This window comes from Gossypium hirsutum, chromosome A07 (assembly GCF_007990345.1).
Source record: "Gossypium hirsutum isolate 1008001.06 chromosome A07, Gossypium_hirsutum_v2.1, whole genome shotgun sequence".
Lineage (NCBI taxonomy): Eukaryota > Viridiplantae > Streptophyta > Magnoliopsida > Malvales > Malvaceae > Gossypium > Gossypium hirsutum.
In genome coordinates this window covers 96,858,547-96,930,635 of record NC_053430.1, presented here as the reverse complement: position 1 = coordinate 96,930,635, position 72,089 = coordinate 96,858,547, and the positions used below count along the sequence as shown (strand labels likewise).

Genomic DNA, 72,089 nt, shown 5'->3' with positions numbered 1-72,089 from the left:
GGATTATTGGAGGCCTTTCAGAGCAATCTAAGTGGATTATTGGAGGCTTTCTTCTTTTATTGGTTTGCCTTTCATCTGCAACATGGAATGTTCTTCAGGTAAGTTTTTCTATGTATTTTGAGGAAAATACTCGCATAGTCATGTTGGAATATGAGTTAGATACTCGCGACGTATGCTTCGACTTGAAACTGAGTGTTTGATACAAGTATGTGTCCGAAAGTTGTAGATAAAACGTTCATTTTTTCTTGTATTTGGAGATAGTTATGTCTGTAAATGAAGAATCTGGATAACATATATTAACAAGGTTGTTTGTAACATGCTTGTGATCATGTATGTACATATATTATCAAGGTTGAGAAATTGACATGATTTTTATTTTTTTGCAGGCAGCCACTGTTAAGGAATATACAGATAAAATGACGATTGTCTTCTTCTTTACGTTCTTTATAGCTATCCAATCTTTGGTTTTCTCTGTAATTTTGGAAAGAAATCCAACTGCATGGAGATTGAAGTCTAATGAAGAAGTAGCTGCCATTTTATGCTCGGTAAAGCACAGACCATTAAAACCATCAATCATGTTTTTGCTGTTATTGACCCTTAAATGATGTTTATAAGTTTCTTAAGTGATAAAACAGTTTAGGAATATGACACGGACCCTCAGGAGAAATATTTAGAGAGATTGAATACTGTTTAGCGGGCCGAATCCTTTGAGAGAAGTTTTAAAATGTTGTCCGCCAGAAAGTTGATCAGGCCCCCAACAATGGTGGATATGGTTCACAGGTTGTGCCGGGGTTGTCTACTGCCACCGCCTGGATTCACGTAAGGGGAGTGTCTTGAGGAATCAGACTGTTTGTGGGCGCACGGCCACCCACTAAGGGGACGTAATTGTCTCGCCCTTGGTGGGGTTTGAATCCCTAACCTATGGTATATAGTTCATCACTTAAAAGAGATATGGTACTACTTGAGTGTGCCCACGTGTGGCCTGATTCCTCGAGGCACTTCCCTTTGTGAAACCGGTTGCTCATGGCAAGCTGGCTCTCAGAAAAAGTGGGAGACAAAACCCGCACACGACCCGGTAATAATACTGACCGTTGTTGGAGATTTAATCATATTCAGTGGATGACATTTCAAAGGCTTCTCCAGAAGTCAGCCCCTCTCAACTAATATAATCGTATCAAATATTATATCTTCTCCAAAACTAACGTTCAAATTCAAGTAACATAGTTTCACAAATGTTATTTAGAACCAACATTTTGTTTTGCAGGCAGTATTTGGAAGTTTGTACAGAATTTCAATTCATACATGGTGCTTAGAAAAGAAGGGACCTGTGTATGTTTCCCTGTTCAAGCCCTTAGGGATTGCTGTTGCAGTCGCCCTCACTGTCATATTTCTTGGCGAGTCTCTTTTTCTTGGCAGGTATCTCATACTCTGATTCAACTCCATCTATCTTATTTGAATTCGGGTGTGATATGTTGAAAAATGAGTTGTTTGAATGCAGTGTGATTGGATCAACAATCATTTTAGTGGGATTCTACACAGTGATATGGGGACAAGCCAATGAAAAGAACATGTTGGAAAATGAAGTTTGTGGCTTGGAATCATCCCACCAAAAGACCCCTCTTATTCGCAATAGCTGAATTATATCAACAAAACAAATAATGCTTACATTTCACTCCTCTTCTCCCTTTATGTTATGTAGGCAATAGTGTTGTTTCCAAGTCCGGGTTGGTGTCGGTGTCGCACATAACTTTTTTTATTTTTTAATTTTTTGGAAGTTAGTATTTGTATATTCGTACCTAAATTTATATGATATTGTAAATAAATGTCAATTTTATATATATATATTGAATTTGGATTAAAATAGAAATTATATTGTGATTAATAAAGTTGACAGAGATTAATTTTTCTATTTATTTTGAGATGATTTGACAAATAATGTAAATAAATTTATTTTTTCGTGAATTTTATTAAATTTAAAAATGTAAAAATTATATATATTAGAGAAAGTTTGGGTGAGTAGTATAATTTTTCATATAGATTAACATATAAAGTAACTTAGAACTCTTAAGCCTTCACGAAGTTTAATTACACTGTTCTAATATATTATCTATAAGCTTGAACAGGGTCCAAGTGAAAGCTTAGGGTAAAACCAGTATTAGATTACATATTTGTACTTAGATTTTTTACATTGAGTTTGTTGAATCAAACAAACAGGATATGGGTGAATGGGTTGATTTAAAAACCGATGATTCATTCAGCAAAGCTACTATTGAACAACACTTGAACCAATTCAAGTCAATTATAAGGCAACATGGTGCTGAGTTTGAAGCCAAATTACAAGAATTCGAGTTGATTCCGAATCCAGATATTCAAAAGTTATTAAGAGTACGCTTCTGTTGAAGGTGATCGAAAACAAGCTTAAACAGGTCGAGATCGGAGATGATAGCGAACAAGTTTCGATCACCAAGTTGGAAGATGGTGATGTTGTTGAGCCAATGGAACCTGAATCAATCGACAAGTATATCAAAGTGAATAACAACGAAAGAACTGGAATTGATGAAAACGGAACTTAAGCACCAAGGAAAACCGCGATCAGATTGCAAAACGGCCTCGTCTATCGATCGTCCTGGACAGACTTGTGCTGAACAAGGTCAGGATGAGGAACAAGAACTACTAATTATTTTCCTAGATCAATCAAGTCTTTCAGATATAAGCGAGATGTGGCCTTAGGATGAACAAGCAATGGTGCAGTCTCATTCCGAACAACTTCCACTGTTTCTTTTCCTAGATCCGACAGGTCCTTCAATGTGATCGTACGCAGCCTCATTCCTAACCAGGTTCCTGGACTTTATCATCGATGCAGCATCGTTCTGAGCAGCCTTGCAGTGCCACCCAAATCCTAATAGCAACCCTCTCGGAGGATTTTTAATATGTGATCATATCATCTTAAGTTAACTTTTAGTTGCTCTGTTTATCCAATTTAGAAAATTTTAGGACTCTTTTAGTAATTGTTTATTATGGTATGGATTTTATTTTTAGTTTTTCATTTTCTGAAACTTCGTAAGTATTTGTTAGTTAGTAGAAAAATAATTGAATATTTGAAGCAATAATTAAAATTAAAATTAAAAATTTGAAAAAATTCTTTTTGAATATGATAGCAAGGATTTGAACTCATAAGGTTATATAATCACATATATATAATTATAAGGTAATTGGTATATATATGTGGTCAAAGTGGGAGATTGTTGGAAAATATTGACATCACATTTATAATAAGAGTAATTAAAAGTAATATAATTTAGTTAAAATTTATTAGATTTTAGTTATTAAATAAAGTATGGGTCAAATATGTATATAATAGTAGCCAATTTCTATTTGATGATGGGCTGATTAGAAGTTAGAGTTAACGTGTAAAAGTTATATTAATGTTATGATCTCCAAATTATACTAATGTAACTTTTTTAATATTTCATCTTTAGAAAAGAGAGAGCAGCTACTTTCTAATGGTTTTTACGCTTCCTCATTTAATTTTGTTCTTAATTTATTCTTGATAATTTTACATGACAAATCCGGATTTATTAAACTTTATTTTAAATTAATTTTTACGGTTCTTACATTTAAATCCTAAAACGAGGAGTAGAGAGTAAAAAAACATTGTTAGTTACAAGAGCTCCAGTCCTGTTAGTTGTTATTATTGCAAGTCTTGTAGCAAGAACTGATAATGCTACCAACTTTTCCAGCATCTGCAGCATCAAAACAAATGAAACCCCACTAAAAATGTTATATGGAGCAAACAATGGAATATTTCTTAGATAAAGATTTTATTGTATTTATATGAACTAAAAAATATACCAGTGGGATTGTAAGCTTTGATTATGGAGTTTGCACATCCAGTGGTATAATCGAAGGCAAGAAGTGGGGAATGTTCGCATCCTATCATGCAAAGAGCCATGCAAGCTGCAAAGCGTGAAGTACTGGTTTCAGGACGACAATTAAGTTCACACTCTACAATACATGAGTATAACCTTCCTTTTACATCACCATCAATATTTGATTCTTCAACCGCTCGCACTTGAGTTGCTAGCAGAGCCATAACCATCAACACCATGAAGCTTATCGCCATTATTTTCTCTGCAGCCATGACTACAAAGCACATTACTGTTTCTTGTTTATTTTTGCGTATGATGTTTCCTTATGTTTTCTTGTGTGAAGTGAAGGGTTGAATAAAATCTGTAATTATAGGGTTGAGCTGATAAAGCACTTTGTTTTTTCATAGGAAAAGAGTGTTTTGAAAGGCAGGATAATCTAAATAAAGCAATATTAAAAAATACTATATACTAGTATAACCTAAAAAAAGCAACGTTCAACATAATTTTCTTTCACATATTTTGTCTTAATAAAGCACTAAAATATCATTTATTTCTTAAAATGTTTATAAAATATAGAAAAAAAAACCTTCTTTCCATTCTAAGTAGTGCATTAATGTTGGTATCTATTATTTTGATTCAAATTTAAAAATAAAAGATAATTTAATTCTTTATTAAGAAAATACAATAATGAGCAAAAATGAAGAAGAATATAATAGTGTCCAACATATCGATGGTGATCATTCAATGACAAAGTTTAAAATGTGCAAGGACTTAAATTTTGCTTTGGTACCTAATTCAGGGCAATATCATAACTAACTAGGGAAATTTTGGAAAAACATCGAGTTATCCCTTGAGATCTTGTTATCTACTTACTTATAAGAGAGATATTAAATTTGATTTTTGTTTGTTTATATTCTCGAGAGAGGATTCATGGTCTATTTGAATGATTTAATTCTCTGTACCATGAATCTTTTCAAAAAACATAAAATTTAATCGTTATTGAGGAATTTTTTGACATTTACAAAATTGTCAATAAACCCCAAGCTAAGTATATGCCAATGAGAAGATATTACACACCTAAATCTATTCGACCCCACAATGTCAAGGAGTTTTTAATAGCTTCCATAATTTAGATTCACCATTCCTATGTTTGTGGTGCCTCGATCATAGAATGATTTTATTCATCGGTTAACTCAATAGAAATCTTTATTTAAGCCCAATCTACCCTCACACCACTTGCACCTAATTGTTATAATCATTCTCCCAAAACCCCACAATACAATAAAAAAACTCCACAAAGAAGTACAATTTTATTCGAAGTCGAACTATGATAGGTATGCAACATTCAACAAATTCAATCTCACTTGAAGTAAATCTTGATCAGTTCCTTGGAAAATAAGTCTCCTATTTGAAATAAATTTAATCAACAATTTATCCGTTAAGATATCAATAAGTCAGTCAAAATAAGTCTCCTAATTCAATTCAAGCAGTCGTAGTTTAATTATTTCCTCATGTCATATTAATTCTAAGACAAATATAAATTATAGATAGTTGTATAACCCAAATAAAGTAGTATTCAACATAGTTTCTTTTTACATATTTTTTCTTCATAAAGCATTAAAATATCATTTATTTCTTAAATTGAATATAAAATATAAATACCAATATAATCAAAAAAAATTCAAATCAAACAATACTATCAACAAAATAAAATTACAACTTTCGTACCAACATTACGATTGCACTAATATAGTTTGAATCCTCGTGTTTCTTTAGGTTCACTCTTTAATTGAGGAGTGTTGAATATTGGCAATATCCCACATTAGGAAAAGATAGAAAGGGAGGGGGTTTGGTTTGTTATATATAGAACCCCTCCCCCTTTGGTTGTATCATCCCAAAATCTTCTCCTTTGTAATATTTCTAGAGGAAATATTAATTTGGTAGTGTCCGAGGACGTAAACTAAATTGGCCGAACCTCGTTAAAACTCTGGTATTTTATTTCTTATTTGTTTGCTTTTATTTAATAGCTTTATGTTGGTTATATTTATTTAGTTATTATTGCTATAAATATCTAAGTGAGTTCTGTCTAGTTGTTGGGTTTTAAGCGGGACCATTGTGACCCCTCCAATTTAACTGGGAATTTTCTTAGTATAATTGTTGGCATAATAATTATCTAAATATTTCTGATAATATTGTTATTAATATTATCGTCGCTTCCGCAACAAGGAGAAATTTAGAAAAATATTGTATAGACGTAAAATGGAAATGTAACATTAATCAATGAATCCAATCTAGAAAAAAAATGTATTAAGAAAAACTAAAATAATCAATTTATTTAGAATATAATAATTTCTATTGATAAGGGATTGTTTGTAATACATAATGTGTTATTAGGAAGAGGATCCACATTCTTTTCATCCTAAGTAAAGCATTAATATTGGTATCTATCCTATTGATTCGAATATAAATTTAAAAGATAATTTAATGTCATATTAAGAAACAATATAATAATGAACAAAACGAGAAGAATATTATGTTTGTGTAAAGTATAAATCCATGTCAAATGTTTTGACATTGAATGACAAAGTTAAAAATGAGTATCGGTTGGAGTGACTCCTCCTAGGACTAAAACTTTTGTTGATACCTAATCTGAAGAAATATCATAACTATGGAAATTCTGGCAAAATATGGATTTATCTATTGGAATCTTTTTATCCAGTTGCTTATAGGAGAGTTATCAAATCTAATTTCCGTTAATATAAGTATTTTCAAAGAATATAAAGTTTACTCTTTTTTAGCGATTTTTTTTTTAAAAAAAATTTAGAAAACTACCTATAAACCCCAATCCTAAATTAACTATATACTCAGAAAGGAGATATTACATACCTTACTCCACTCGAACTCCAAACGTTGAAGAGTCTGTAATAACTTCTAATCTGTATATCAATATTATAAAATTTGCTTTATAAGGATATAAATTTTAATTCATTTGGTCCTTTCGATATGTCTATTATATGAGTAGTTGAGGGTTTATGGTATCATACTATTAACTCTATATAAAAGAAAAATTCTTTCTTATTTTGGATAAAAAAATTTAATAAATAAGAATAGTATTATATTATTTTTCCGTAAATATAAAAAGTATTTTTTGTTTAGTGACTAAAATAATTAAGAAATAAATTGATAAAAAAATTTAATGAGTAAACATGTAAGCACAATGGAACAACCACGCAATCTAAAACAAAGTGGCCAAAAAAATATAAATGCACACAAATAACAAGAAACAAAATTAAGCTAAAACTTTTATTTTGATATTGTTAACTATAAAAATAGGCAAAAGCATTTTTATGTTTTTAGATGAATAACTTATGTAAAATTCTATTTACAATTTTTTAGTTGGCATGTTAACATGTTCTACCATTTTCTTAATATAAAATATAGTAAATTTTCATTTTCCCTGTCACAGCCTAAAATTGGGCTTAATAGCTTTGAGGGCAATTTAAGGATTTTAGCTCAAAAAGTTTGAAGCATGGTAAACCAAAAATGTCTTCATCTATGGCTTTTTGATAGTTAAACCAATTTTTGAATTAATGTAGAAAAGATCTTCAATTTTGAAAAGAGGACTGTTTTGTAAAATGGGGTTAACTTAAGAGTAGTTTTAAATCAGCCTAATTCTTCCCCCTTTTCACCCTATTTTGACGATTAAAATAAGAAGAGCGCTCCTCACCTATTTGTGTCACCCATTGAAATCATCATATACTCTTCACCTATTTTGATCTTCCAAACTCTAATTCTTTTGATTTCGATCAAATCCCAAACACGAAATCCCTCCCAAATTCAAAGAGAAACACCAAAGACACTATTAATTTTGCTATCGTTCAAACTTGTGGGTTTTCCGAATTTTCAACCAAACTTTCTTATACCCCTATCTTAGGAGTAGCCTAAACCCCTACTCTAAGTTCCGAATGTAAGCTTTCTTATACGCCTCGTTTAATTTGCAAAATATGTAGTTGTGTGTTGTGGATTGAGAATTAATATGGAATAATGTGACATGTGATATATGTTTATGATTGTAACGCCCCAAAATTTGAATAACTTATTAAATTCTGTCATATTTACATATCTACTTCAGTGGTTAAGGGCTTTGGTGGTGTGTAAGAGGACATGGGTTTAAAATTTTCTTTTGGGAAAATTCAATTATTTTTGTTTCTATCCCTATCTTGGTCTTTGTAACTTAAATTTTATTTTCGTTAAATTTGTGTTAGAATGAGCTTGCTGGTTCAATGATAAGGCATTAGCTTCCTCTCAGGTCTTGTGTTTGAATCCTTATGTGAGCGAAAATCTGATATGTTATCAGAATATGGAGTTACTTTAAAATTGGTTTTTATATATATATATATTTTATTTTTATCTTATTTTATTTCCTTTTCCCAAATCCCCCCTAATCTCTTGTTTCCCACTTTTTCCTATTTTTCCCCCATTCATTATTTTATGTTTCTTCCGGTAAAAGAATTGCAAAATCTAATCCTCTATTTTTCTCCCTTTCTTTAATCTTCATCCTCTAATCATTCGGTTTTAGATTGCTACTTATTTGATTCTATCTTATTTCTTCTTTTGGCTTGGTTGGATTCAATCTTGGTAGGTAAGGGTTCTTTGTTCTTTCTCTATTTTCTTGTTGAGAGTGTTCTTTTGGTTTAAGGGTTTTGGAGTTGCAAAGTTGTGTTGTTAAATCTGTGTTATATGTTAGCTAATTAATCTGATATGTTTTAAGGGAAGATCGAGAGCAGTTAGGTGTGCCTCCAGCAACCTGAGTTTTGTGTAGTTGTTGTTCCTCTAACGGTAAGCATACGAATGTGTTTTTGGTAGTGATAAATGAGTTGGTTATGTTCGATTCTTGATTAATTTTGTGTTTCATTACTAATATTGATCGTCTTAAATTCGTATTTAGGTTTCGGAAGTTTCATGTTTGCATCCACATCAAAATCGAACCAGGTGTGTAACAAAAAACCCAAAAATCAGCGAACAGCGAAAGCCAAAAATTAGTATTATCAACGTCACATGGTCGTGTGCTAGGCCGTGTGGGCCACATAGGCGTGTGTGAGACCGTGTGTTAGGCTGTGTGGGCCCAAAATTTTGAATTTTTTCCTAGGGTCGTAAACATCATTTGGATCGATCGTAGGCCTTTTGTAAGGTCGGTATGTTATAGAATAAGTTGTAAAACACAAATTTTAACCATCTGTTAATGTAAACTTAAATAAAAATACCATATTTGAAATGATATAAGATAAGTAAAATCTGTAATATGTTGTGTACAAATTGAAAATTGTTATGTATGACTTGTTATCTAATAAGCATGACTTAAGTTGGATATTGAGCATGTATGATATATACATATCTAGCATTTTATATTTTTGTATGTGCATTTGGGATGGGATTTGTGTATATAGAGGAAGTGTGGGCAGTATAATAACTAGTCGTATTTGGTAGCTCAGCCACACATATATCTATAAACGGCGATAAACCGTTTAATGATCCAGCAGCTAAACTACAAATATTCTGAAAAGTGTCATACCGGCACTAAGTGGTGTGTAGGGGTGGATGGGTATTTAATACTCCATATGGTGTGTAGCGGATGAGGGTAAGATTGTAAATTTGCATTTGATTATGTTTCTGTATGTGATATATGTTTTGTATCTGCTCTGTTAAGAGTTTTGTCTGAATGTAATATGTGGTATTGATTTAATAAGTTACACACAAAGTTTCAAAAACTCACTCTCTGTTGTTATGTCACTTTCAGGTAACCCTCAGACTTAGGCGGATCGGTGTGACAGGAGCTCGATTACAATATTTTAGTATATTTGATTTATTTAAATTTGGAATTAAAGTATTTTGCAAATTTTGGACTGTTTGGACACTTGAGACTATTTTGGTTTTGGACTTAATATCTTTTTTTGCTCAAAATTGATTAACTGTTTTTATTGATGACACTCGGATTTCCTGCAAAGCAATGGATTTTTAAGCAACAAAAAGTGTTTCCAAAATTCATCGTGCTAAATATTTCCACTACGAACTTATACATTTTGGAAAATGTAAACAAGCAATAGTTTCACAAATCAAATAAGAAAGAGATGCTTTCAAACAACCATATTTTAATGTATCAAAAGCTAACAATGATGTCTTTACAAAAACATTAAATTCTGGGTTTTCAATTGATTTATGGTGACATCTCCAAATTTGTCCATAAGAAAGAGATGCTTTCAAACAACCATATTATGATTTCTCTTGCTTTTGTATATCCTATCTTTTAGAATCAATTTGATGGTGAAATTTTTTATCCAATTTCTTTTGCGAACAAGAATATTGATTCACCAATAATCAACAAATTAAATTACTTATTACATACATTAATCTTTCATGTCCTTTTCAAGCGGTCGTAGCTTAGTTATTTCCTCATGTCATATTAATTTTAAGAAAAATATAAATTATAGATAGTTGTATAACCCAAATGAAGTAGTATTCAACATAGTTTCTTTTTACATGTTTTTTTCTTAATAAAGCATTAAAATATAATTTATTTCTTAAATTGAATATAAAATATAAATACCAATATATCCTAAAAAAATTCAAATTAAACAATCTATCAACAAAATAAAATTACAGCTTTCGTACCAACATGAATTCATATTAAATTGTTAGATTTATTTCAATTTTTCCTATAATTTATTAGGAAGAATACGATTACACTAATATAGTATTTGAATCCTCGTATTTTTTAAGTTCACTCTTTATTCGAAAAGAAATTCAAAAAAATATTGTATAGACTTTGAATGGAAATGTAACATTAATGAATGGATCCAATTTAGAAAAAAATTTGTATTAAGAAAAACTAAAATAATCAATTTATTTAGAATATAATAATTTCTATTAATATTAAGAAATAAATATTGGTAAGGCATTATTTGTTATACATAATGTGTTATTAGGAAGAAATCCACATTCTTTTCATTCTAAGGAAAGCATTAATATTGGTATCTATCATATTAATTCGAATATAAATTTAAAAGATAATTTGTTGTATTAAGAAACAATATAATAATGACCAAAACAAGAAGAATATTATATTTGTCGTAAAATATAACCCCATGTCAAAAGTTTCGAGGGTGATAAATGCAATTACATTAAATGACGAAGTTAAAATTGTGTATAGTTTGGAATGGTCAAATGTAAGACCCCAAATACAACGTAGACGTTGTAAGCAGGCCAATTTGCTCGGGTTCACATCAAGACCAAATAAAGAAACAAAAAACCAAAATAGTCCATTAAATGTCCAATTACATAACAAAACCAAAAAAATAACTAGCCTAATTACAAATCCCTAACCCAAAACCCTGATGGCCCAATAGGCCCAATGCCTAAACCAAATCTCAGCCAGGGCAAACCCTAGCCTAATGCTTGCGCCGCAACCAGACAACGCCTCCGTACGCTCCAGCGCTTCAGCAGCTACGCCCGCGCCGCCGTACGCCAGCACAGCCCCGTACTCACGCCACGCACACCTATACCTGCAAAAAGGACGAACGCACAGCAAAATAAAGAACAAATATTGTATTTTTTATCTATTTTTTTTCTTTCTTTCTTTTCGGCTATAAAGCCAAGATTTTTAATCTTTGTAAGGGGTTACGAAATATAGACACACTACGCATACGAAACGATAAAATAGAAAAAAACAAAGAAAGGTGATTTCCGTTTTGAGTTTCTGGATCTATTGCGTTTTTTCTTTATCTGCTTCCTTCGTTTTTTACTTTCTCAGTTTTTGCATTTAAAAACAAAAGAAAAGGGAAAACGAGACCTTACCTTGCGAATCCGCTATTGATCCTCTCTTGCTTCGTCGAAATCGAAGCTAAAGGGGGGATTTTGAGGCCAAAGAGAGACAAGTCGAAGCCAGAAGCACGAGGCGCCGTTCTTGATGGCGGTTTGATGCTTGAGAAAGGGACTTAGGGTTCGGCTAAAGGGGAAAAAGAAAAGGCTAGGGTTGCATAAGAGATTCGGCTGAATGAAGGCATGATTTGGCCTTTTTAAGGAAACAAAAACGGCACCGTTTCAACCAATCTAAATGGTTCAAAAACGACATCGTTTGGTAGGAGCCCTGACCCGATCCGTTCCCGAATACCCTTAGGACCCGCGTGTTTTTGCGGTGAAGGGTTATTTGCAAGATTGGCCTTCCCCCTTTTGCACTGCTTCTCAATCAGCTTACATTTGTATTTCTTTGTTTTTTTTAGATTATCCCTGTAACTTGCGCGTATTTGCACTTTGGTCCGTGCTTCAGCGCTGCGTTTTGGGGTCTGGATTATTTCCAGATTCGGTCCCTGCGCATTTGCACATGTTGTACGCTGGTCCTTTTTTATTTTTTAACAGTTTATTACATTTATAATTTGTCCCTTCCATTTTAATTCTATTTTAATTGAGTTTCCCTTATTTATTTATTTATTTTGTGGTTCATTATCATTTTTTTTGAGATACATTCAACATCTTTTTGATCCTTGTTTACTTACTATTTACATTTTAAATTATTTTAATGATTGCAAAACCACTATTGTAATGCTTCTTTTTTTACACTATTATATATATATATACTTTATAATAAAGTTAATCTTATTTTATGCATATTATTAATCTTATATTATTTTATACATATAATTTCTTTTAAATTTTCTTATATTGTATTACATAATCCTACATAATATATCTTTTAAATTATTATTATATACGTATATATATTTATTGATGCCTATGTTTAATCTATATACATTACTAAACCCATGCATTTTGTACATATAGTTTTCTTTATATATAAGTATTTTCTTAAATCTATCATATATAATTTATAATAAAAATTAATTTAATCTTAAATACATTATTAAGTACAAGTTTTTGTTACAAATAATTATTTCTTAATCTATTTAAGTATATGTTTTGTAAATCTATTGTGTGTATTTTCTAAAATTCTATTTTATCATGCATCTTGGCCACCCATTCATGTTTATATATTATTAAGTTCTCCTTTATTGTATGTACTTTTTAAATTATTTTGACACATTGTACATTATTTGATTTTAAAATATTTATTTTATAACACGTATTTTAACAATTATGTATGTATATCTCTAGTTTGTTTTTACAAATTATTTTAAATTCATCAATTCATATATTATAAGTTATGTGTTCATTAATTCATCATTATGTTGGAAAATGTCTTATACCACATTAACTTCTAAATTCTATTTTGTTTTGTACATGTTTTGTGGATTGATTTATATGGTGCCATACATTGTTATTTTGTTTTGTACATGTTTTGTGGATTGATTTATATGGTGCCATACATTATTGTATATCATTTATTTATTGTTTTATTTGTTATACTAATTGTTTGTCATTCATGCTTGCGAGTTTGATTATATTTTTTAGATCAGTTATGCTTAGTTATTAGTTTGTCAATTGGCATTGTATTTTATGTGTGCATATTACCCCAAGTTCTATTTTTCCTTTAGTCTACAAATGTCGCATTATGATTTTCAACTTCTTCTTTTAAAAAACAAAATTAACTAATTATTCTATTCTATTTCAAGTCAAATTAATGCGTTTTAAGCTAGTTTTATAATTATTCATTTAAAAATTCTTTAAAACGAAGGCAATGTTCGATATTAGGCAATTCGGGGAATCGTGCCCTATCGTGCTAGGTTGCAATTTCCCGTTTGTTCAAAATAATCAAGTATTCCTTTGGAATTTCACTCATGTCTTTAAAAATTCTTTAAAACGAAGGCAATGTTTGATGTTCGGCAATTCGGGGAATCGTGCCCTATCGTGCTGGGTTGCAATTCCTCATTTGTTCAAAACAATCGAATATTCCTTTAGAATTTCACTCATGTTTTCTAAATTCTAAAATAAGGCAATGTTCAAAGTTTGAAAATTCAGGGAATCGTGCTCTATCGTGCTGGGTTTCGATTTTTCGTTGGACTGAATAATTGGGCATCCTTTTGTAATTTTCAACGTATAAACTTTCGGAAGTCAAAATTTATCGTTATTTTCGGGGGTATAAAGGATCGTGTCTTATCGTGCTGGATGTGATGATGTATTCCTCCGAAACAAGAGAATTTTGACGACCAACTTGGGCTATTCAAATGTTTATAAAAGGAACCACATTTCAAAAAAAAATTTAAATCTTAGACACAAGGACGGTATTTAATCGATTTGGTACGAATTTTGGGCGTAATGAGGGTGCTAATCCTTCCTCGTATGTAACCGACTCCCGAACCCGTTTTCTCATATTTACGTAGGCCAAAATCGTTGTTTTAGTAAAAAGAAATATTTTATTAAAATAACCAAATTTTTAGGTGATCTAATCACACCTAAACAAAAAAGATTGCTGGCGGCTCCACATTTTCGTTTTTTAAAGTCGATCCCCGTTTGTTTTTAAAATTTAAAGATGGTTTCAACAGACGTTATGATCAGATCTGGAAGTGTTATCACATTTTATTTGAAAATCCCAAAACCATTTTGAGACTTGTAAAATAAATTGTATTGGCTTTTGATGATTAAAATTCCAATTTACTTGGGAAAATACTTATAAAACCCATTGGACTTGCAGCGAAAGCCCTTAATTAAATATAATTTTGGAAAACGTGATTTGGTTTTGAAAATTCAACATTATGAAGATAGAATTAATATAATCTAAAATTGTTAAAACATAAAATAAAATCCATAATTTAAAAAAATAGTCTCAAAAGTCCGAAAATAGTGCACCAAATAAAACGGATTCATATGAACAAAGTTAAAAGAAATGCAACAACAATATATATAATCGAGCTTCCGTAGCATCGATCCGTCCTATGTTTATGGATTACCTGAGAGCAGACAAACAGAAAGTGAGCTTACGAGCTTAGTGTGTAACTTATTTCAAACAATAAATCAACCATACATGGTTCATCAGATAATGTAGCAATTACGCGCTCAAATATCATTTACATATATTTCATAAACAGATACAGAGACAGATTCATAACAGACACAGATTTAGATCCTACCCTCATCCACTACACACCATCTCTAACCATCCCTACACACCAATTAGGGTATTAAATACCCATCTAGCCCCACACACCACTAAGTGACCATAGGTTACTTTTCAGAAAAATTGTAGTCTAGCTGCCAGAATAATACGCGATAACCTGCCAAAAATAGATATACATGGCTAAGCCACCAGATATGTCACATCTTAAAAATCTGGTTAGAATAAATTGGGTTAGTGAAACCAATAGTGGTCATGTCCTGATTTTAAGTTAAGATTTTGAAAATTATGTAAAGGAAATTAATTTTGTTTAGTGGTTAAATGTATTACTTGTATGTGTGAGTTTTTGGGTTCGAATCCTTCCCTTGTAATTTTTTTAAATTTTGACTCAATCCTTACCTTTGGTCATTTGGCTTAAATTTAATTTTCGCACAATTAATAATAGAATGAATTTGTTGGTTCAGTGATAAGGTATTAACTTACCTTCTGATCTTGTGCTCGAGTCCCTATATGTGCATAGTAGAATTTTTTTTTCTATTTTGAATTCTAAAGGTAAAATCTAAATGGTTAATTAATCAGATCTAGTAGGGGTAGTGGGTAGTTTTTGAAATTTTTTATTTTTAAAAATTTCCCAAAAATACTCTTAAAATCTCTCCACTCTCTCCCACTCTCCTTAGTTCTACAGTTCCATTGTTTTTTTTCCCCAAAAACTTACTACTTAGTTTTTTTTCCATTTTTGCTCCTGTAAGTTTCCGCTATTCTATTGTTGTTAACAATCATTATTCCATCGTTTTAGCTACCTTTTTTTTCCAATCTGTCTTGGCAAGGATCAATTTCATCACTTGTTTTTTTAACAATCCTGATGGTGAGTGGTAAGGAATTTGTGTAAGGACTCGTATTTTGTGGAGTTTTCGCAATTGTGTAGTAAATTTGCTATTTTCTTTGTGTAACGCAATTTTGTTTTCTTTGAAACCTTTGGTTTAGGTGATGTTTCTATAACTAATAGCCTTCCAGTGAACTAAGGGTTATTAAGGTTGCTGCTACTGTCTGGGTAAGTAGTCGAATGCCCGAAAGGATGATCTTCAGTTTGTTAAGGCCTAAGGTTAGGGGGTTGTACCAAATTAGTAGATTGGATTTAGTGTTTTGTTCCTAAATTGTTCATTCTAAATGTCGATTTTAGGTTTTTAAATCTTTTCTGGGGTGTTAGTATCGAAAAACGACCAGGTGTGTATCGAAAAACTCAAAAAAAAAGTAAACAATGGAAAGCCAAAAACTGGACTGTCGAAGCCACACAGTCTGGGTCAATTGGGTCGTGTGGGCCACATAAGCGTGTGTAAGGTCATGTGGTCCACATGGGCTAACTAATTGGGCCTTGTGGGGTCATTTTTTAAAAATTTTCACCTAGGCTTGTTTGACTTTGAAATTCATTTTTAAACTTTCCATAGGGCCCATATTGCTTAATTAAGGCTTGGAAACAAGATATATGTTAATATGCTTCTGTGTTAATATGTTTAAGATATGTGAAATATATTTGTATGATCTGATACTGATAGTTCTGATGGTATGTCCTGATTCGCTATGTTTGTATATGTGTGTATGATGTACGATTATGTTAATTTGTATTTATGAATCTACTTTATCACCATGTATTTGACATTATGGTTTTCTAGTTAAGGTGATTTGTAATTCTGATATATCTATTTGCAAAGCATGAAATCACATGCTTATTGGTTCTTGTTAAGAATATGAATGCATGTTCAACATGCTTATCACTGTTTCAGTTTATGCATGCCATGTCACATTGCATGGGGTTGAGATATTATGGTACGGAGGAAGTTTTGACAATTTAATGATTTGCTTTATCTGGTGGTTTATCCATATTTTTGTCTACCAACTTGTCTGCATTTATGGTGGCTCGACCACACATATGTTGTTCTGGTAGCTTAGTTACAATATAGTGGTTTGTCCACATATATCAAATTTGGCAGTTTTAACTGCAATCTTTGGTGGCATGGACCACAATTATTATGTTGGTGTGATTGGATGAACGAGTTCTGAATAACTCTATTTGGTGTGTAGCGGAGTTAGGTAGGATATTTTTTGAATAAAAACCTGCATTACGTTTTCTGAAAAATATTGCATTGGCGTAAGCACGCATTCCAAGTTTTGCTCAAATGATCGTTATGTAATTCTCTGCGATTCTACGAATTGTTGGTTGTGTTATTTGAGTTCTTGGTTTGAGTTTGTTACACACTAAGTTTTATAGCTCACCCCTTTGTTTAATCTCTAAATTTTCAGGTAAACTTCTGACTTAGGACTGGTCGGCATACGGAAGCTCAAATTATTTTTTTAGTTAATTTAAATATGGCGGTTTTCTTAGTTAATAATTTGTTTTGAGCTTTGTTTTTGGTTTTTGTTTTGTTTTCTTGTTTTCTGGAATTTTAACACCGTAACTGCAAAACCACACAGGTTAACAATTTAAAATTTAGTGTTCAAATTTGAAACTTTGAAAATTTACCGTTGCAAAATTAATAACCTCATAAGTGTTTTTCTAAAAATAAACAAATAGTTTTAACGTATGTTGCCTTAAAGGTGGAAAAGATTTGCCAAAATTGTTAATTTCAAAACATGCTTTTGAAATCAAATTCAGGGTTTGAAATAATTGATTCTAAACTTAAGTATTTCTAAATGTTTGTGAGGGTTTTGCCAAATTTTATGTTTTGAAACGCACTCAGAGTTTGATTAAAACAAAAAATTTTAAACAAGTTGATGTAATTCCTCAAAATCTGGTCATAACATCTAGGCCAAGTTTAGGGTGTTACAAGATAAGGCAGATAGATTAAATTACCAAAACTTCTTCCGTAATCATAATCCCTCCCCAATGCACATGCAAAATTAAACAGATATCAAATGTGTGTATGGAATACATCTTATACACATCAAATTTAGATCATATTAGCATTAACACATCATACTATTCATATAACAAACATCTCATGCGTTCGTAAATCATATTTATCAGAGCCAGAGCATCAGAAATCATGATTAATAGAAATATTTATACCATACGGACCCTACGAAAAGGCTAAATTTGTTGCACATGACAAATATGGCCTAAGGGTAAATTTTTAGAAATTGAGCCCATACGTTTGTGTGGCCCACACATCATTAGACATGGCCTGCACATGCTCGTGTGGCCCACATACCCTAGACAACCAAGACCATGTGATTTACATAGTCTGGTACAAAGCCTAGCACATTGCCTGACACATGACCATGTGATGCCGACAGTGGGGTTTTCGACTTTCTGTTGTTCATTGTTTTTACGGATTCCAGACACACACTTGGATAATTTCTTATACAAATTCAACCACAAGATTTCCAGAACCATTTTAAACAACTAATTTGGAAACAATTTACTAATTTTCCAAGTATCTCATTCTGTCAAAAATGCTAACATAAGTATTACTAAACTGAAAATTAACTTTTTAAGTGTTCGATCACTTACCTAGACGAAGACAACAGTCCTCCGAAACTACTAACTTGCTGGAAATACGTCATGCAAACCACAACCTTTAGTTATTAGATTTATCGAATCAATTAGAATATGGATTATCATATCATTAAACTCACCCACCTTGCATGCGGAAATGATATTAATTGAATAAAATACAGAAGATACAGACAATAGTATTTACACTGCGAAGCACTACTCTCCCCTACTCAAGACCACGAAACCATAATGTCGATGGCAATACAAAGGCCAATAATCAATTTAACAAAATCAAGGAGAATCAAGGAAAAGGCACAATCTCCTAAAAAATTATGATAAAGAAACAATAAGAGAAAAAATGGAAAAGTAACAGGGAACAGAAACAATGACTGAACGAAATTTCTTGGCAGTTTCAAAGAGTTAAAAATCAAAAGAAACATATAAAAAAGGTGGGAACATGGGACGACAAGCAAGGAAGGTTTTGAGATAATTTCTCTTTTTTTTAACCAAGATAAATATTATTAAATCCAATCAACTCTTAAATATCCTATCTAAGTACTAACAATTTAAACTTATTCAGCAAATCAATACTAAGATGGCCCACAATGAAAAATAAAAATAAAAAATAAAAGTATATTTTGCTTTAGACATAACGGGACTCGAACTAGAGACCTCACACACACAAGCACAACTCTAACCCACTGAACTAGATTAAATTACTTGACCAACACAAACAATTCATAAACTTAAAATTTTGGGGCGTTACAACTCTCCCCCTGAAAGAAATTTCGACCACAAAATTTACCTAATTCAAACAGATGTGGGTATTGTTGTCGAATCGAGTCCTTAGGTTCCCAAGTGGCTTCCTCTATACCATGATTCCACCATAGAACCTTAACTAATAGAATGGTATTTCTCCTCAAGACCTTAACCTCTTGATCCAGAATCTGAACCGGCTCCTACTTAAAAGTCAAATCCAGTCTTACCTCAATTTCCTCAACAAATACAACATGAGCTGGATCAGACCAAAACCACCTCAACATAGAGACGTGGAACACGTTGTGAATACTATCTAACTCTAAAGGTAACTCTAACAGATAGGTGACCGACTCAACTTGTTTCAGAATCTGATAAGGCCCAATAAACCTAGAGCTCAACTTCCTCTTACGTCCTAACCGAAGGACCTTCTTCCATGGAGATACCTTAAGGAAAACCTGATCTCCCACAACAAACTCACTATCTCTCATTTTCAAATTTGTGTAAGATTTTTATCTATCAAAAGTTACCTTAAGACCATCCCAAATCAGTTAAACCTTATCATCAATATCATAAACTAAATTAGGACCCAAAATCCATTTCTCACCTAACTCAGTCCAACACAAAAGGGTGCGACATTTACGATCATATAGAGCTTTATAAGGTGCCATCTGAATACTGGACAGAAAGCTGTTATTATATACAAACTCAACCAATGGCAGAAACTCCTCCCAACTACTATGGAAGTCGATAACACAACTCTGCACTCTCTCAGATTGGCCATTAATCTGAGGATAAAATGCAGTATTGAAGTCCAACCAAGTACCCAAAGCCTCATACAGTTTCTTCCAAAATCGAGACGTAAATAAAGGGTATTTATCAAAGATAATCAAGATCGAAACCCCATAAAGTCTAACAAGCTCAAAAATGTACAATTTAGCCAATTTTTGTAGAGAATAATCGATCCTAACAGGAAGAAAATGAGTAGATTTGGTCAAACAATCCACAATGACCCAAACAAAATCATTCCTAGTGAGTGTCAAGGGCAACCCGCTAACAAAGTCCATAGTCACACACTTCCATTTCCAAAGAGGAATCTTAAAGGTTAAAGTAAACCCGAAGGCAGTTGGTGCTTAGCCTTAACTTGTTGGCACGTCAAACAACGAGAAACAAAAGCAATTACCTTTCATTTCAAACCAGGCTACCAGTATAACTCTTGGAGATCTTAGCACATCTTATTTCCACCGGGATGCATAACATAAGGGCTACTATACGCTTCATGTAATATGGATTGCCTCAACTTGAAATCATTAGGAACACAAACCTAACCTCTGAAACCCAAAACACCCTCACTAGTCATCACAAAATTAGATGCCCTACCCTCTTTAATCTATTGAAATTGAAGAATCAGATAATCATCCACTAACTGCTTATCCCGAATCTGATCAATACAAGTTGGATTGACATGCAATTCGACTAACAGACTACCTTTATCAAATAGACTTAGGTGTGCAAACATCACTCTCAAATCAGACATTGATCAACGAATAAGAGCATCGACCACAACATTGGTCTTACCAAGATGATACTCAATGGTGCAATCGTAGTCGTTAAGCAACTCAATCCATCTACGTTGCCTACTATGCAACTCCTTCTGAGTAAGAAGATACTGGAGGCTATTATGATCAGTGTGGATGATACACCTTCCACCATACAGATAATGCCTCAAGATTTTCAAAGCGAAGACTACCGCAGCCAACTCAAGATCGTGTGTAGGATAGTTCCCTTCATGTGACTTAAGTTGTCGAGATGCGTAAGCCACTACTTTACCACTCTGCATCAAAACACAACCCAACCCAATGTGAGAAGCATCACTGTACACAACAAACTCTTTACCAAATTTAGGCTGTATCAAAATAGGTGTTTGAGTCAAAACAGATTTGAGCTTTTCAAAGCTCGATGGTTGCTCATCAATCCACATAAACGACACATTCTTACGTAACAATTTGGTCAAGAGAGTTGTCATTAGTGAGAACCCCTTAACAAATCTCTAATAAATCGAGAAAATTTCATATTTCAGAGACATTCCTAGGTTGTTTCCATTCAAGAATAGGCTCAATATTTTTAGGGTCTATAAGGATACCCTCAAAAAAAGCCACATGTCCCAAAAGTGACCTCCCTTAACCAAAACTCAAACTTTCTCAACTTAGCGTAGAGCTTTTTCTCCTAGAGTATTTGCAGAACCAGTCAAAGATGCTCATCATGATCCACCTTAGATTTAGACTATACCAGAACATCGTTGATGAAAACCATGACCAACTGATCCAAATATGACTGAAAAACCCAATTCATGTGATCCATGCACAACCTAAGCATTCATCAAACCAAATGGCATGTCAAGGAACTCGTAGTGCCCATAATGAGTCCTAAAGGCGGTCTATGCACATCGCCTCTTTAACCTTTAACTGATGATACCCAGAATGAAGATTAATCTTCGAAAATACAAATGCCCCACGAAACTGATCGAAGAAGTCATCAATACTTGAAAGTGGGTACTTATTCTTTACTATCAATTTATTCAACTAGCGGTAATCCACACACATCCTCATAATTCCATTTTTCTTTTTCAGGAAAAGAACTAGTGCTCCCTACGGAAACGCACTCAAATCTCAGAGTTATTCTCTTTATAGCACAATCTAAACTGACTTGATGCTCTACAAGCCAGTCCATACCCAGTATCAGATCAAACTCTTCGAATGGTAACTCCATCAGATTAGCCAGAAACGTAACACATTATATCTCCAACGAACACCTCCTATAAATTTTATTAACTCGCACTGGCTGACCCAATGGACTAATTACAAAAATCTCACTAGAATTACTCTCAACAGGAATTCCTAGATTAACAGAAATAGTACTAGCTATGTATGAGTGAGATGAACCAATGTTAATCAATGCAAAATGCCAAATATAAAAAAATATAAAATGTATCGACTATCACATCAGCGGCATCTCTATCCTCGCAACGCCTTACTGCATAAACCAAAGTAGGTTGTCTCGCTTCAATCTAATTAACACATTTGCCTAGTGCTTTCTGTCCTCTACCCATACCATTACCACATACGACCTGACCATGGCCCCTAGATGACTACTGAACCACCCTTTGAAACTAAACCAAACCCAAAGCTAGAGCTTGTACCTGATCAACCTGAAGCAGACAATCCCTAATGCGGAGCTCTATAGACCCGCATCCTAGATAAGCTCCCAACCTCCTCTAACACTTGCCCGAATGGCGCCTACCACAGTCCCCACACAATTGAATCCCAGCAAAAGTAATCGGTGCCTCAACCTACAGAGGCCTATCAACATTGACTCGTTTCTTAAGCTGCTAATAGAGCTAGAAAAATCTGTATCCCTCTTAGACTTATTCTGGCCCCTTTCCTTATACCTCTTTTTGCGCTTCATGCACTTAATCTCTCCCATAATATTTGCCTTCTCTACCAAAGTTTCGAAGACTCGCTCCTACTGTGGAGCTACTAGAACTTTTATGTCATATCTCAGTCTGTTATCATAACAGACACTCTTCTCATAATCATTCTCAGTCATACTTCGAGCATACTTGTTCAATCTTAAGAATCCGGCCTCATACTCGACCATAAATCTATCCCCTTAAGTTATCTCATTAAACTCAAGCCTACGAGCCTCAATATATCTCACCCTCACATATTTATTCTAGAAGGCGTTATGAAAAAAGGTCCAAGTCACATATTCTAGTTGGGTGCCTTACTCAATAGTTTGCCAACATTGATATGCTTCATCGTGAAGCAAAGAAACCACACCCTTCAATTCCTGCTTGAGGATGTAGTCTAGATCATTCATGATCCTCTCAGTGGCCTCCAACAAGTATTTGGCCACAATCGAGGCGACCCCAACGACGCCCTTAACTAATTCAACCCCATTTGACTGGATTCACTCAATTATTGACCTACGACTTCTAGATCCAGTATGGGCCCCAGTTACCCTCTCAAACATTCTTAACATAACTTGGGACAATGCATCGTCCCCAGTAGTCTAAGCTCGAGACTCAGTCTCAACAGTATGCGTCCCAACAGTCTCAATCGTATTTAAAATGGGCATAGTGCCCATCGAAGATGGCTCAACTCGAGCTCCTCTTCGGCGCTCACCATGCCCACGGAGACCTCGTCTATGGTTTTCGCTCGTACTATTTATGCTTATATTATCTACAATTTCAGAATTTTTTGAATCAGTTGAAGTTTGTTATTAGAAGTCTTATGTCTAAAGTTTTATCAAAACTTTTACAGAGTTATTATAGTATTTAGATAAAGTAGAGTAATTATATCATTACAGTATCTTTCTAAGCTACAGAGTATAGCTACACAAGAAGTACTCACAGGATCGACGCCGGAGACTTAAAATTTTCATACATTCATTTCTCAGAATTAATTAGAAATACAATTTGTTCAAAACACTTTCATAAAAAATTTGAACTCAAAAATCACAACCCAAGTTTTGAACCTAAGATCTGATACCACCAAATGTAACACCCCGAACTCGGCCTAGACGTTATGGACAGATCTGATGGTGTTATCACATTTCATTTGAAAATCCCGAAACCATTTTGAGACTTGTGAAATAAATAGTGCTGGCTTTTGATGATTAAAATTCTAATATATTTGGGAAAATACTTTCCTAATTGTTTCATTAAACTTAGTGGATAAATACTTATAAAACCCCTTAGGCTTGCAGCGAAAGTCCTTAATTAAATAAAATTTTAGAAAACATGATTTGGTTTTGAAAATTCAACATTATGCAGATAGAATTAATATGATCTAAAAACATTAAAACAATTTAAAACGGAAAATAAAATCCAGAATTACAAAAAACAGTCCCAAAAGTTTATAAACAGTCCACCGAATAAAACGGATTAAAAAGAAGGCAACAACAATGTATATAACCGAGCTTCTGTCGCATCGATCTTTCCTATGTCTTTGAATTACCTAAGAGTAGACAAATAGAAAGTGAGCTTACGAGCTCAGTGTGTAACTTAATTCAAACAATAAATTAGCAAAACATGGTTCATTAAATAATGTAGCAATTACACACTCAGATACCATTCGGATATATTTCATAAATAGATACAGAGACAAATGCATAACAGATACAGATCAGATCCTACCCTTATCCGCTACACACTATCTCTAACCATCCCTACACATCAACTAGGGTTCTAAATACCCATCCAACCCCACACACCACTAAGTGATCGTATGTCGCTTTTTAGAAAAATTACAGTCTAGCTGCAAGGACAATACGCGGTAACTCGCCAAAAATAAATATACATGACTGAGCCACCAGATAAGGCAAATAGATTAAATTGCCAAAACTTTCTTCGCAATCATAATCCCATCCCAATGCACATGCAAAATTAGTGTATGACATACATGTTATATACATCAGATTCAGATCATATTAGCATTAACACATCATACTATTCATATAACATACATCTCATGCATTCATAAGTCACATTTTACAGAGACAGAGCATTAGAAATCATGATTTATAGACATATTTATAACATACGGACCTTACGGAAAGGCTAAATTTGTTGAGCACGACAAATACGGTCCTAGGGTAAAATTTCAAAAATTGGGCCCATACGTGCGTGTGGCCCACACGGCCTAAACAACTAAGACCATATGTTCCACACGGTCATGTGACACCGATAGTAGGATTTTTTGTAAAACTCCAAAATAGGGCCTAGAAGTTTTAAGAGTATTTTAGGGATTTTAGCCTTAGAGTGTTTGGAATTTCACAACATGATTTCTCGGTAATGTTTTTTACTATGGTTTTTAGAAAATTAAATCAATTTTTAAAAATGAGTTTTAAATACCTTTAATTTTGAAAATATGACTGGTTTGTAAAAAAGTCAAAACTTAGGGTTTCTAAGAATTAGACCAGATTTTAAAATCCAACCTAAAAACCCCATTTATAGCTGTATTTTCATGTTAGTCTTCTCCATCTTCATGCTTTAGCCATCCCTTGCTCCCAAAGCTTCTCAGTTCCACTTTTTGTTTTTCAAACCTTAATTCAATTGATTTCTATCATTCCCAAAGCATTAAATCTTCATAAACCTTCAAGAAAACAACTTAAAATTCCATAGATTTCATCATCTTCTTCACATGGGTTTTTCGGGATTTCGACAATTCTTCCAACTAAAGTAACCATTCATCTTTCTATTAGTTTTTAATGTTATCTAGTCTTTTCGACAATTGCTCTATTAAGCATCAAAACATGCATATAAAGGATTATGAGCATAAAATTCACAATTAACAATGAATAATCACCCAAAAATCCATTAAGAATGACATTAAAACATGTTACTTTTAGCACTTATCACTTAGGTTCAAATATTATGTGTATTTTTTTTAGATTTTACATAAAACACAAATGCTAAGCTTGGTAGGAGTCTTATTTATTCATTGTGTTTTAATACATAAGTTAGTAATAAACTAATTTCAATTGGTAATTTTTAGCCACTCACATGACTCGTTTTAAGAAAAGAGAAGGAATTTATTGTCTTATTTTGAAAATGTCTTATTTTTTACAAGAGTTTTTCTTTATTTTTCTATTTTCAAGTTCAAATTTGTATTAACTAATCTTTATTCTATATTTAACTAATGTAATACATAATTAATAAATAAATCTTTTACTCATGTCACTACACTAGTAACCAAATGAGGTATTATGGGTAAAAGTATCATGGAGGTCTCGTTACTTAGTGTCAGATTGCATTTTTCTCCTCTCCTCAAAAAATGGGCAAATTTGTCTATGTACATTAGTTCAAAGAGCATATTAGTCCTTTCTATTAGAACTTCATCTATTTGTAGTATTAAAAATCAGTGTAGCTGATGAGATAACTATACAATAATCGTGGCATGATATGTGTACATATTAATGTACAGGAACTAATTTTTAATAATAGAAATGAATTAATTTTTAATTAAATGATCAATTTGCTCTATGATTTAACATATAGGGACTAATTTACTAATTTACTAATTTTAATAGAAAGAGTAAATGAATTGTTTTTTCAATATTTTCTAAACCGAGAGCCCGTGGGTATGCCTCTCTTAGAAATGTTCAAAGGTTTATTAAAAAAGAGGGGGGGGGGGACGCGTTCCATTGACTTCATCATATGCCAATGAAAGTCAACCACCTCGTCTCTTTATTGAGCTAAAAAATCAATGGAGAAACCCTTCATTTACTTTCAGTCTTTCTCTTCCATGGTCGAAACATGGGAAAGCTAAGCCATGATTTACACATCCAGCACTTTAGTCATCCCCATCTGCTAGAGCTAACAAATATTCAAGCCCTTAACCTCAACCCATGTTCAGCCTGCAATCTCCAATCCTCCGGATGGATGTACACTTGCAGACCCTGCAACTTCACCCTCCACACTTCATGCAGTCAACTGCCTCATTTGATCACTCATCCAGCCCATCCCGGCCACTCCCTCAGCCTCCTTCTGGCACCAGCATACCCTGTTGGGTATTTCAACTGTGATGCTTGTGGTCAACGGGGCCATGGATTCAACTACCATTGTAACCAGTGTGACTTTGATATCCACTCCGTATGTGCTTCTAAGCCACTGTCTATCCACTGCCATTCCCATCCTTGCCAGCTTCAACTCTTCTTTTACCCTCCTTATCAAACCAAAGGTTTCTCTTGTGATGTCTGCCACCAGATCGGGTCGAATCATTGGCTTTATCGGTGTAGTATTTGTGAATTTGATGTCCATATGAGTTGTGTTAACACTGCTGCAAACATATATAAAGGCACAACCAGACAAGGAAATGTTCAGTTTCAAGCATGGGATTCGTTTCCAGGGTCAGCTCAAAACAATTTGCAGTACAGAAATGGAGGTGCACCAATGAACTATCAATACCAAAACAATGGAGCAGCGGCCGGGAATGGTTTGATGGGAGTTGCGGTTCAAGGGTTTGTAGAAGGAGCAGCTCAACAAGTCGGTCAGAATTTGGTGCAGAGTTTGATGGGTGGTGGTGATGATTCCAACAATGGTGGTGATAATAACTCTTCTTCTTCTTCTGCATCAATGGTTGATGTTGGGTCTTCTCTTTTGAGTGGCATGTTTGGGAATTCTTGATCATGGTCTGAAACCTGGATGATCATCGCGAATTCACAAGACAGGAAGAAAATAATAACATTCAGAAGTTTCTTTTCTTTTTAATGCATAATCCTTTATTTTGCCATTAAGGCCATGTATTGAAGGGTTGAAAATCTTTTGTTTGATGTGAAAGACAAGTTTCTTATTTCTGCAACTGCCAATGGTTTTGCAACTTGCCTGCCATGCCCATAAACTCAACTTCAACTTATTTATTTTTATATAAATAAAGAATAATTATGACAAATAAAATACAAAAACATAATCTAATTTTTTAACAAAAAGTTGAATGTGTATACACCTTTTATTAATTTTCTTTTCCTATAATTATGCTCGTTTTATTTAAAACTTGATTTTTTATATTAAATATAAGCTTGGTTGTTAATTACTGAAATTATCAATCAACTCATCATTTTAGTTGAATTTGCTTTGTGAGATGATGGCACCCACACCCACCTCAATATACCTACAATTTGGTTCATTTTTGAATTTAGTCCAATAAATTTTGATTTTTGTCTTCGGTCAATTTTAGTTCCTATAATTTTCGAATTTTGACATTTTAGTCCTAAATCAAATAGTAATAGTTAAGTCTATTTGGTTACATTTTGCTAATAGTCATATACTATGAGTAAGGTTGTAGATCTAATCAATGTTATCCAATCGAATCATTCTTAGTTACTATACTTTTTAAAATTTTTGAAATTTCAATATTAACGCAAACGATAACTGTTTTAATTGTCTTTTTTTGTGAGTAATATATGAAAAACAGTAAGCTAATATAATATTTCATATGTGATAATATATTTGTCACATCAATTTTTTTTTTTTTGAAAAACCAACTGATATTGTTATTAATGGAAGAAGTATTAATTCGGTTATAGAATTTGTCACATCAGATTTTAAAATAACAAAACTTAATGAATTCAATAGCTATTATTTTGTCATGATTGAAATTAAAATATAAAGACTAAAAATAATCAAACTTAAGTATAAAAATTAAATACATACCTTATGTATAATGCAGAGACTAATAACAATTTTTTTTCTTTTATATTCTCGTATAGAAAACTATTTTTTTTAATGAAACACAATTTTTATAATTAGAAAAAAAAAAGGTGGATTAGTTCAAAAGTCTTCCTTTAACTACGGTAGTAGTTGCTGGGTGAATTATTTATTGTAGTTCGTTTCTTTTGCCACGGTTTAATAATTTAATAATTTTTTTAGAAAATTTAAAATATATTAAAAATTTTATCATATGCATATCCCCGAATTTAAAACGTATGAGTATATTTATAAATAACATATAATAAATGGTAAGGGTCTCTCCTACCTTAATCAGTAGTCTAGAGTTCAATTCTCGTCCTGAGTATGGAGTAGCTTTAAAATTCGTGGCCAGCATCTATCCCCTTAATGGGTCTATAGAATGCGGAGAATTAGTTAGTGGGCTTTTGAAAGGTGCTGTGAAAAAGTGTTTTTGAGAAGTGTTTTTGAAAAGTTTAGTTTAAGATTTGAGTATTTAGCATTACTGTTAAAAAGTTCTTTTGAGAAATAAAATATTCATTTTAGACATATTATTATCAAGTAACAAATATGCAATGTTCAAATTAGTTAATATTATTATATTTTAATAAGAATATAAAAAAAATTAGTATAACTTGTTGTTAATATTTTAATATATGAAATATAAATTTTAAATATTTTTGAGTAATAAACATTAATTATTTATAAATTTTAATTAGATTATATAAACTATATTTAAAATATTTAAAATATAACAATTAAATATTTATAATTAGATATTAACACATTTGTATTATTTTAAAAGATATTTTTTATTTTTAATTAATAATTTTAACACATTTATAATTAAACACCAAGAAAAAAAAGTCCTTTGTTATTAGAGAGGTAAAAAAGTAATTAAGTACCAAAAATACTTTTAGAAGAGGAAAAACTAAAAATTTTAGTTTCTCCTTTTCAAAAATGCTTTTAAAAAATATTTTTAAAAAATTTGTTTAGTACAATTTTTCTTTTAAAAGTATTTTTGAAACTAAAATTATTATTTTTTCTAAACACTACTAAACGAACCCTAAGGCTGAGTTATGATCCCTCTCATGCCTATTCTAAGACACATAATAAAAAGTTCTCTAAAGGCCTTCGTTTTTAACAGTGTTTGGGGTTTGAAATGTGTTTTTAAGCCTTCGTTTTAAATAGTATTTGGGGTTTTAAATGTGTAGAATGATAAAGTCCACAATAATTTTAAGCTATTTTTTTAAAAGAAAAAAAAAACAATTCGTCTTGAATTCCCATGCAAGTGACGCACAACACCACTAAGGCCTTCGTTTTCAATGGAGTTTGGGATTTTAAATGTGTTTTTTTTTTTTATCGTAGAAACAATGAAGAATACTGATTTTGATGGTTAAAAATACGATTTTCATTCAAATATAAAAAAGGAGATTTAAGTACTTTTAATTTTTAGAGTTGGAGAAAATTTATCAAAATATTCTTATTTAATTAATTATTTAAAAGAGATATAAAAATCAAATTAATTTATATTTTATGTATCATTATATTAAATTATTTAAATGTTAATTTATTATTATATTTAAGTTTCCAAAATATTATATGTATCATTAATTTTATAAATAATGTATTTTAATTACTTGAAAGGTATTCAATATTTAGTTATTAAAAATATACAAAGAATAAAATAAAATAAAAAGATACGAATAGTTTACTTTATATAGAGAGTTTTCTAAGCAATTTTATTTTTTTATTTTAATTAAAAATAATAGATTAAAAGTTACTTTGGTGATTTAAAAATTTGCGATAAAAAAAAAGGGTAAAGGCTAGAGTAGAATGAGGAGGAACATAGGTGGAAGACAAAGTCGTATATCTCTATTGATCCCAAAATTAAGGATTCGAAAAAGGCCTCATACTCGACCATAGATCTATCCCCTAAGTTATCTCAATAAACTCTAGCCTATGAGCCTCAATATATCTCGCCCCCACATATTTATTTTGGAGGCGTTACGAAAAAAGGTCCAAGTCACCTATTCTAGTTGGGTGCCTTACTCAACAGTTTGCCACCATTGATATGCTTCATTGCAAAGCAAAGAAATCGCACCCTTCAATTCCTGCTCGGGAGTGTAGTTTAGATCATTCATGATCCTCTCAGTGGCCTCCAACCAATATTTGGCCACAGTCGAGGCAACGCCCCTAAATAATTCAGCCCCATTTGACCGGATTCACTCAGTTATTGACCTACGGCTATTAGATTCAATATGGGCCCCAGTTACCCTCTCCTACATTCTTAACATAGCTTGGGACAGTGCGTCGTCCCCAATAGTTTGAGCCCGAGACTCAGTCTCAATAGTAGGTATCGCAACAATCTCGCTCATATTTAAAATGGGCATAATGTCCATCGAAGATGGCTCAACTCAAGCTCCTCTTCGGCGCCCACCACGCCCACAGGTACCTCGTCTATGGTTTTCGCGCGCGCTCATTATGTTTATATTATCTACAATTTCAGAATTTTTTGAATCAGTTGAAGTTTGTTATTAGAAGTCTTATGTTGAAAATTTTATCAAAACTTCTACAGCGTTATTATAGTATTTAGCTAAAGTAGAGTGATTATATTATTACAGTGTCTTTCTAAACTACAGAGTATAGCTAAACAAGAAGTATTTACAGGATCGACGCCGGAGACTCAGAATTTTCATACACTCATTTCTCAGAATTAATCAGAAATACAATTTGTTCAAAACATTTTCATACAAATTTGAACCCAAAAATCACAGCTCAAGTTTTGAACCTAGGATCTGATATCACCAAATGTAATACTCCAAACTCGGCCTAGACGTTATGGACAGATTTGGAGGTGTTATCACATTTCATTGAAAAAACCCGAAACCATTTTGAGACTTGTAAAATAAATAGAGCTGGCTTTTGATGATTAAAATTCCAGTATATTTGGGAAAACCCTAAGGCTGAGTTATGATCCCTCTCATGCCTATTCTAAGACACAAGTGCACAACACATAATAAAAAGTTCTCTAAAAGCAATTGCATAAGGCCTTCGTTTTTAATAGTGTTTGGGGTTTAAATGTGTTTTTAGGCCTTGGTTATTAATAGTGTTTGGGGCTTTAAGTGTGTAGAATGACATAGTCCACGATAGTTTTAAGTTGTTTTTTTTTTTTAAAAAAAACAATTGTAAGTACTAAATATGTAACTACTTTAAAACCTAGAAACAACAGAAAAGCAATTCATCTTGAATCCCATGCAAGTGACGCACAACACCACTAAGGCCTTCGTTTTCAATGGTGTTTGGGGTTTTAAATGGTTTTGAAGGTTAAAAATACGATGAAAAAATGATTTTCATTCAAATATAAAAATTAGGATTTAGGTACTTTTAATTTTTACAGTTGGAAAGAAAATTTATTATTACAGTTGGCAAGGCAACAAGTGAAACATGTGTAACAATTGTCTCAATGACGTGGCATGATAAATTATTAAAGGAATTAACAAACTTAGCTTTCAGTATATAAAATAATTATTTTATTTTTTGAAAAGAAAGGAAGCGAATGCAGTTGAGAGACTCGAAAGCAATATATATAGAGAGTTAGAGTTGGGTATGACAACCACACCAGCTCAAACTTATATAGTAATTCCAAAAGGGCCTTTGATTGGCACTTGAACAGCTCAAATTTCATTTTTATTAACACTTCCAGCTTTTCCACCTGCTATTTATTATTAATCTTCTCTATCAGCTTAACAACAATCTTCAATCCCATTCCTTTTTCTTCTTTTTCTTCTTCCTCCTCCTCCTCTTCCTATTCGATTGTAAAAGGTTGATATTTTGTCACTTCATGAGGTGATGTAGATCAAACCCAGACTGCCGAAACACTGAAACTAATAAATTTACATATAGGCCAAAAGCCATTGCTTGAGAGTTTCTTTTTTCCTCTTTCTCTGTTTGTTGCCCTGTTTTTGTGTTATTGGTGGTTAAATTTCAGTATATAAAATAACACAAAAACAGAGCAACAGACAGAGAAAGAGGAAAAAAGAAGCTCTCAAGCAATTCCAAAAGGGCCTTTGATTTGTGTTATTTTATATACTGAAATTTAACCACCAATAACACAAAAACAGGGCAACAGACAGAGAAAGAGGAAAAAAGAAACTCTCAAGCAATGGCTTTTGGCCTATATGTAAATTTATTAGTTTCAGTGTTTCGGCATTCTGGGTTTTATCTACATCACCTCAGGAGATGACAAAATATCAACCTTTTACAATCGAATAGGAAGAGGAGGAGGAGGAGGAGGAGGAAGAAGAAAAAGGAATGGGACTGAAGATTGTTGTTAAACTGATAGAGAAGATTAATATTAAATAGCAGGTGGAAAAGCTGGAAGTGTTTATAAAAATGAAATTTGAGCTGTTCAAGTGCCAATCAAAGGCCCTTTTGGAATTACTATATAAGTTTGAGCTGGTGTGGTTGCGATACCCAAATCTTAACTCTCTATTTATATTGCTGTCGACCCGATCTGGTGGCAGACATCACAAGAGAAACCTTTGGTTTGATAAGGAGGGTAAAAGAAGAGTTGAAGCTGGCAAGGATGGGAATGGCAGTGGATAGACAATGGCTTAGAAGCACAAACGGAGTGGATATCAAAGTCACACTGGTTACAATGGTAGTTGAATCCATTGCCCCGTCGACCACAAGCATCACAGTTGAAATACCCAACAGGGTAAGCTGGTGCCGGAAGGACGCTGAGGGAGTGGCCGGGATGGGCTGGATGAATGATCAAATGAGGCAGTTGACTGCATGAAGTGTGGAGGGTGAAGTTGCAGGGTCTGCAAGTGTACATCCATCCAGAGGATTGGCGCTTGCAGGCTGAACATGGGTTGAGGTTAAGGGCTTGAATATTTGTTAGCTCTAGCAGATGGGGATGACTAAAGTGCTGGATGTGTAAATCATGGCTTAGCTTTCCCATGTTTTGACCATGCCCCCCTCTCTCTTTTTTTAATAAACCTTTGAACATTTCTAAGAGAGGCATACACACGGGCTCTCGGTTTAGAAAATATTGAAAAAAGAATTCATTTACTCTTTCTATTAATTTATTGGAAGAAAAATTAGTAAATTAGTCACTATATGTTAAATCATAAAGCAAACTGATCATTTAATTAAAAAATAATTTATTTTTATTATTAAAAATTAATTTTTGTACATCAACATGTATAATATCATGTCACGATCATTGTATGGTTATCTCATTAGCTACACTGATTTTTAATAATACAAATAGATGAAGTTTTAATAGGAAAGACCAATATACTTTTTGAACGAGATAAATTTGTCCTTTTTTTTAGAAGAGAAGAAAAATATAATCTGACTTTTAGTATAAAGACCTTCATGATGCTTTTAGTAAAAATAAACTTTCTTTAAAGATCAAATTTCTCAGTAAGGGAACTTTTGATCACAGCTTGATTCTTACACAATTTGTTTACAATGAACTGCAGCTAAAAATCCTTTAAAAACTTCAATAATTTTTTGTAAAAATATGCCATAAATTATAATGATAAACCAAATGCTTGTTGAATTGCATTTGACCTTTCTAACTGAATATGGGGATGTTGGGTTGTTGGTTGTTTTAGAGACACTGTTAACTTGTTTTTATATATTACTTTCACATACAAAATCAAAATGCCAATTTGGTTTCAAAAATAAAAAGGCTGCAGAGGATTGAATGGTTAATGTGTTAGAGACTAGAAAGAAAGGATGGCCCTTGTCCAATTCATACCAAAATTTTGGCCCAAACATGGACACTGACCAGAGTAATACCCTTTTTCCAATGGAGAGAAAAAGGCCCAACAAAAAGCATAATCAAAATCAAAACCCTCTCATCGTCTTCCGAATTCGGATAGCACAAAAAAATGGCAACTTACTCGCCATTTTCATTTCCTTTACACTTAATCCCCAATACCCATTTCAACACTCACAAAAGCTTCTCCTTTTATCCAGACTCTACCCATTTTCAGACCAAAGTTTGCACCTTTTCTTCCAAAAACTTAGCCTTATTCTTCAAAAAGAGAAAAACTGTTTGTGTGACTTGGAAACTGAACTCTGCTGAAGAAGAAGCAGCAACTCTTCCTGTCTCTCCTTCATCCACTCTCAGAATGTACTTCCAGGTATGGGTTTTTTACTTTTCAATACTGTTTATGGTAGCTTAATGTTATTTTGGTCTCGTAAAAGGAAAACTGAATGTAAACTATTTAAGCCCCTCTTTTGATGTACTGGAATTTTGTTGGTTGAGTGATGTAAGTTTTATGTTCTAAGTTCTATTTGTCACTTATAATTATGTTAAAGTTCAATTTTGTTACTGGTTTCTGAGCAAGTAATGAAGAATTGTTGTTATATTTGTCAAATGTTGCTTTAGCTAATGCTGGCTTTTGAACTTAAGTAGTAACATAGCTTCTTTAGGACTTGTTCTTTAATATTTATCTATGGATGAAGATATTTGTCATTGAATTCTGGAATATGTATTGTTTTTCATAGACATTAAAGAACCTTTACTAGGGCTGCATCTTTCTATTACTTATTATGTAGAATTTGATTTCTTGAAATTAAGCAAAAATTGGTTTCATTTTACTAGTTTTGCTTGAAACTTTATCTACGGTTACATGAATATTTGTCTGCAAATTTATTCCCTTTGAACTGTTCATTCATATGTCACTGAACATTTCACATGATTGCTTTGTATTATTCCTGACCAAAAACAAAACAGGAAAAGCTAATTATACATCTGTTTAACTGCACAACTATATTTCAGTCGATATTCTTAATGGCAGGTTCTTTAATATTGTTTGAGTAAGTTATTATCAAATCTGACAAGATGATTTTCCGAATCCTTTATAGAGTTTGGGCAGTTCAGGTAGAACCTTTTCAAGGCCTTTTGTGGTTAATTCAAGTTCTTCGACCACTTCTTTAAATACCCATCAAGGAATCTGGGAAGACCCAGATGATGGAAGTGGAAGTGAATATGATGATGAGGATGATGATGATGATGAAAAAGAAGAAGTGGAACAGAATGATGGGTCTGATTTTCAACAAGGAAATCGTGTTGGGGTTGTTGATAACCATACAATGAATCAGTATGAGGAAGATCTTGTCAAAGGTTTGTGTTTTGATTGGAGAGGAACTTACTTCTATAAATACTTATGTTTCCTGTTAGATTTTAGATGGGAATCTAGATTGTTTTCATAATTAATTTGATATTGCGAGCTACTGGTTAGTAACTTATTAGATTAGATGATAGTTTTCAGGTAACGTGTTTTCTAGCTACACATGAGGGAAAGTATGCATTATCGGTATTAGGGTATGATCCTCTAAGGACCCTTTAAATGCATGGAAATTGAATATACCGTACTCATCTCCAATACTTACACCTGAGTCCGAGTTACATAGGCATTATATTGTCCTTGTGTAAGATGAATAAGAGGGTTCTTGTCTGGTAAAATCGCAAGGGAAACTTTTTCTTTCTATCCTTTGTGTTGGATATGGAAATGTATAGTGTTTTTGTCTTTCACGAATCTGAAAACAACTGCAAGATGGTATATTTCTTATTATCAATTTGATTTTTTCCCTTTGAATGTTAAGGTATAATATTTGTCTTAATTAATAATCTGCATATAAAACCAGTTGGTGTCTAGTTGGTTGATGTCTTATGTTGCAACTTGACTCTTAGGTCTTCAAACTAATATAATTGACCATAAGCCAATTTCTGCATTATTTTCCAGGAAAATGTGGAGTTATACCTTTAATTCATTTGCACTAGTTGTCTTCATCATTGTATTTGTCAGATATCCTTGTTATATAACTATTTTTTATGTACTTTTCATATATATTATCTTTAGCAAAGTGAACTACATAAGGATGTTCGATAATTTGCAGAGGTTGAGCAGCTTTTGGGACCTGAAGAAAAAGCAATTCTGCAGCAGAATGCCTCTCCTAACCTGAGAAGGATCTCTACTGTAATTTCTATTACTTTCCATCTTGTTCCGTTATGTAATAATTTTAATTTCATAAATTCGTTTCTTATGGACTGATTATTTAGCTTTTTTTGACCCGGATATCCAGGACAAATGGAAGCCACTTCAAACTCTTGCGCTATCATTGCAGATACATTCTATGGATAAGCTACTTGAAGATGGGCTAAACATCGATGAGGTGGATAAGGTAAATCTTATTCATATCTAAATTTTCGGTTTGCCAGTTTAGAGAATACAAAATCTAATTTTGATATGATCAGACAGGATGGTCACACTGCTCTTCATAAGGCAATTATTGGTAAAAGGGAGGCTGTAATCAGTCATCTCTTACGAAAAGGTGCAAATCCGCATGTCCAAGATAAGGTGAGGTGACATTTTCCTATCATAAACCTGTTACTGCTTGTTCCATTCTTACACATAATTAACTTGAATTCATCTGTTTATCCTGATATCAGGATGGTGCTACCCCACTTCATTACGCAGTTCATGTTGGTGCTTTGCAAACTGTCAAATTATTGCTGAAGTACGATGTTGATGTCAATGTTGCTGATCGAGTGAGTTGCTCTTAAACTTTCTTGACCCGTATTTTATCTTTCTTGTAGCTTTGCTTCTTAGTTATTTTGTAACCCCTTCTTACAGGATGGATGGACCCCATTGCATGTTGCTGTTCAAAGTAGAAATAGAGATATAGCAAAAATTTTGTTGATCAATGGTGCAGATAAGACCCGAAAAAACAAGGTAACCAATATAGTAAAAATGAAAACTCATCTATTTTCTCTTCCATGTCCATTGTTGAATATTTGTTTGAGGATGCAGGAAGATCCTATGTTTATTAGTTCTTTGTTTTTTAAAGTACTTGTTCAGGACACATATTTTTAGGAAAAACTTAGAAATACTTATTCTTTTTGTTCATTTTTCTTGAAGTAATCGTGTTTGACACTTATATTTAATGTAGATCTAGACATTAGTATGGAGATACCCTCCATATATGTCAAATAACATGAAAAAAACCAGAGTAACATAGCATTAGATAAATTTGATGATTGTTGCTGCATTTTAGGATGGGAAAACTGCCTTGGATTTAAGCTTGTGTTATGGGAAGGACTTCAAGTCGTACGACCTTGCTAAGTTAATGAAGATACTGCCAGTTGATAGGTGTCTTTGACGGGCAGCATGCATGCCTGGACTTTGAGATAGAACTTAAAGTCGGAAACTATTATTCTACAATGTCTAGAAGACAGATCGGTAGGCTAATTCAACTTAACTATCTTATCTCCACTTAGTCCACGATCCCGGACATTGTACATAACACTATGTATACATGCAATGGTTCTACATGGAGAGTAGGAATGTTTGTGGACTCGACATTCCTTGTAAGCGGGCACAGCGCATGTGAGCATGCCGTAATGTTTTCTGTCAATGGCGATCATATTGCGGATTGATAGCTATTGCAATCGGTTCCATCACTTACAGTTGCAGGTAGAATGACAATTCTTCTCATTTCAGCCTAGCTGAAGTAGTATTGTTTCTTTTTATAATTTTTATATAAAGAAAAATACATGTGTATGATGAAATATTTGAACCTTGAGATGTCATTACATTTATAAATTTAATTTTACCATTTTAACTAAAATCACATTTGATTTTTTTTTAATTTTTATAAATATGTTACATAAATTACTTTTTAATCACCTTATCTAGGTTTATTTAAAAGTTTAACTCTTTTCTAATTATAAAATAATGGAAAAGAAAATTATTTTCTAATATTGGTGATCAATAATAAGCTTTTAGTTTTAAAATTTGGATTAACAGCAGTAATGGGTTAAGTAACAGATAAAATTGTAGTCTTAAAAAATTAAAAAAAATTAAACGTGAAATAAAAAGTTAATATGAAAATTTAAGGAATATTATATATATTTATATCAAAATATAAAATAACTTAGGTGTTTTGACTTAACGGGATGGTAATTAAAATTTTTGTCAAACACTTGTTTGTTATAAGTTTAAATTGCATTACCCATAATATTATATAAAAAAAATTTAAAAGTTAAAATAGTTTTTTTGTTCGACTAACGAGCTGTTGAATCTGCAACAAGTAAAAGTATAAAACTAAATTTTAAAAAACTAAATTTTAAATTTACTAAGAGCAGAGATAGTTATGACATATATTAACCTAACAGAGTAATGGCCTCATCCAATTCATACCAAAAGGTTGGTCCAAGCATGCTCAGTGAAGTAATACCCTTTTTCCAAGCCCAACAGAAAAAGTAATCAAAATCCCCCTCTTCATCAGAATTCGGATAATATAATACAATCAACTAACAGTTCTTGGTTCTCTCATCCAAAAGCACAAATTTTGAAGACCAAATGGCAACAATTTCAGCATTTTCAACTCCTTTGCGTTTAATCTCCAAAACCCATTTTAAATCTCCCAAAAACCTCTTCTTTTATCCAAATTCTATCCATTTTCAGAAAAAAATTTCCACCTTTTCTTCCAACAACTTAACCTTATCCTTCAAAAACAGCAAAACTCTTTACGGTACTGGGAAACTCAAGTCTGCAGAAGAAGAAGAAACAGCTGTTGTTGAACAAGAACAAGAAGAAACAACTGTCGCCGAACAAGAGTCTGTTTCTGTTCCTGTTTCTCCTTCAGACACTCTCAGAATGTACTTCCAGGTATGTTCCTTTTTTTCAATTATTATAATGTTTATGTTATTTTGGTCTGGCAAAAGGAAAATTGAACCATTGTTCAGAGTTGGCTTCTTTTATTATTGAACTATCAAAGTCCCTCTTTTGATGCAATGAAATATTGTTTTGGTTGAGTGATGATATAAGTTTGAGTTCTAACTTCTATTTTGCTACTTAATTATGTAAAAGTTCAAATTGCTTTGTTAGTTTTTTATTAAGTAATGGTGAATTGTTATGTTTTTCAAATGGATGATGCTGGGTCTTGAACTTCTTTCTGAGTTTATTCTGGAAATATGTATAATGTTTTATAGCACTTAAAAAAGTCTCCACTGCTAATTCACATTGCACCCGAACTTGAGTTCGAAACTTAGAGACAACATTGTCGGGAAAGGCAGCCACGAACCCTGAAAGGACTAGTCTCTAGGGGTGCATCTTCGTGTTACGTATTCCACAGAGTTTGGATTCTTGAAATCAAGCAAAAAATCGGTTCTATTTGACTAGTATTGCTTGAAATTGTATATATGGTTAATATGTATTTTTGTCTGTGAATTTCTTCCCTTTGAACTATTCATTAATAGGCAACTGATAATTGATCTTGTTTGTTTTGAAGGCAGATGGAATGTTGAATGAAGCTGAAATTCCGAAGGTGACCAAGGCATTAGAGGTATCAAAATGATCATTTTGATAGGCAGCTTGTTAGATTTATCTTCAGATTGAATGAAGGGGGGAAATCTAACTTCTTATTTCTGTTCTTTCTATGTCCGGAACCCTGAGTGTAGTCTAGTGTTTCACTCAACCCCTTAGTTAAATTCTTGTTCTATATACGGAGCCCCGAGCTTAGTATAGTGTTTCCCCCAATCCCTTAGAGAATGGCTTATTGCAGAGAGAAATATTTTACATAATCTTTTTGTATTATCCCTCACTAAAAACAAAACTGGAAAAATCTAATTATATGTCTGTTTAATGGCACAACTAGGTTTCCGTCGATATCTTTATGGCAGGTTGTTTAATTTTGTTTATTTACTTTTGTTTGACCATAAACTATCATCTAAATTGACAGGATGATTTATTTGTTCCTTGTAGGGAGCAGAAGGTGTTTCCGATTTGAAGGTTCAAGTCCTTGAGGGTATTGGTACTGTTGAGGTGAGTGTTTTTTACTTGCTGCTTGATATATCTCGTATTTACGATTTCAGATCTCTTCCTATAACCACCATCTTTGATCTATGCGGTCATAAAACTTGAATTTGTGATCGAATATTAGGCTTTTTTTCTACCTTGCTGGTTCTTGATGAAACTTTTCATGTATTCATTATGAGACCCATGGTTCATTCTTTTACGATCCCATGGTTCATTCATCGAGTTTTCTATATGTTCATTCTGCCTTCATGACTGGGCAAGGGATTGCAGTACTTACAACAAAGCAATGACCCTTCTATTATCTTTCTTAGTTAACGAAACAGACGACGGTTCAAGCTACCGGAGTAGCATCCAATTTGGTGGAGCTCATACAAGGTGCAGGATTCAAGTTACAAACATTGAATTTGAGTTTTGATGATGAAGAAGACATTCTTGTCTAGATCTTGTATTTTGATTTCGTGAAACTTCAATGGAGAACAACTTGCATCTTTGAAGTCCTCTGCTCCTTTCTTCTGATTCTGCTATCCAAGAATGACAGTTAAAAACATGAAAAGATCATATGTTCTTGATAGAGAATATTAGTTCAAATTGATAATATAAGCCTTTGCTTTAACATCTTTAAGTTGAAATATGCACAGATGTTTGTGGTTTGGCAAAGGGTAATTGAGTTTACCTCATGCTATAACAAGGTTGAGTTCAATTTGTAATTCAAAGCTCGATATTCGGTATAAGAGATCGGAGATTATTAATTTAAGAAGAAAAGAGGAAGAGAAGAAAAGAAACTGTTGCTGCCTGCTACCAATTTAGGTTGTTGTCATTTGATAAAACAGAGAAAAGAAGTGTAATTCTGAATAAAATGCCTTGAGCATTCTTCTTTCTTACAGAAGTACTTATGCACTGAAAACATATACGAAATAAGGAAAGAAATCTCTATGATTCTAATTGACGGGCTAAATCATACATTCACAATTCCTAATATTATGCTAATCATCTTAGCATATCTTAACACTCAATCCAAGGTTTCCTAAGAGGTTTAGTGAGAATGTTAGCTAAATGATCATTAGGATTGGCAAAACTAGCCGTATTACACTGACTCGATTTTTCATCGGATAAAGTGATAGTCCATCTCTATGTGTTTTGTCCTTTCATAAAACATCGGATTTGTAATAATATGTAATGTTGCTTGATTATCACATATTAGCTTCATTGGGCTGTCAACTTTACATTTTAACTCCTGAAGAAGTTGTTTCGACCAGATAAGTTAAGTGACTAAAGCCATAGCTCGATACTCTACTTCCGCACTTGACCTTGCAACCACATCTTGCTTTTTGCTTTTCCATGATGTTAAATTTACTCCAATAAAGACACAATATCCTGAAGTGAACCTCCTATCTGAAGGAGATCCTGCTCAGTCGGCATCTAAATATCCAACTAGCTGTGTATATCCCTTATTTTCGTACAGCATACCTTGTCCAAGAGAAGCTTTTGTTGCGGAAGCGACGATAATATTAATAACAATATTATCAGAAATATTTAGATAATTATTATGCCAACAATTATACTAAGAAAATTCCCAGTTAAATTGGAGGGGTCACAATGGTCCCGCTTAAAACCCAACAACTAGACAGAACTCACTTAGATATTTATAGCAATAATAACTAAATAAATATAACCAACATAAAGCTATTAAATATAAGCAAACAAATAAGAAATAAAATACCAGAGATTTAACGAGGTTCGGCCAATTTAGCTTACGTCCTCGGACACTACCAAATTAATATTTCCTCTAGAAATATTACAAAGGAGAAGATTTTGGGATGATACAACCAAAGGGGGAGGGGTTCTATATATAACAAACCAAACCCCCTCCATTTCTATCTTTTCCTAATGTGGGATATTGCCAATATTCAACAAATCTCCACCTTGGCGATATTCCACATCTTCGAACATCTTCTCATAACACAAACTTCAATAGTGTCTTCAATTTTGCAACCAATCGCCTTCTTCCCTTTTGGTAGTTGTGCCAGCTTCCACATCTTGTTTTTCTCTAGAGATTGCATTTCCTCTTCCATTGCACCTAACCATCTATTATTCTCTAAACTCTGAATGGCTTCGGTGTAAGTGGATGGAATATTATCAACAACTGGAAGTGCATAAGCTACCATGTCAGTGAAACGAGCAGGTTTCTGAATTTCTCGTCTCTGCCTTCTGACTGCAATTGGCTCTGATTGCTGTTGAGGTTCTTGGGTAGAAACCTCTTCCTCATCTGACTCTGCATCTGCCAATGAAGAATCACTAGTGGTACCTTTTGCTGGAATTACCACACTCTGCTCAAACTCCACCTGCTGCGGAGTACACTCCACCTGCTGCGAAGTACTACTCACTCCTTCTGGATTTACCTTATTCAACATGGCAGATTCATGAAAGGTAACATCCCTACTGATTATCGTCTTCTTTGCCTCTAGACACCACAAACGATATCCCTTAACACCAGCATTGAAGCCCATGAATAGAGCCTTCTTTGCTCTTGGATCTAACTTTGATTCTTTCACATGATAATATGCAATAGAACCAAAAATGCGCAAGGTGTCATAATCAGTAGCAGGTTTTCCATACCATTTCTCCAAAGGAGTCTTGCCATTTATAGCAGATGATGGCAAATGATTGATGAGATGTTGAGCGTACGTCACAGCCTCAGTCCAAAACTTTCTATCTAATCCAGCATTAGATAACATACATCGAACTTTCTCCACAAGCGTTCGATTCATACGCTCTGCCACCCCATTCTGTTGCGGTGTTCCACCTACGGTGAAGTGCCTTACTATGCCACAATCTTGGCATATCTTCAGGAAAGGATCGCTTTTATATTCTCCATCGTTGTCTGATCGGAGAACCTTAATCTTCCTTCCTGTCTGATTTTCAACTTTAGTTTTCCACTTAAGGAAAACTTCAAGCACCTCATCTTTGTTCTTCATAGGAAACACCCAAACTCGTCTGGAAAAATCATCAATAAAGGTGACAAAATAACGTCTTCCTCCAAGTGATGGAGTCTTGGACGGTCCCCATACATCAGAATGCACATAATCCAGAATACCTTTAGTATTGTGAATCCCAGTGCCAAATTTCACCCTTCGTTGTTTTCCCAGAACACAATGCTCGCAAAATTCAAGTTTGCAAGTCTTTGTACCTTTCAATAATCCTTGCTTGGCTAGAGTTTGCAAGGATTTTTCACCAGCATGGCCCAAACGCATATGCCACAGCTGTGTTGCCTCAGCGTCCTTCTTGGTACTCGTAATTGCTGCTGCTGTTGTCCCGACCACTGTACTACCTTGGTAGTAATACAGATTGTTCTTTCTTATGCCTTTCAACATCACCAATGCTCCTGAAGTTGCTTTAAGAACTCCATCTCGTATTGTCACAACTAGGCCTTTAGATTCTAACGACCCCAAAGAGATGAGATTCTTCTTCAACTTTGGGACATATCGTACATCCCGCAAAATTCTAGTAGATCCATCATGACTCCTCAGTTTAATTGAACCTATCCCGGCTATTTTACATGTGTTATCATTACCCATGTAAACAACCCCTTCATCTAGTTTTTGAAATTCAAAGAACCATTCCCGAATGGGACACATATGATAGGAACAACCAGAATCCATGATCCACTCATCTGCATATAATGTTGAAGATGTTATACTAAGAGAAAAGTCTGACTCTGCTTCACTATTGCATTCTGCAACATTTGCATCTTGCGGAGTCTTCCCTTTTTTCTTCAATTTTGGACAATCTTTCTTCCAATGTCCTTTTTCTTTGCGAAAGGAACATTCATCTTTGGCAACAACTCGACCTTTGGACTTTCTTCTCTTCCCCTTAGACTGACTTTCCTGACGATCTCTTGTTACCAATGCTTCCACTGCTGCTTCACTTGAACCTTTCAACTTATCCTTTCGGCGTAGTTCATAGCTATACAATGCAGCAGTTACTTCATTGAAAGTTACTTCCGACTTTCCATGAAGTAAAGTAGTTTCAAGGTACTCAAACTCCTCTGGAAGCGATCCCAACAACATTAACGCCAAGTCTTCGTCTTCAAAAGTCACATCCAAATTCAACAAATCAGCCACCAGCTGATTAAAATTGGTAATGTGCTCGTTCATTGTGGTACCAGGAACATAACTGAAACGAAACAGTCTTTTCTTCATATGCAACTTATTTTGACTGTTCTTCTTCAGGAATTTCTCCTCCAATGCTTTCCACAATTTACTTGCAGAAGTCTCTTTACTGAATGTATACTTCTGCTCTCTGGAAAGACATGATCGAATTGTACCACATGCCAATCGGTTGATGGTCTTCCATTCTTTATCATCAACCCCTTCTGGTTTTTCTTCCTCAATGGCAATATCTAGACCCTGTTGAAAGAGGGCATCTAGAAGCTCACTTTGCCACATGCCGAAATGACCTGTTCCATCAAAAATTTCCACTACAAATCTCGTATTTGCAGTTCCAATCCTCGGCAAAATGTACGAAGTGGAAGTTGTTGATATGGATGGTTTTTCTTCTGTCATTTTTGCCATAGCTTCTACTTAATAGCCACCAAATGCAGAATACCCACAAGCTTTCGGAAATGTTTCTGATGTGTAAGATCAGACTAAGCTGCAAACACAGAGCATACTACAAAACCTTGGCTCGGATACCAATTGTTGCGGAAGCGACGATAATATTAATAACAATATTATCAGAAATATTTAGATAATTATTATGCCAACAATTATACTAAGAAAATTCCCAGTTAAATTGGAGGGGTCACAATGGTCCCGCTTAAAACCCAACAACTAGACAGAACTCACTTAGATATTTATAGCAATAATAACTAAATAAATATAACCAACATAAAGCTATTAAATATAAGCAAACAAATAAGAAATAAAATACCAGAGATTTAACGAGGTTCGGCCAATTTAGCTTACGTCCTCGGACACTACCAAATTAATATTTCCTCTAGAAATATTACAAAGGAGAAGATTTTGGGATGATACAACCAAAGGGGGAGGGGTTCTATATATAACAAACCAAACCCCCTCCATTTCTATCTTTTCCTAATGTGGGATATTGCCAATATTCAACAGCTTTGACATATCGAAGGATGTCCATTACAACATTCCAATGGCTATCACATGGAGCTTGAAGAAATTGGCTAACCACACTCACTGAAAAAAGAAGTATTCGGACGTGTGATAGTAAGGTAATTCAATTTTCCAACCAACCTTCGATATTGCCTAGGATCTTTTAGTGGCTCCCCCTGTCCTGGAATAAGCTTGAAATTAGGATCCATTTGTGTATCAACAGGTTTACAATCCAACATTCTTGTTTCTTCTAATATATCCAACACATATATCCTTCGAGAGATCACAATGCCTGTGGTTGATTTTGCCACTTCAATACCTATAAAATAGTTCAGCTTTCTCCAAATCTTTAGTTTGAAAATTTTCGAAAAGATGTTGCTTGAGTTGCATTATTCCTTCCTGATCATCACCTGTGATAGCAATATCATCCACATAAGCAACCAGATAGATGCACTTACCATGAGTGTTATGATGATAGAAGATGAGTGATCAGATTCACTCCTTTTCATCCCAAATTGTTGAATGACAACACTGAACCGTCCAAACCAAGCTTTCGGCGACTGCTTCAAACCATAAAAAGATTTCCTTAATCAACAAACTAATCTAGACTCCCCCTAAGCAACGAATCTAGGCGGTTGCTCCATATAAATTTCCTCATTTAAATCCCCATGAGGAAAAGCATTTTTAATGTCGAGCTGATGAATACTCCAATGACTCATTGCAGCAAGGGAGATCAAGAGGTGAACGGAAGTGATTTTAGCAACTGGCGAGAAAGTTTCCCCATAATCGAGACTAGGAATCTGTGAAAACCATTCAGCAACCAAACGTGCCTTTAACCAGTCTATCTTCCCATCCAAACCAACTTTAATTGTGTATAACCATCGACATCCAACAACAGTCTTTCCTGGTGATAGGGGAAAAACATCCCACGTATGATTAGCATCAAGAGCATTCATTTCTTCCACCATAGCTTTTTGTCATCCATGATCAGTCTTTCCTGCACTAATTGTATTAGATATAGACACATTGGATAAATATAAGGTGAAGGCATAATAAGATGGTGATAGACGGTGAAAACTCAAAAAGTTGTAAATAGGATGACGATTTCAAGATGACCGAATACCTTTTCTAAGAGCAAAACGTGGAGTGTGTTCTTCCGTTTGAGGCTAAACCGGAGGTGGAGAAGATGCTTGTGTAGGAGATGAGTCACTTGGACAGCTACCTGACTTGAATTTGTAGAAGGAAGATTAGGAGCATGTGAAGTGACGCAACGAGAATAAACTTGAAGAGGTTTAGTGGAAGGTGTATTATTAATGGGTAAGAAAGGAGCTGGGAGGGCTTCAACAATTTCATTTTAGGATACAGATGTAGAGGAGAAATATGGAGGTTACATCAACAGAAATAAAATGTTGAGCAATAGGATCACAACATTTGTAACATTTTTAATGTCGAGAGTTGATTTGCCGTATATATATATACGTGTCAAATTAAGCTCTTTAAACACTTAAAAGAGCTTATTCTCGAATAGCTTGTAGCATCTTTTGTTGTTTTTTTTTCATTTTATAGATTTCATGTTTGATTCTAGTTTTTATCGCATTTTAATGTTTTTCTGAATAAAATGACAAGTATATGCCATTAGTAGCTTAATAGTTGAGTTGAGCTTGTTTCAAGCACTTAATTGATGCAAGAATGAGAAGATGAGCCTAAACTAGAGCCAAGGTCGTGACACCAACGTTTTTTTGGATCAACTAAGGAGTTGGAGTTCACCGAATGGCATGATCAAGAGGACTGCCCGCAAGGTCACAACACCAACACTTGTGGTCTCAACATTAGGTCAATGATGTCGCAACACCAGCCACAACCCTGAAGATGCAGAAGTCAAAACCTGCCTGAGGACAATGTCGTGACACTGAAGACCAATGTTGTAATATAAAAGTACTCAATGAGTTAAATGATAGTCTGTTGAGGATGTCACAATACCAATGTGTTAATGTCGTGACAACGACCCTGACGAGACACAATTTCTAAAGGATATTTTGTAGTCCAACAAGCTCTAAGTCAGATTTTAAGTGATGGAAATGCAAAAATAACCTACATGGGAGACACAGTCATGTGGTACACGAACTGCACTAGGGTTTCTACAGCACATGGCTATGTGGTCGGCCGTGTAGTCCACACGCTCGTATGGCAGACCATGTGGCCCTAATCTTAGGCACGATTTACCCTGATTCACTTGTAAAAGAACACACGCCTTTCGTCGAGAGTCCGATCGACGTTTCTCACGCTCAATTCTGATCTGATTCACCTAAATCAGGTCCTTTAAACAATATTTACATAAGAATTAATGGTTGATTTCAATATTTGACAAGATTGTCAAAAGATTTGTCAAGAACCGAAAAATATTATCAGGGATTACTTCGACCTCGAGTCGATGAGGCACTGGGTGCCAATTTGCTTCAGTTTAACCGATGAGACACTGGGTGTTAATTTATGTAGCATGGGCGCAATTATTACTTCGGATTTATCTGATGAGGCACTAGGTGTCAAATTGGTGTGTTGGTTGAATCTGTGTATCCATCTGAGTCCATGTCGTGTTAATAGGGGAAGTAAAATAATAATTTATGTGATTGATATTGAAATGGGAAAGATGAGAAATGAATATGAGATGAAAAAATATTGAAATGACAAATATGAGAAATGATTATGAGATGAGAAATGAAATGATGAATTAATGAATTGAGGTGTGAAACTTGAATGAATTCAAGTATTGATCAAATATATGAATCATGCCATTGCATGAGATGATGTATTCAAATGTTAAATGAAATGTCATTGATATATACTTATATATTTGAACATGTGAAAATCTTAGTAGATGTGAATAAGGAATGAGCAAAAATTATACTATTGAATTGAAACACATGAACATAGCTTACTTGTTGCATTTTGCATTTTAAATACTTATATCAAGTTTATGTTATTCGGATTATAAAAATACCACTAAGTTTTACTCAGCGTGCAGTTTTTTTTTCGTGCACAAGCTAGGTATTGTTCGAATTTTACCGACTCAACATCAAATGACAAATCCCGAGTTCAAGTGTGGTGATATTTCATTTTGTAATGGCATGTACCTATGGAGTCTTTTGTTGATATCGTTTATAAGATGTTGTTAACTTAGTTTCTAGTGAAATGATGGTTAAATGTGTATATGGTTGTGGTTGAGGCTATGTTGGTATGCTAGCCTAGTTTATATTTTGGTATGTGATAGTTTAAAGTTTGGTAGCTTAGCATAATGCTTGGTATGTGCTTAGCTTCATATTTGGTAACTTTAGAAGTTTGAAAGTTAGTTCAAATATGCTAAGTGTGATATGAATGAAAGTCTTAAATGTTGATGTGTTGTTGACGTATTTGAACATATAAAATGTGGTAACAATGAGGGTACATTTGTTAGGCATATTAGGTGATGAATTTGGTGTATTTTGGGCATGTTTAATCGTGTTTTGAATAGGTTAAACGATTGGTAATTGAGTTGCTTAGTGTCCAAGTAAATAGGAAATGGTAAACTTGAGTTTTAAGGTACTTTTGGGTGCACACGGCCTGGCCACACGAGCGTACGTCACACACGGGCAACACACATGGCCGTGAGACCCAAGTTAGAGAGTTACACGACCTGAGACACTTACGTGTGTCTCAGCCGTGTGAGGCACACGGGTGTGTGACCCCTGAAATCGAAATTTTTGTAATTATTTCCTAAACTTCCAAAATTGTTTCAAATTAGTCCCTGTCTATATTTAAACTACTTTTAGGGTCCCATAAACTCGTAATAGGGGCTGTAAGAGTAACTTTTACTCTAAATTGGGGTGGATTAGCAAACCTAAATTAAGTGCATTCCAATAACATCATCGAAGATAAATTAAAAAGATAATCATAGACAAAGTATGAACTAATTCAATGATGCTAATAATTGGAATAGTTTTTTATGTATCCGAATTCTGACATTCAATAATGGATAAATAGTGATAAGAGTGTAGACAGTGGAAGACCAAGTTTAGAAATGCATAGCATAATTTATTATTCGAATGTATAAGAATCTAGAATGAAAGTATTAGATTGTCGTGACTTGCCCCTGCATATTATAATGTTATTAATTAGTTTATATGTTGATTATGATTTAATTAATTGTTTGATTTGTTAGTAATGCTCCTTAGTCTAATCCGACGACGGAGAGAGGTTAGGGGTGTTACATTTTTATTCAAGTAATAACTCTATTTTAAAATTAGCACAACATTTTTTAGCTAGTAATTGTAAATTAAATTATAATTATTTTTAAATGTGTAATTCTCACAACTTCAACTTCTAATAAAACTATGGAACAAATTATATTAATACGATCCTAAAAAGTATAGTTTTTAGGCACCAATAAAATAGTGACACATCATAAAATTTTAAAGATAACAAAGTATTAATATACACTCATCTATATCTAATATATTCTCCAACTTAATTTAACTTTAATTTAATTACTTAAAATAATTAATTTTTTAAATTATAAACAAACATCTTTCTTCTCTTCCTTTTTTTTGCAAATTTTAATCATTTTTTCTTTCCCATAAATTAATATTTTTTATTTTTGTGCAACCAATTTTTAAAAAAATTAGTAATTTTATGCAATTTTTTACATGTTATTAACACATAATTTTGGTAATTATTTTACCCTGAACCCCGAATCCAAAATCTTGAATCTTGGACTCGAATCCTAAACCTTAAACTTCACACCACAAACCTCGAGATTTAGGGTTTGGATTTAAGGTTCAAGAGTTGGGGGTTTAGGGTTCGAGTTTAAGGTTTAAGGTTTTCCACTTACGAGTTATGAGATTGCGGGTTATGGTTTAGGTTTAAGGTTATTGGTTCAAATTTACGGTTTTGGTTTATGGTTTATGGGTTAGGGTTCAGGGTTTATAATTTTGGATCTAAGGTTTAGGATAAAAATTTACAAAAATTACGATAAATAATTTTGATACATAAACATTTACATGTCAACAATTTTTTTCATGTCATTGGTAAATAATTTTGATAATTTTTTTACCCTAAATTCTAAAACTTAAATCCCAAACCCAAACCTTAAACTTAAACTAATATCCATGAATCCTAAATTGAAAATCTCATACCATAAACTCAAAACTATGAAACCCAAACCCTAAAATCAAACTCAAACCCTAAATGCTAAACTTTTAATTTGACACTAAATCTTAAACCCTAAAATTACAAACACTAAACCTAAATCCCCAAACCTAAATTTGAATACGTAACCTTAAATTCTAAATGCTAAATAATAGACCCTAAACTCTAAATATAAAATATTAAAACTTAAACCCTAAATTTAAAATCTCAAACCATGAACCCCGAAGATTAAACCCAAACCCTAAACTCAAACCCATATCACTAAAGCCTTTCAACCATGAACATGAACCTTAAACCCCACACTTGTAACTCATAACCTCGAACCTTTAAATTTTAAACTTGAATCCTAAATCTCAAACTTTTTAACCCTAAACATAAACATTGAATCCCAAAACTCAAAATCGAAACCTAAACCTTAAATCTAAAACCCTAAACCCCAGGGTTTGAGGTTTAAGTTCAAAATTTGGGATTTTGGATTCGAGGTTTAGGGTAAAATAATCACCAAAATTATATGTTAATGACACGGAAAAAAATGCAGAAAAATTACTAATTTATTTTAAAAAAATTGATTGCACATTAAAATTTGAAAAAGAAGAAAAGATGTTTGTTTATAATTTAAAAAATTAATTATTTTAAGTAATTTAATTAAAGTTAAGTTGGAGAAGATATTAGATATAGATGAGTGTATAATAATATTTTGTTATCTTTAAAATTTTATGACGTGTCATTATTTTATTGGTGCCTAAAAACTATGCTTTTTCGGATTATCCTAATATAATTTATTCCCATAAACTATAAATATTTCGAAATGTATAATTATCACAACTTCTATTTTACTTTAACTTGTTTTATTTTAAAATGTGAATTTAGTAATATAATAAAAATAAATGATATTATCGTTAGTTAAAAAAAATTTAAAAACATGCTTTTATATAAATTATAGATAAAATAAATACTAATTTGAAAAAATATAACATTTTAATAATAATATTGTAATTTATAAATAAAACATAACATATAAATTAAAAAAAAACAAATCCGTAAATAAAACTTACTTAAATAATAGATATTATGAATAAATATAAAATTTATTTAACTAGCCTTGTAAATACTAACATTTAAAACCTAATATTACAAAGAAAATTATTTGGCAAACTGTCAGTGCAGCTTTTAAACTTTACAAGTAGGGTCAAGGGACTGACAAGTATTCTATGGGTATAATATTTTTTTTTAAAAAGACACATGTCAATTTTTTAAAATTACTTGTGGAATAATAAAAGTACACTACCAGAATACCAAATATTCTCCTATATTATAAATTATAAATAAAAATATATCTTGCACAAAAACATTATTAATAACAAATTTAAATAAAACATAACAATATAATTAAGAAATAAATAAAAAAACTATACATGAACTTTGATTTTGTGCAATTTTATATATGAAACTTTAATTTGATTAAATGTTTACAAATCACAAAAAATATTATTGAATTACCACCATTTTATGTTGATATATTGCATACACAAACAATTATATTAATTCAAAATAAAAATAAATGTATATGTTCAATTTTTTTTTAAATGTGTACAACTGAATCAAATCCAAAGTTTTATGTATACAATTGAACCGTTATTCAAGTTTGATGTGCATAATTACACCAAATCAAAGTTCATATATCAAACTTTATATTAGAGCAAAGTTCATGTATAAATTTGATATTTATCCCTATAATTGAAAAACTCCTTTATAAATAATATTATAAATAACAAATTGAAAATGAAATAAAATGTTGAATGAAAGTTAGGTTTTTTTTAAGGGTAAACTACACTCGAGGTCATTGAATTATAAGTTTATATTTTGCTCACTCAACTTCAAAAAGTTACAAATTAGTAATTGTATTGTTCAAAAATTTTCGTTTGTCACTGGATGTTAAAATCACTATTGTATGGTCTTCTCCATTCGCACCTCTTGCATCAATCGAAAGCTCTCATTTTTCTTTTCTTCTACAACTTATTTTTTTTTCATGAAATAATTTTAAATTTCATGAATCTGCAAACCAAAATCCAATAACCTTCTTCTCAAATCTTTGACATTAACTGTCAAGTTGACTTGGATCTAAATGTTTTTCTACTCATTAGCAGGTATTGATCAATTGTATCAATTGTTAAATCAGCTTGAAGCTCGTTAGCTAAACTTAAAAAAAAATCTAATGACTTAAATAAAAATTCAACGATCAAAACATACACTCAAGTATAGGTTTTTTAATGCAGTAAAAGGTGATTTAGGTTAGAGACCTCTTATAAAGGGTTGGGTAAGGTTTTGGCCACCAGATATACAAATAGATTATTAAGAAAATAAAATTAAACTAAAATTATTAGCAAAGATTTTTACAATATATCAATTTGTATAGTTTGTATAAATATTTTTTATAATTATTAAAAAATTCTATTAATACCATTTTTGAATGATAAAATAATGCATATATGTTAGTTATTCATTGAATAATTTTATGTTATATTAATTATATAAAATAAAACTATATTATACATTAAATATGATAAAAATATTTTAATTATAATGTAAAAATTATCATAATATTTAAAAATTTAAATAAATTGATATATTTAAATTATTTTTAACAAATAAAATGAAAATATTATTTTAAACTATTATAATAAATAAAAATTACTCAAATAATTCAAAATCCATTTGCTTTTGGACCTACCACCTTGCAATTAGCTACTTGCTTTAACATATCTAACACAGCAAACAAGAAGGAAGTGCATTGAATTTGCGATTATAGATTGTGTTTCTTTAATTAGAGATTCATAATGAAGGGTTTGACTATTTGCAGAATTTCATATCAAGTTAATGATTTTTTTATCTTTTCTATTTAAAAATTATTTTAATCTTATTTTTCTCTTAATTGTCATAAAATAAATAAAAAATTAATATTTATTAATTTTATTGACATGATATACACTTGTATTGAATGTAAATGATATATGAGTATTTAATTAATTTTTAAAAAATTATATAATTTTTATGTTTTTTATATAATTTTAATAAATTTTTTAAATTTTTTTTAAAATATTTAAATTTAAAAAATAAATTAAATAGTTACATATCATTCACATTCCAATTCAATATATTTATTGACAATATTAAGTTTTCATTTATTTTAGAATATTTAAAAATATAAATTTAAAAAATAAAAAGCTAAGATATTTTATTCAAATTTGTCTTCCTTGGTATAGAAACGTAGTGAGAAGAAAGTGAAGATAGATAGTTGGCAGCAGGAGCAGAACAGCAAAGTAGTAGCTGGCAGCTACTTACCTAGGAATTAACGATGAAGCTGGCCTCTTCTCAATATAAGAGCCTCTGCCACCTGCACACATACTGTAGGATTTCTTTGAAATATCACATCAACCTCTTCATTTGTAATTTAATGCTAAGGCCATGTTTAATTCTTTGGTTTAAGGAAAATTATCATTATTATTCATTAATAAATGGTTAAATTTTTATTTGATAATTTGATAAAAAAATTATAACTTAATTAATAAATTAATATTTATTTAAATTATTAAATTATTAAATTTAAAATTTTATCAGTGAATTCTAAGAGATAATTTAATGATTAATATAGTAAATTAGTACTTATCAATAAGTATAAGAATATACTTTAAATTAAACTATAAAAAAGATAAAAAAAATTCGATTAATACAACTGATACGAAAAGAGAAAGATGTAATTTAGCATATATTGAACTATTTTAATTTTTATATTTAGATTTAGATATGGGTTTAATAAAAGTGTAAAGATAAAGATGGGTGCCATCTATGCAGGTTTATTAGGATAAGTGGCAAAAAGAGAAAAAAAAAAGTGGTAGATTCGACCTCAAATGTGGCACATGACATGTACAAATGATGTTTCTAGTACTCATTTGTCTTATTATTTGTAATTTTTAAGTGGGGCAAAGCATGGTCATTATGAACACCATTCCCCACTGTTTGAGATAATATTTATCATTGTAGAAAAATGAAAAAGTATGGATCTAAACATCAATCATAATCATAATTTTCAGTGATGTCATATATATCGTTTGTCTAATAGTTTAATATTATATTTTTCATCTTAAAAAAATTAAATTTAAATAAAAATTTTAAAATTCAAAATAAAATTACTAATATACATTAAATTATTGAAAAAAAATAACCTAAAAAATAAGCTTTCATCACATTACCAATGCAGTTAGCTTCAATGGCAGGAGTGCCCACACCAAGACACTGTTTTTAGTGGTAATTAAAAATTTCAGTCAATCATTCACAACATTATATACAAGGTTAATGTCGGTGGTAAAAATTTTATAGATATTTTTATTAAGAGTTAAATTTATTGAAAATAAATAAATTAGTTTTTCTACATTAAATTAAAAAATAAATTGTTAATTCAGTTAAAATTTTCATTCATTTTTACTATAGAATTATAACTAGACAGCTATACATGTTATGTCACGTGTATTTCATGTTACATACATTGACCATTTGAACAGTAGAAAGGAATAATTTTTTAAACAAAATGACCAATTTGTTCATTTTTAAGTAGAGAAAACAAAATACATGTTGACTCTTAATATAAGGGCATCCATAGTACTTTTACCAACCATTAATTTTTGAACTTTCATCAAATGTGTAATGTGATACATATACAAAGAAAATATCGAACTTGGCACCTATATTGTTTTGCCATATATTAATGTACCAAAAAGTTTAAAATAATTATAGGTTGACTTAGGGTTCTTTCTAATTTCGTGTATTGTTTAAAAATAAAAATATCATATTCAAAACTCAAATTTAATCATTGTTGACACCATTTTTTGGATAAAACGGGGTCGACTTGGGTTTTGAAAAAAATGAGACAGGAGTCGCCACCAATCCTTTTTATAAGGTGTGATTGGATCACCTCGAAAAGCGGTTGTTTTTAATAAACGGTTTGATTTTATTAAAACAACAAGTTTGGTCCGCGAAATTCAGAAAACGGGTTCGGGAGTCGGTTACGCACGAGGAAGGATTAGTACCCTCGATACGCCCAAAATTGGTACCTTAGTTGATTACTTAATGTCTTAATGTCGAAAATTGAAAACTTAGAAGAATTTAAAAAAATACGATCCTTGTATTAAAACGTTGAAAATTTTCAGGAAAATGGGCATATTTCACATTATTCGAGAAAGAGAATCATATCCAGTAAGTTAGAATACAATGTCTCAAATTCCCAATACGTGAATGAATGCCAGAATTTTACTTATTTAAAAGATATTTTATTATCCCGGGTTTAGGAAAGGGATCATGCCCAGTAAGTTAGGACACGATCTTTTCTTAATTCCCGAGATCGTTTCAAAACTTGAGTTTGAAAAGATTAGTGTGTTTAGATTTATTGTGGAAATCGAAACCCAGTGAGTTAGGGTACGATCCTCTCGAATCTAAACACAAAATATCATTTTTTTAAACAAATTTTATTATCGAGTGAAATAAAAACATGAAGTCGAAGTAAAAAATGTGAAAGCAAATTACATTGTTATACATGACAAAATCATAATGAATACAAAATTGTAAAAATGATACGAGCAATAGCAACAATATAAAATAAATAAAAGTCAAACCTACAATCATATAAAATAACAATGTATATAAACAAATAAATTAAACATTCGTTCAAAATAATAATGAAAATGAAAATGAAACAAATAAATAGTAAATACGATTAAATATAAAGATATATATAGGCAAAAAAAATTAAAATGTATGTATATATAGATATATATATATGTATTTACAAAGGTTAAAATATGTACATATATATATTAAGAAAGGCATAAATATTACAAAACATAAGAAGGTATGTATGTAGATAAAAAATATACAGATGTGGATTATAAAAATAAAATAAGATAATATATAATATACGTATTTCAAAAAATAAATAAATAAAAAAATAGATATGAAATAATAATATATATAATATATATGTTTTAATTATATATATAGATAGATATGTATATAAAAATGAGTGTTTACATATTAGATAAGTTAAAAAAATACGTATATGCATAAAAACAATTATAATAATAATAATAACAATAATAATAGTAATAATAATAATAAAATTGCTAAAATATGGATTAAATCAGAATAAAGACGGAAGTACTGGGCGAAATCGAAATAAAAAACAAAAAAAGGACCAAATTGCAACGCGTGCTGAAAAGGGAAAGGCCAAAACTGCAAATAAACCACAGGCCCAAAACGCAGCGTTGAAATGGGCCAAGTCGGAACAAAATGAAATTGCAGGGGCTAAATTTAAAAAAGGAGAAAATATCGAAAAAGGGATCAAATTACAACACGCTGCCAAATCAGGGGACTGCGCGCGCAAATAGTCAAAAAACAAAAAAAACGCGGATCCTCCGGGTCGGGTCGGGTCGACACGCGGGTACAGTCGATCGAACGACACCGTTTGGACATTGGTGCTCCAGGTGCAAAACGGCACCGTTTCACTTCATTATTTAAATAAAAAAATCATTTTTTGCTTCATTTTCGTCCGAAATTTCAGAACACCCCCCCTTTTTGTTTATTTGAGCTCTGCTAGGGTTTCAAAAGAAGCCCATCCTTGCCGTCATCGCTCCACCACCGTGACCGGTGGCCACCGTCGCTCAAAAGGGGATTTTTCAGTCGGGCCTCAGACACCTTTTAAAGGCCATACCACCGAGACGTAGATACACCGAAGGAAGGAGGCTTTCGGCTTCCTTCTAGGTCCGATTCCGACGATGGTGAGGGATCCACGACCGTCAGAGGTTCCGATCGACTTCCTTTTACTCTTTTATTATATGAAAATGAAAGAAACAGAATCGAAAGAAAGAAAAATGGGTCAACCTTCTTTTCAGTTTTTGCTCTTCGATTTCTTGATATTCTCTGATGTTAGTGGTGTTTAAAAAATATTCCCTCTGTTAGGATTGTAGCATTTGTATATCAACTATCTTTTTAAGAATTGAAGAAAAAAAAATCCCATCCAAACATAATAGATCTGGCTTTTTATAGCCGAAAGAAAGAAGAGAAAAAAAAAAGTTTGTCTTCGTTTCTGCTTGCGTGTTTGCCATCTTCTTTGCAGGTGATGTGACGAGGGCGGTGGAGTTGGTGGCTACCAGAGGAGTGGCGGTAGGTCTGGGGCAGGTGGCCGATGGGATATGCGGCGACAGTACTAGGTGCGGCGCTAGGGTTTCAGACTTTTTGAAACCCTAGTTTTGGCAGTTAGCTTACTGGGCTAAGACATTGGGCCTCGGGTTTGGGCCTGTTCTGTAATGGATTGGGTAGGTTAGGTTAATGGTAATTGGGTCTGTTTGTAATTGGGTTCCGGGTTAGGCTAGTTGGGTAAGTTAATTGGTTTTGGTTCAATTGTTAACAGGTTTTGTGTTTTGTTTTTGCTTGGGCCAGAGGTTAATTGGGCCCGGGCATGAAAATTGGGCTTGTACAGCTGCCCCTCTTTGCTCGTTGTCGTGTAACGAGAACAGAGCAAAGATTAAGAAAGACCAATTTTTGCCCGGTCTCGCCGAGTCTTGACTCCTCTTGACGCTTTTCTTCAGGTAGCTTTATTCTAGTCCACTGTCTTGTCGCTTCAATCTATTGCACTTCAGGGATGTCCGACTTGTAGCTTCAATCTACTCTGCCACAACTTCAGAAGGACAAGGTTTTGGGTTTAAGTCTACTCCACTGTAATATCAGGGAGATAAGACCTGATGCGATCTACTCTGCTGTAACCTCAGAGAGATAAGATCCTTTATTTTAATCCGCTCCACTGTAACTTCAGGGAGATAGGATAGTGTCTTCGATCTGCTCCACTGTAATCTCAGGGAGATAAGATCTCTGGCTTCAATCTGCTCCACTGTAACCTCAGGGAGATAAGATCTGAAATTCTCCGGTCTACTCCACTGTAACCTCAGGGAAATAAGACCTGATGTGATCTTCTCTACTGTAACTTCAGAGAGATAAGATCCTTTATTTTAATCCGCTCCACTGTAACTTCAGGGAGATAGGATAGTGTCTTCGATCTGCTCCGCTGTAATCTCAGGGAGATAAGATCTCTGGCTTCAATCTGCTCCACTGTAACCTCAGGGAGATAAGATCTGAAATTCTCCAGTCTACTCCACTGTAACCTCAGGGAAATAAGACCTGATGTGATCTTCTCTACTGTAACTTCAGAGAGATAAGATCCTTTATTTTAATCCGCTCCACTGTAACTTCAGGGAGATAGGATAGTGTCTTCGATCTGCTCCGCTGTAATCTCAGGGAGATAAGATCTCTGGCTTCAATCTGCTCCACTGTAACCTCAGGGAGATAAGATCTGAAATTCTCCGGTCTGTTCCACTGTAATCTCAGGGAGATAAGACCTGATGTGATCTTCTATACTGTAACTTCAGAGAGATAAGATCCTTTAATCCGCTCCATTGTAATCTCAAGGAGATAGGATTACTATCTTTGATCTGCTCCGCTGTAATCTCAGGGAGATAAGATCTCTGGCTTCAATCTGCTCCGCTGTAACCTCAGGGAGATAAGATCTGAAATTCTTTGGTCTGTTCCACTGTAATCTCAGGGAGATAAGACCTGTATAATAAACCTAATTATGCCTAATGATTAGGATGACATGATCAAAATGAAACAAATGCTCCTAACTAGACATATGTGAATGGTGTTTGCATGAATGCAGAATTTTATTTTTCCGAGAATGATCTCGCTTAGGTTATCACTACTCGAAGTTTATCAAGGTTTTGTGACTGATGTGCTACAACGCCTTCTCGCTTGACTGATTTTTCTGAAGAAACATTTAGCCAGACTGTCCCCATTGTAAACCTCAAAGTTATATCCACTGGGACTCCAAAATTTGTACCATCATTCTCTCACAGTAATCTAAGGGTAGAAATGTGTGGCTTTTCCTCTGTCCTCTTTTATCACAATTCGGGGATATAGGATCTGAACCGTTCTGGTTTCCTACACCATTCTCAAGGTATCGTACCAAAGTCTTATGCGCCAGTGAAGGCTCTCTTCTCCGAGGTAACCTCTTCCTATTGCCTGATGATCATTGCTTGCTTGTTCATTTAAGCTTTGTAATTAACACGACAGCTTGTCATTTTGTTCAATCAATGTTTAGACGACAAAATCTGAAAGGATAGTCTTTAACTTAGACTCTTCCTTCTTAGATTTCCAACCTTTAAAATTGGCGTGTTCTAAACATTAGTCATGTTTCAGGTCCCTATATTATTTAGAAATTTTCCAGAGTAATGTGCAAAACTTCATTCCTGAAAGTTTTATTAGTTCGTTAATCATTATTCCTATGCAACATGTTTGCAAAAAGATCATAACAATGGATAAGAATAAAGCTAGTTCTGATTATAACTCAAATAAAACATCAAAGATGGCGAAAGAAAGGTAACAAAGAAGTGGATTGAGAATGTACGTTTTCACAAAAGGAAAGGAAGAAAGAAAGAAAATAAAAATGTATTTTCAAGAATACACCTAAGAACTAGGTGCCCCAGTTATCGCCGCTTGAGTTTCTCTGTACAAACTTTCCGAAGACCCTTCTAAGTTTGACATGTGTTCAGGAGATCTGCAATACTCTGTCAATGTTCCAAGATGTTGCATATCCTTTCTTATTGGCAAAGCAAGATCATCACATGCCCCTGATCAAAATTTGATCCGCTCAAGCCCTGATGCTCCAATCCTGCCCAATACTTGAGTCGCCCTTTTCGGGTTTTCGACTCAAGCCCTCTTTGGTCTCAAAGTGCCCTTTACGGGTTTTCACCTTAGCCTCTCCAAAGTTTTTTTTTTTTTTTAGGAAGCAAAGCGCCCTTTACGGGTTTTCACTTTGGTTCCCCTTTCTTTCATGTGAAGTATTTCTTGACGGAGTCTGCGTTTACAGGATTTGGTAAACTTTTGCCATCCATCTCGCATAGGATCAAAGCTCCACCAGAAAAGGCCTTCTTTACAACATAAGGGCCTTCCCAATTTGGCATCCATTTTCCTCTATAATCTTTTTGCATAGGAAGAATCTTTTTTAGTACCAAGTCCCCTTCTCGAAATTCTCGGGGGCGAACCTTTTTATTATAGGCTCGCATCATTCGTTTCTGGTACATTTGCCCATGGTGAATAGCTCTTAGCCTCTTTTCTTCTATTAGGTTCAACTGATCGTACCGAGATTGGATCCAATCAGCTTCATCCAATTGTAGCTCAGATAACACCCGTAGAGAAGGGATTTCAACTTCAATGGGTAATACTGCCTCCATTCCATAAACCAGAGAAAAAGGCGTTGCCCCAGTAGAAGTTCTAACAGATGTTCGATAGGCAAGGAGAGCAAATGATAACTTCTCATGCCAATCCTTGTAAGTTTCAGTCATTTTCCCCACAATCCTTTTAATGTTTTTATTGGCCGCCTCCACTGCACCATTCATTTTGGGACGATACGGCGATGAGTTATGATGCTTAATTTTAAATTTGCTACAAACTTCAGCTATTGTGCTATTATTCAAGTTCGTCGCATTGTCGGATATGATCCTCTCAGGCATTCCATATCGACAAATGATCTCCTTCTTCAAGAATTTGCTGACTACTGCTTTCGTGACATTTGCATATGAAGCAGCCTCCACCCACTTGGTAAAGTAATCAATTACTACGAAGATGAAGCGATGCCCATTAGAAGCCTTTGGTGATATTGGCCCAATAACATCCATACCCCACATGGAAAACGGCCAAGGAGAGGTCATGACGTGAAGAGGTGAAGGAGGCGCGTGTATTTTGTCTCCGTAAATTTGGCATTTGTGGCATTTCCTGGCATGATCAATACAATCTCCTTCCATGGTGGGCCAATAGTACCCAAATCTCATGATCTGTCTGGCCATCGTGAAACCACTGGCGTGCGTCCCACAAATACCCTCATGGACTTCTTCCAAAATTTTCTTGGCTTCCACAGCATCCACACATCTTAACAGTACTTGATCATTCCTTCTTTTATATAACACTTCTCCATCTAAGACATATTCAATGGCTATCTTTCTCAGAGTTCTTTTGTCATTCTCTGTCGCTTGATCAGGGTATTCCCGATTCTTCACATATTGTAAGATACTCCGATACCAAGGACAATCATCTTTTCCCTCCTCCTCAATATTGCAGCAATTAGCCGGGGTCTCAGAAATACTCATCTGAACAGGCCTCATTGCCTCAAGTCTATTCACCTGAATCATCGAAGCTAGAGTAGCTAATGCATCAGCCATTTGGTTTTCCTCCCGTGGGAGGTAATAGAAGGTGATATCGTCAAACTCCTCAGCCAATTCAAGAACTAGTTTTCTATAACCGATTAGCTTAGGATCTCTAGTCTCCCACTCCCCTTTGAGTTGGTATATCACCAACGCTGAATCCCCGTATACTCTTAGTACTTTGATGTTCCGTTCAATGGCTGCACGAATGCCCATAATACATGCTTCATATTCTGCCATGTTATTTGTACAATCGAAGTCCAACTTGCTAGCAACAGGATAATGATCTCCACTTGGGGATGCCAAGACTGCCCCAACTCCATTACCCGTAGCATTTGAAGCTCCATCAAAATTTAACTTCCATACGTGATCCATTTGAGGATTTTCTTCAGTATTCGCCACATACATCAAGTCCTCGTTTGGAAAATCGAAATTCAAAGATTCATAGTCCTCCAAGGCTCTACTAGCTAGGAAATCGGCTATTGCACTTCCCTTTATGGCCTTCTGACTGACATATACTATATCAAATTCTGAGAGCAAGATCTGCCATCTAGCCATTCTCCCGTTCAAAGCAGTCGATTCCATCATATATTTTAAAGGATCTAACTTTGAAATCAACCAAGTCGTGTGATACAACATATACTGCCTCAGTCTTCGGGTTGCCCAGATTAGAGCACAACACAACTTCTCAATTGATGAGTACCTCATTTCGCAATCGGTAAATTTCTTACTGAGATAGTATATTGCCTTTTCTTTCTTTCCCGTCTCATCATGTTGGCCCAATACGCATCCCATGGAATTCTCCAACACTGTTAGATACAATATCAATGGCCTATCTGGACTTGGAGGTGATAAGACTGGAGTATTAGCCAAGTACTGCTTTATCCTATCGAAAGCCCTCTGACACTCTTCATCCCATTCACCCGGATTATGTTTCTTTAAGAGCCGGAATACTGGATCACATTTCTCTGTCAGTTGTGAGATGAACCGAGCAATGTAATTCAGCCTCCCTAGGAAACCTCGAACCTCCTTCTGAGTGCGCGGGGGAGGTAAATCTCGTATTGCCTTTACTTTGTCTGGGTCAACCTCGATCCCCATTTTGCTAACTATGAAGCCTAATAACTTCCCTGATCTGGCTCCAAACGTGCATTTGGCCGGGTTAAGCTTGAGCTGAAATTTCTTTAATCTCAAAAATAACCTTTTCAAGACCTGAACATGCTCTTCTTCCGTTCTAGACTTCGCGATCATATTGTCAACATAGACTTCGATCTCCTTGTGCATCATGTCGTGAAACAAAGTCACCATAGCTCTTTGATACGTTGCTCCCGCATTCTTCAATCCGAAGGGCATTACCTTGTAACAGAATGTTCCCCATAAGGTAATGAATGTGGTTTTTCTCATGTCTCCAGGATGCATCTTTATTTGATTGTATCCAGAGAAACCGTCCATGAAAGAAAACAATGAATAGCCCGCCGTGTTATCTACCAAAGTATCAATGTGAGGCAGTGGAAAGTTGTCCTTTGGACTAGCCTTGTTCAAATCCCTGTAATCCACACACATTCGTACCTTTCCATCTTTTTTGGGAACAGGGACGATGTTGGCTACCCAATCCGAATACTTGACCTCTTGTAAGAAACCAGCGTCGAATTGTCTTTTGACTTCTTCTCTTATTTTCAACACAATGTCAGGTCTCATTCTCCTAAGCTTCTGTTGAACGGGTTTACAATCCTCCTTTATGGGCAGACGATGCACCACAATGTTAGTACTTAGCCCAGACATATCTTGGTACGACCACGCGAAAACATCCTTGAACTCTCGGAGCAAATTAATGAGGTCTTGCCTTGTCTTTGCGGTGATTTCAGTTCCAATTTTCACCTCCTTTCCATCCTCTAGGCTCACTATTTCTAACGATTCCCTATGAGGTAGGATATGCTTATCCTCTTGTTCCATCATTCTTAACAAGTCCGGAGATGCATCATAATCTTCGTCATTTTCAAAGTCATGGGATCCCTCTGAACACACCTCTTGCTCAAAAATAGGTTCCGCGTTTGAGGCAGCGTCACTCATGTCATTGATATCTGAAGACCTATGTGGGCAGATCAAAGAATATACCAAGAATATAAATTTATGAATATGTTTGTGCAAAAGAATTACAAATGAAAGAATTATTTGTAAGACAATCAACCAAATGAAAAATACGAAAGGAAAAAAATGACTGATCGAGATGAACGTAGACACGTATTTCATTAAAATAATGATATTTAGGCCCAATGCCTATTTCACAAAAGATTTCATATCATTTCTAGGCCAACAAACAACAGGAATGTTTTGAGCATTACTCTGAATAAGCCCTAAAGACTACAGGGATTTCTTCAGCAGTCCAATTGTTTAGCTCGCTTCCAGGCTCATAAGGGCAGATCTCCAACAAAGCCCTCCTTTCCGTTGCTTCTATGGCGTTGGTATAAACATTTTCCAACATTCCTCCCATGCCGCTACCGGACACTCCACATTCAGAAGGAATAAATCCTCCCGACACAAAAGATACAGATATGTGGGGAAAGGTTAAAGGCTCACACTTAGCTTCATGTCCATTCAAACGCGCCCTTCTTCTCTCTTGTCTCTTCTCTACTTCTTTCTTCTTCTGCTTCATGTCTGGCTTGTACCCTAAACCAAATCTATCAAACTTTTCCTTCGGCATTGGTGCCTCAATCCTTCCCTGAAGATATTTTCCCAATCCTTTCCCGGGTAAGGCTCCTCTTCCTACCATCAATCGCAATCCCATCTCAGTGGTCCTGGATATTTTCGGTACTGGAATTCTATTTCCCTCCGCAATAAACATCGCGTTCACGAATTCTAACGACCGAAAAGAACATTCTAGTGCCTCCTCGTTGATGTCCACATAAGGTGCATCGCTAGTCATCATTGCGATAATATCCTCCTCTGCATCTATTGTTACCAACCGATCCTCCGATACCAACTTCACCTTCTGATGTAATGATGAAGGTACTGCCCCTGCTGAGTGTATCCACGGTCTCCCCAATAGACAGTTGTAGGAGGGTTTAATATCCATTACCAAGAAATCCACCTCATAAGTGACTGGGCCAATCCTTAATGGTACCTCAATTCTCCCCATAACCTCCTTTTTTGTTCCATCAAATGCCCTTACTATGCTCTGGCATGCTTTCATGTGCGAACTGTCTATTGGTAATCGACTAAGAGTGGACAAAGGCAATACATTTAGTGCAGATCCATTATCAACCAAGGCCCCCGGGAGTGTGTACTCTTTGCATCGGACAGTAACATGCAGGGCTTTAGTAGAACCTCTTCCTCCGGATGGTATTTCATCATTACTGAAGAATATAAAATTGTCAGCACCAATATTGTTGATCAGCCGATCCAGCTTGTTTACCGAAATATCGTCAGCCACATATGTTTCGTTTAGCACCTTTAATAGTGCATTCCGATGTACTTCTGAGTTTAAGAGTAAAGCTAATACAGAAATGCGGGCTGGCTGTTTGTGTAGTTGCTCCACAACACTGTATTCACTGTGTTTCAAAAACTTCAGAAACTCCTTTGCCTCCTCTTCTTTTATTGGTTCATTTACCAATGGTTCAACTTCTACTGCTTTCCCTTTCCCCTGTTCTTTCTTCCAATTCTCTTCCCTGGACGACTCTGCCTGAGCGTCATATCTTTTTCCATTGCGCGTGTAAGAACCTATTTCCTGATTTCTTTCTGCTTCTTTTCCCAAAATGGTCACATTACACCCGTAATTCCACGGCACCATTTTGTTATCCCTATAAGAGAAATTTGATGGTTTCTGGATTACAATTTTCGGTGTTACCGGAGTCCTAACCTCATTCCCCTTAGGGCGTGAGATAATGACCACAGGATGATTTGGAGCCTTTGTTCCCAACTCTGTCGCGCATATGCTCCTCATTCTTTCGCATCTTCGTAAAACCTCATCTCCTTGTTATCCATCATGCTTTGAACCAAAGCCTTAAATCCTTCACATTCTTGGATTTCGTGCCCTGTTTTATGGTGAAATTCACAATAATTTCCCATCTCATTCCCTTCCTCAGAATCTGAAATAACCAAACCTCTTTTCGCCATTTCTTTCCAGACCCGTTTCAATGGAGTTTTTACTTCAGCAATGTCAGTCTTGACTTCTTCTCCCGTACCTTCGCTAACCATATTCACCCCTTTATCTGCGTGATTAGGTAACGGATTCTTTGCGTTAGGTGAGTCGTCAAGTTTGACGACACCCAAATTGATAAGTCCTTCTACTACCTTCTTGAAGGCAGTACAATTTTCTATCGAGTGCCCAGAAATTCCCGCATGATAATCACATTGCGCATTCACATCATACCATTTTGGATACGGGGGTTGTAGAGGACTCAAGTAACGAGGAGCAACAACATGTGCATCGAATAAAGTCTGATACAACTCCTTGTATGACATGGGGATTGGCGTGAATTGGGGCTTTTCAGTAGTTTGCCTAGCTCCTGACTCTTGTCTTGATGATCCCTGTTGATTAGCAGCCACTTTCTTTGGTTGATTCACGGTAATTGACCTACCATAAGCATTCACATTATTCACTTCATTTTCTCTTTTCCTCGGGGGTGCCCTCCTATTATTTTCTCCTCCATCTATTTTTCCACTTTTAATGGCATGCTCAATCATTTCACCATTCATGATTATATCCGAGAAATTTTTTGAAGCGCTTCCCAACATGTGAGTGATGAACGGGGCTTTCAAAGTATTAATAAAAAGCGTCGTCATCTCTTTTTCCAAAAGCGGTGGTTGCACCTGAACCGCCACCTCTTGCCACCTCTGCGCATATTGTCTGAAGCTTTCGTTCGATTTCTTCTCTAAATTTTGCAGAGTTATCCTGTCAGGCATCATTTCTGAGACATGATTATATTGTCTCAGGAAAGCCTGTGCTAAATCCCTCCAAGTAGCAATTTTAGCTCGGCTCAGCTGATTGTACCACTTCGACGCCGCTCCCGTAAGACTTTCCTGAAAGCAATGTATTAATAATTGATCATTATTAATATGCCCCGTCATTCTTCTACAAAACATAGTAATATGGGATCCTGGGCAACTAGTCCCGTTGTATTTCTCAAATTCCGGCATCTTAAATTTGTAAGGGAGCACCAAGTCCGGAACCAAGCTCAGATCCTTTGCATCTATTCCATAGCTTTCGATGCTTTCTATTGCCCTAAACTTTTCTTCTATCCATTTCCATTTCTCCTCAAATTGTTTTGGAAATTCCTCCTTCGCCTTGTCCTTTTCAACCATCTCGTCAAGATCTGGGACAGCAATATTATTCGAGCTATCACCGGGATTAAAGCCGGCTCCGGGTTGAAAATTCATTGGGATTGAAGCATCGCCCTGGAACTGCTGGGGCCTAACCGACACAGAGGGTCTCCGCGGATGCAGCTCAGTCTGTACTTGCGCATGCGGAGGCGTGAAACCTGGAGGATAAAGTGGTTCACCATTGTTTTCTTCTTCACTAACAATCACAGGACCTTTACCCTTATCTACTCCCTTCAATAATTGCGTCATCTTAGCCACCAGATCATTTTGGGACTCCTCCATCTTTTGCACCATGTCACGCTGAATCTTTTCTATTTGCTCTTTCATTTGCGCCTGCAACTGGTCTTGCATTTCTTTTTGAAGTCGCTCTAGCTTCTCCAACCTTTGGTCCATAATTTTTGTCTTAGCTCGGGTGCCGTAACTTTGTTGGTTTTCCAGGTTAACTGAAATGATTTTATTCGATTAGGTTTTTAATGGTCATTAATGCATATGATGTGATGCAATGCATGAAAAGAATGCAAAGAAAAAGAGGCACTGATTCTCATTCAACTTCATTAGAAAACTTTACTAGATAAAGAGTTTCTTTACATAAAATAGACTACATATATGGCTTTGCCCTTACACTCAAAGCCTTAACCTTTCTAAGAAGCCAAGCTAACTCTCGGCCCCTGTCCGACTCTAACTCATACTTCAAACTTAATAGATCAGCCTGAACCGCTAGAGTTTGCAGATGATCAGCTACTTCGCGCACTTGAGTCACCGCCTCTCCCATAATATAATCTCTTTCTCCAATCTGCTCTTGAGACTGACGGAATTGTCTTTGCCACTGCTCATTATTTTCTTCCAGAAGCTCTATCCGGATTTCACTATTTTGCAATGCATTCTCTAGCCCTTCTATTTGTCTTTTTAATTTTTCAATTTTGTCTAAGCTCGCCCTTAATTCAACCGTAGCATTACGATTACAGTACTGGTGAAGCGATCTTTCTAGTTCAGTTATCCGGACCTTCAATTCCGTCTTCTCGTCTTGGCAATCTAGTAGACTCTTTCCCAAGGCGACTTCTCGAGCCCGAGTATCCTGGAATTTCTTTTCCCATTGATTAGCTTTCATCTTTTCCTCCTGAATTTCTTGTCGCCATTGTTCTGGCGTTTTACCCAAGCCAGCAGCTCTTACCGACCTACGCAACTTCTTGTAATCTGTCTTCAGGCTGTCCAAATCTTCTTCTGCTTTGTTCTTTCCTTTTCTCAATTTATCAGCCTCTAATCTTTGAATGTCCACATCCAGTCCTAACTGCATTTTTTCTTCCTCTAGTTGTTCTATCTTCTTCCCCAATTCTAAACTCCTTTTTTCAAATTCTTGTTTGATGATTTCTATCTCAGAAGGCAAAACTTGTAAGTGTTCCTCTAAAGATCGAGCAGTTTCTGAATTTGACGCCGGGATGTTGTCGTTGATCCTTTGATCACGCCACTGACCATACTCGGGGGTAATTGTCGGACTCACGGCTAAGATCTTCATTCGACGAGTCTGGTTCCAGGCACTAGATATTTCTCGAACCTTCTTTTTGTAATTGTCCTCCCTATAGGAAAAATCACTATAAGCCAACCCCTGCGTTGCTGGTATGAATTGTCGTGATCTATACTGTCTTGATACGAGTAGAGGAGCATATCCGATAGCTCCCCATATCCCGAGCAGCGGAACCCAGTCAAAATCTCCACATCGGTACAATATCTCATCAGGAATTAACCAAGGAGCCCTCCATTCAATATCTTCATCCTGGAGATTCTGGAGTATCTCTATCCATTTTTCTTCTGAAATATCATCCCGTCTTGGCGTGGCCACCAATTCTCCTAGAGGGGAGTAGCTATCAGAGAATACCCGATAAGAGACCTTTTCGACCTTCCAGAAGTGGCTATGGAACCATGCCAATAAGAGCTGCGCGCATCCAATAAACCTTCCCTCCCCTGCTTTTCGACACGCATTCAGGGATCTAAAAGTTTCAGCGAGTATTGCCGGAACCGGTGTCACCCCTTTACTAAGCCGATCAAACAAATCAGATACAGCCTCGTCTATGTGTCCTAAAGCTTTGGGGAAAACCACTAGTCCATAGATACCTAAAGCGAAGACATCGACCCTTTTCTTTAAGTCAGGATGTACAAGCACCAAATCTCGCAAACTTTTCCAAGGAACACATTTACTGTCGCCTTTCTGTTGGATCCGGGCAGCGACCCACTGCTCGCTCATCCCAGTGATGTTCATTAATTTCTTTAACAACGGAGGGACACAAGCAGCTCTGGAATAAGCCTTGTCGACTTGAATCTTTGGGCACCGAAGCAAGGTCGTATACTCCTCCACAGTAGGCGTCAAATCTACTTTCCCAAAAGTGAAACAACTGTAGGCAGGATTCCAGAACTGAGCAAGGGCTCGGAATAAATACTTTTCCACTTTGACACTAACCAGATAAGGTAGGTCACCGTAGTTACAATAGAACAGCTGCTTGGCCTCGACATCCCATTGATCCCAGACTTCTTTCATTTCTCGAAGGTCATTCTGGATTACACTGATACGGGTAAAATCCCATAATTCTGACACGTACCCTTTGGTAAGACTATCGCCTTTCTCCCGTTGTGTCGTTTCAGCCCATATTCGCACAGCCGCATTATCCTCTACTTTATCAACAAACCCCTTTTCCATGATAAGCTTTCTACTGAGAAACTGAATGTAAATCGACACCTCTTTTAGAATGAAGATGCCATGCAATCACAAACAAAGTAAATTAGCATTAAACACATAATAAGATTTAAAATAAGCGACAAATGAATACAACATTCATTTAGGTAAGCACTAAAAATTTGGAGTAGCTCTACCTAGGTCGGTTCCTATGGCTCATTACATGTGGTTTGGTTCTAAAGATAAGGTACCTGAACCAGCAGATTCCTCGATCTTTACCCATTATAGGCTCATACAGACCGAGTTCGGTTCAGGGGGATACATTTCCCTATGGCCATGCGGAGATGAAAATCTCACGAAGACATAGGTACGGATGTATCCCGAAAGCGATTCACTATCCCATGCGGAAGTGAAAACCTCACGAAGACGTAGTTTCTCACTCCCACTTAAAAGGGTGTGACCAACGGTCATGCAATGCAATGTGCAGGAAGATACAAAAGCTTAAACTAACACAGCAATTATAAACCACAACGATGAAAATTGTAATAAAGATCAATGGAATGCGATGAAAGGATCGTATATTTAAACCAAGTTTTTGATTTTCGACAAAAAGACAAAAAAAATAATCAACTCGTGGCTCGACTCACTTAACCTGTCCCCAGCGGAGTCGCCAAGCTGTTGACACCATTTTTTGGATAAAACGGGGTCGACTTGGGTTTTGAAAAAAATGAGACAGGAGTCGCCACCAATCCTTTTTATAAGGTGTGATTGGATCACCTCGAAAAGCGGTCGTTTTTAATAAACGGTTTGATTTTATTAAAACAACAAGTTTGGTCCGCGAAATTCAGAAAACGGGTTCGGGAGTCGGTTACGCACGAGGAAGGGTTAGCACCCTCGATACGCCCAAAATTGGTACCTTAGTTGATTACTTAATGTCTTAATGTCGAAAATTGAAAACTTAGAAGAATTTAAAAAAATACGATCCTTGTATTAAAACGTTGAAAATTTTCAGGAAAATGGGCATATTTCACATTATTCGAGAAAGAGAATCATATCCAGTAAGTTAGAATACAATGTCTCAAATTCCCAATACGTGAATGAATGCCAGAATTTTACTTATTTAAAAGATATTTTATTATCCCGGGTTTAGGAAAGGGATCATGCCCAGTAAGTTAGGACACGATCTTTTCTTAATTCCCGAGATCGTTTCAAAACTTGAGTTTGAAAAGATTAGTGTGTTTAGATTTATTGTGGAAATCGAAACCCAGTGAGTTAGGGTACGATCCTCTCGAATCTAAACACAAAATATCATTTTTTTAAACAAATTTTATTATCGAGTGAAATAAAAACATGAAGTCGTAGTAAAAAATGTGAAAGCAAATTACATTGTTATACATGACAAAATCATAATGAATACAAAAGTGTAAAAATGATACGAGCAATAGCAACAATATAAAATAAATAAAAGTCAAACCTACAATCATATAAAATAACAATGTATATAAACAAATAAATTAAACATTCGTTCAAAATAATAATGAAAATGAAAATGAAACAAATAAATAGTAAATACGATTAAATATAAAGATATATATAGGCAAAAAAAATTAAAATGTATGTATATATAGATATATATATATGTATTTACAAAGGTTAAAATATGTACATATATATATTAAGAAAGGCATAAATATTACAAAACATAAGAAGGTATGTATGTAGATAAAAAATATACAGATGTGGATTATAAAAATAAAATAAGATAATATATAATATACGTATTTCAAAAAAAAAATAAATAAAAAAATAGATATGAAATAATAATATATATAATATATATGTTTTAATTATATATATAGATAGATATGTATATAAAAATGAGTGTTTACATATTAGATAAGTTAAAAAAAATACGTATATGCATAAAAACAATTATAATAATAATAATAACAATAATAATAGTAATAATAATAATAAAATTGCTAAAATATGGATTAAATCAGAATAAAGACGGAAGTACTGGGCGAAATCGAAATAAAAAACAAAAAAAGGACCAAATTGCAACGCGTGCTGAAAAGGGAAAGGCCAAAACTGCAAATAAACCACAGGCCCAAAACGCAGCGTTGAAATGGGCCAAGTCGGAACAAAATGAAATTGCAGGGGCTAAATTTAAAAAAGGAGAAAATATCGAAAAAGGGATCAAATTACAACACGCTGCCAAATCAGGGGACTGCGCGCGCAAATAGTCAAAAAACAAA

At 34.1% G+C, this 72,089-nt stretch overlaps 4 protein-coding genes and 1 long non-coding RNA gene across 8 annotated transcripts in view; 4 read left to right on the top strand and 1 right to left on the bottom strand.

Moving 5' to 3' along the window:
* Positions 1-1,838, top strand: part of LOC107955580 (WAT1-related protein At5g40240) — a 2,962-nt gene extending 1,124 nt beyond the window's left edge. For 2 of the 3 annotated variants that reach the window (XM_041116810.1, XM_016891370.2), the window contains 4 exons: positions 1-98; positions 387-545; positions 1,265-1,416; positions 1,499-1,838. The exon at positions 1-98 is cut by the window's left edge and continues 152 nt beyond it. In XM_041116810.1, the coding sequence (XP_040972744.1) occupies positions 1-98; positions 387-545; positions 1,265-1,416; positions 1,499-1,637 (548 nt within the window). In that variant the 3' untranslated portion in view covers positions 1,638-1,838. The remainder of the gene's footprint in view (positions 99-386; positions 546-1,264; positions 1,417-1,498) is intronic. The other variant, XM_041116811.1, reaches the window with a different exon arrangement.
* Positions 1,839-11,119: 9,281 nt separating this feature from the next.
* Positions 11,120-12,302, bottom strand: LOC121231862 (uncharacterized). The gene is made up of 2 exons (XR_005929960.1): positions 11,721-12,302; positions 11,120-11,428 (listed from the first exon to the last, which is right to left on the bottom strand). It is a non-coding gene; the product is annotated as an uncharacterized lncRNA (long non-coding RNA).
* A 14,075-nt stretch (positions 12,303-26,377) lies between these two features.
* LOC107955579 (uncharacterized) lies at positions 26,378-27,543 on the top strand. Its single transcript, XM_016891369.2, has one exon. The coding sequence runs from the start codon at positions 26,499-26,501 to the stop codon at positions 27,366-27,368; it is 870 nt and encodes a 289-aa protein (XP_016746858.1). The 5' UTR covers positions 26,378-26,498; the 3' UTR covers positions 27,369-27,543.
* Positions 27,544-34,246: 6,703 nt separating this feature from the next.
* Positions 34,247-38,060, top strand: LOC107955578 (ankyrin repeat domain-containing protein EMB506, chloroplastic). Of its 2 annotated transcripts, XR_001700023.2 has the most exons (9): positions 34,264-34,567; positions 35,295-35,553; positions 36,330-36,409; positions 36,516-36,614; positions 36,692-36,790; positions 36,883-36,981; positions 37,067-37,165; positions 37,488-37,672; positions 37,775-38,060. XR_001700023.2 is itself a non-coding variant. In XM_016891368.2 (8 exons), exons 1-8 carry the CDS (start codon positions 34,313-34,315, stop codon positions 37,590-37,592), a joined length of 1,095 nt encoding a protein of 364 aa, XP_016746857.1. In that variant the 5' UTR covers positions 34,247-34,312; the 3' UTR covers positions 37,593-38,060. The 2 variants fall into 2 exon arrangements, 1 of the variants encoding a protein (XP_016746857.1); XM_016891368.2 differs by having other exon boundaries at positions 34,247-34,567; positions 37,488-38,060.
* A 564-nt stretch (positions 38,061-38,624) lies between these two features.
* On the top strand, positions 38,625-40,865 carry LOC107955577 (uncharacterized). The gene is made up of 4 exons (XM_016891367.2): positions 38,625-39,103; positions 39,726-39,779; positions 40,199-40,258; positions 40,564-40,865. Exons 1-4 carry the CDS (start codon positions 38,795-38,797, stop codon positions 40,690-40,692), a joined length of 552 nt encoding a protein of 183 aa, XP_016746856.1. The 5' UTR covers positions 38,625-38,794; the 3' UTR covers positions 40,693-40,865.
* Positions 40,866-72,089: the final 31,224 nt, after the last annotated feature.

Coding starts and splice junctions, on each gene's coding strand:
- LOC107955578 (XM_016891368.2), top strand. CDS start 34,313: ATGGCAACTTACTCGCCATTTTCATTTCCTTTACACTTAATCCCCAAT. Junction 35,554..36,329: donor TGAGGAAGATCTTGTCAAAG/GTTTGTGTTTTG, acceptor GATAATTTGCAG/AGGTTGAGCAGCTTTTGGGA. Junction 36,791..36,882: donor ATCCGCATGTCCAAGATAAG/GTGAGGTGACAT, acceptor TCCTGATATCAG/GATGGTGCTACCCCACTTCA.
- LOC107955577 (XM_016891367.2), top strand. CDS start 38,795: ATGGCAACAATTTCAGCATTTTCAACTCCTTTGCGTTTAATCTCCAAA. Junction 39,104..39,725: donor CTCTCAGAATGTACTTCCAG/GTATGTTCCTTT, acceptor TTTGTTTTGAAG/GCAGATGGAATGTTGAATGA. Junction 40,259..40,563: donor AGGGTATTGGTACTGTTGAG/GTGAGTGTTTTT, acceptor TATCTTTCTTAG/TTAACGAAACAGACGACGGT.
- LOC107955579 (XM_016891369.2), top strand. CDS start 26,499: ATGGGAAAGCTAAGCCATGATTTACACATCCAGCACTTTAGTCATCCC.